A 72089-nucleotide genomic window follows, 5' to 3' on the forward strand; every position below is an offset into this window, starting at 1 on the left:
GCTAGAAGCTGACCATAATCACAGAGAGCCAAGTTTCCCCTGTCAGTGGTGTGCAATATGGGTTAATTTTATGGCACCTACTTATTTTTCAGCCTGTGGTTTGGCTTTGCCGGTTACTTAGCGAGACAATCAGCTGATCAGTAATGTTAATTGGCAATAAAACCGTAACGTTAGCTTAGAGCATGGAAGCATCAGCCAGTCTGTTGACATCCCTCTCCAGGATGGTAAGAGAGGGGTAGGATGTGGGGGGTGATGAATGGTGTCAGGTCTGTCCCATTGGTATTCAAAGCGACAGTAAAACTGGTTCAACTTGTTGGCAAGGCGTGAATCGTTCATGGAGTGGGGGGATTTAGGTTTGTTGCTGGTAATTTGTCTGAAGCCGCTCCTGACAGAAGCAGAGTCATTTTTTGAGAACTGGTGTTTAGCATCTCACACCGCCTTGCTAAACCTGTACTTTGACTCCTTAAACCTGGCCCGGTCACCACTCCTAAATGCTCTTCCTTTACCAACCTCAGCTGTCTGAGTTTGGCTGTGAACCAGGGTTTGTCATTGTTATAACTCACCCTGGTGCATGTTGGTATACAGCTGTCCTTACAGAAGCTGATGTAGGACATCACAGCCTCTGTATATTCATCCAGACTTTTGGTAGCAGTTCTGAAAACATCCCAGTCAGTGCAGTCTCAATTTCATGGCAATCCATGTAGGAGCTGGAAATGGAGATATTTCACTCAAAACCACAAATGTCAATCTCACTGTGGTGTTAGAGAAGAGTTAAAGGCAGGGTAGGCAAGTTGCTTCTGAAACACTTGTTGTCATATTTGTTGAAACTGTCTTTAAACACCAATGCATATTAAAAAGTTAGGTGCTCTGAAAAAGAGAGTCAAGGGGCTGAAAAGTTACACTGTGGTGGCTTTATTTATGCTGGTAATCTGGATTTTATCATTTTGATGGTAATTTGTTTGTTGTTAATTTGTTCATCGCTAGCAAACGTAGCTACCTACGCTTAAAGCTAACAGTAGCTACCTACTTAGCATACAGCTAACTGTTGCTACGAGTGCAGGCTGGTGTAGGAGCCAGAGTAGAGACGATGAATTATATCTAGCTGTAGGTGTGCTGGTAAGCTAATATTAGTTAAGACAATGCAGGTGTAGACAGCGCCGGTTTAGTTATTCACCATCTAGGTTTATTATACTATGTTTACACCTATCTTTACACCTTGTATCTAATCTGTTTGTGTAATTATCTTGTGTCTGCAGTTGATGTTTGACTGGATGTTACTCTTACAAATTCTGTATCTGTGTGTTTGTAGTTATGAGAAAGACATTTCAACGTTAATGTACATAAACAATGATGACTAAAGGTCCCCAAGTATCTTATATTCTGGTATATAAGCTACCTCTAATGTAGTTTGACATTGTTCGTAGCTAAACCTACTGTGTGAAAACCTTTTACTGTAACTGGGGTTCTGCCATTACTTATTTTACCAGAAGTAAAAAATCCTGTATTTTTTATTTCTACTGCGCCCTCAGGTCACCTGCAGTCTTCCAACACCCTGTGCTTCTCACCAGTATACTGATCGGACCATGCTGGCTGGCCTGGATTACAACCACCATGTCCACAGACCAGCCAGGAGAAAAGCTAATGACACAATTCAGTATGTTGCATTATGAGTACTCTTGTGCATTTTACTCAATACATTTATAAGTGCTGATTGATGGTTATTGATTGCGTTTTATGTGGAAATAGTTTATGTGGGAATAGTTTACTAATTACTCTATAAGAGAACAATGTCAGGTGTTCTGACATCCTTTCTGTATTATCAGGTACAGCAAGGTGTACAACAAAAAGTCCAGGAAGTGGAGCTTGTACTAATTGAAGTGGGAGAAGGACTACAGTTACATCACAGACCTCCAGAGTGCCATCCTCCTCCTCCGGTTGTCTACTACTGAGGAGATGATCCTTGTCATCATGGGGTCAGTCAGGTGTCCCTGCCCCAACTGTGTTGCTAGATACAGCAAAATATAAAACAAAAAGTAATATGGTTGGTTTTGAAATGTGGTAATCATGTCAGAGAGGTGATTGTGATATATTTAATCATCTCCACAGCAGCGATACGATGTTACGTGTAAAGTCTGAACTGTCTTCATAATCAGTCGAGATACATCTGGACACACCTTGTCTCTTCCTGTATATACTTATTTTTATTGATGTTTTAAAAATGATCTATTTGTGATATAAGTTGTAGTTTTAGTAGTATATAATAAAAATAAACAAGTGTTATACCACATTTGGATGTCATTATTTCAGACACAAGACATAAATGTAGTTGCTTGATTGTTTATGCTGCAAGTGTAAAGAAAAGGCATTTATCAGAGCTTGGCTCTGGGGTGCAGTCCTCATCAGAGACAATAATGTTGTCACCATGGAAGCTTTAACCTGCAAAACAACGTACATGTTATGAGTAGTATAACGGGAAAATGTGGATCAGCCTGTTTTTAGCTTTGCCCAATGTTACCGCAGCTGAACAGTTAGCTAGCCAACTCGTTACTGATTAAAACTCGGTCTTTTTAAACCTATCCAATAAGAACATGCTAGATTGATAGTGAGTACTAACAGCTGGGTTAGTTGTTTATTTTCATAATGATAAAGTTAGATGTTTTCTTACCCCTGATGTGAGCCGCTGCTCTCCACTTGTCACACTGTCCTCGTCCTCCTGCGGTGTCGTCAACGCGCGTTCACATGTTTTGGGGGCATGGCTTTGGAAGGAGCCCAGAAGGGAGGGGGTGGGACTTTCTCTGTTGGATACTTTCAAAATCCAGCAGTTTCTGGCTGGTTTCTCTAACTTAGCTACCCTGCCTTTAATGGATCACTTAAGTCAGAAGGATGAATCCTCTGGAGATCATAAATGTCTTTAACAAATGTCCATCTGATAGTTGTTGAGATATTTCAGTCTGAACCAAAGTCAGAATCATAATCATAATCAAAAAGAGCTTTATTGCCCAGTTATATTTTACACATACGAGGTGGATGTAAAGTAAAGTGGTGGACTGACACCTTTAATAGACCAACTTTGCCATTCATAGAATTGCACCACTATCAGGGTTAAAAAGTATACTGAGGGCTCTATTTTTAATGCAGTGCAACGTCTAACCAAAGCATCTTTCTGACAGTTCGAATAAATTATTTTATTTGTTAATGCTTGTCATCCCAACCATTCATCAGGGACGCTGGCAGTCACTCGCAGTTGGGGTGCTGACAGAAGGTCACTCTATAATGGTGTCATACTAAATGGAGTGCTATATTCATGTTGCTTGTTCAATTTGAATGGCCAGAATAACATCTAATACTTATTAAGAGCAACCACAGCAACTGCACTGTCAACAGCAGGAACTAATGCTTGAAAACTGAAGAAGACAGAGAGACAGTGCCTGGACGAAAGCGAGATGAGACTCACAACCAATTCATCATAATTTATAATAATGCAGTTTATAATTATCCAGTGAGGAAAAGAAGTTTCATAGAGGAGACAAGCATTTATATTACATGGATCTATCTGTCTGTTTGTCACTGTTAACAGAGACTCCAGTCTGCGATGTAGATATTGCAATTCACCGATAAACCACAGAACTGTAGAGTAGCATTAGGCTCCATGAAGTGTTCAAAGGAAATTTTAGCCTATATCATGTTGACACTGATTCCATATTCATGCTCTCACTCATGAGCTCTCTCGCTTGACATTGACCATCATGACCATTCCTGCCCTACTCTCAAACCATTAGATGCATTTAACTCACCATCAAGAAAGCAGAAAAAGAGTCTGAATGTGTATTTAAATTAATTAATAAAATATAAATAATTCTTACAGTATCTACTATCCACAGATGTATGATAAATCTGCAGCCTTAGATTTGAGAAGTACCACATTAGGGGCTTAGCCCAAACCTAGTGAGGTCCGGGAGCATGCTCCTCTGGGAGATTTTTTTTCACATTTACGGCAGCAATATGCACTATTGTTAAAGCCATTTGAGATCATTGAATACCTAAAAATCTGTACATTATATTATTAAATCATTGTGTAGAGCCTACATCCTATTTTGTATCTAATTGTTCTCTTTTCAACGTTGTGAATCCATAACACAACAAATGCCTCCTGCCACCTAAAAAGACACAATAATTGTCTGACGTTACTATTTGTAAGTTACATACATAGGTAGGGTAGAAACTTGATGTATACAGCATTACTAATCTTGAAACCTATTTTTGTTATACTTTGCTGGGGTTGGCAGAAGGAATGTTTAGTTGATAAATCAGCTACATTTTAATCTATATTAATCCATGTCATATTAAAATCGGTTGCTTTAATAGCAAATCAAAGATTCCCAACAATGCCAAGTAAATCTAATCTTTAATTGTTAGAATAAAATACTTTTAGTCTCATATGCTAAAAAGTCCAAGAAGCCTACGTCACGTGTTATTATTAAACCTGGATACCTTTTTCAGAAGTGCTGTAATAAATAAACAATTAAATTAGATATAATATTTATTGTTAAGATGAAAATGAATACACCTTTTTTGTGTAGTTTGCCACTGTGGGCTCAGACTTATAAACTACATGGCTGATATTTGTGTGACATTTCATATTAGTCGCAATGTGATATGATTGGAGTGATTTAATTCATTAACTTTGCCTATTACTTTTAATGCATTATTACTTGGTATCAGAAGGACTCTCTTACTTATGATTATATTTTTCTAATTTACATCGTCATATTTCTCTATTATTCCACCAGTGATGTTTGAAGCTTCGGAAACAATCAGTCACATGATATTCTTCATTTGACACAAGTTCTAATAGCGAGCTAATCGCAGCGAACATTATCTAGCTAACTAGCAATACATGTTAAGCTAATCTCACCAACTCACAGCTACTTGCCTGTTACAGCTGTGGATTCACACACCTGAAAAAAAAACCTCTCCACAAATCCCTAGCTAATACTGATGCTGATGCTGCAGATTCACACACCTGAAACAACACCTGTATGCGGTTCGCTCGCTGTTGTTGCTGCTCCACTTCTGTGGATGGCGGCTGAGGATTACTCCTCGTGAAAACAATTGTTATTTTCGTGCTAGTGCAGAAGTTAGTTAGCTAGCTAACTAGCTTACTAAATTGGTTGACACGAGTGAATGGACACACACAACAACTTATGACAATGTTGATGGTGATATTTCCCCAGTAATTGAGTGTGTGCTGCATTGATTTGCTGCTTCAGTCAGAGAGACTGAGGGGACATAAAGCAAAGTTGAAGATATTTTAAATCCTAAAAGATTCTGGGCTTTTGAGAAAACATTTGGGACTGAGGTCCAAGAAGCCACCCCTCTGCACCACCATTGAGTGGGGCGTGTGTTCAACACAAGCAAGTACAGCCTCAGAGAGCTGCATAAAGGGCTTTAGACTTTGTTTTGTTATGTTTTTTTAGACTGTGAGAAATGGTTTCTATCAGTGCACGAGCAGTGATGATATAGGCATAACAGCAGTCAATTTCATGTTAAGAAGAAATGTTAGAAAGAAAGTTCAGAAAAACATCAAATGGTTAAGTGATTGGATGAGAGTGAGAGGTAATATGCTTCATGTAGATCAGGACGAGACCAGTGAGGCAGGAAATGCCCTGTGATTGTATATTCTGTGATAACCAATCAGATGCATCTGATGTTCTGACCTATGAGGATCATCTCACCTCCTCCTTCATTCACTGAAATACCAACATGTTTCCAAATAAAAGACAGTGTCATGATGATCCTGTTATGGGTTACACTACTTGTTCTTCATCAAGGATGTAAGTGCTATACAATCATGTTTTTTTATTTAAGTGTCTGCATGCAAATTAGATGTTCATGTGATTATTCTGTTGTGTTCCCATTTTTTACATTATACAATTTGTTATTTACTGTTTCATTTATTGAATGTTTTTATTTCATTCAGATACGTTGGTTCCAGTGAACACAGTTCAACTTGGTGAACCTGCGACCTTCACATGTGCTTTGCCTGACGAGGGGTTGAACCGTGAACAACTTTGGTGGTACAAGCAGAGTGCTGGGAATACTCTAAAATTAATATTGAAACTGCTGAAAAATACAAACCCTGAGTATGGACCAGACTTTTCTGCCTCAAGATTGGAAGTAAAAGAATACAAGAATATTAGCAATCTCACCATTTTGAGGACAATTGAAAAAGATGAGGGAATGTATCACTGTGCAGTCGTGGAGTGGTTTAAGGTTACTTGGAGTGGCACCTATTTATCGTTAAAAGGTAATTATGTGATCTGTTCCTTGCAATATTTTAGAATCTTTAACCACTTAACAGTTGACTGTGTTGATGCTAATTACCAATGTTTGTGATAAATAACTTGACTTAGTGTCAGATTTCCAAATTTGCTGTACAATGTATCTTAAAATATCTGTAAATTAAATTTTATGTGAGGTACAATACGCTCAGGATTTACCTTTTATACTTATAGAACACTTATTTTTACAGAGTATCATGCAAAATCCTTGTATGTTATGCTCACATTACATTTAAACTCCAAACTACTATTAGCATTTTTAAGATTCATGTGTGTGCAGATCCCAAACTTTTAACACAGTTTTGTATTATGCAGGCAAAACTCAGAAGACATCAAACTATACTGTCATTCATGGGCCGACGGTATCTGATCCAGTCCGTCCAGGAGACTCTGTGACTCTCCAGTGTTCAGTCCTCTCTGAATCTGAGAATGAGACGTGTCCAGGAGATCACAGTGTGTACTGGTTCAGAGCCGGATCAGATCATTCTCATCCAGACATCATCTACACCGATGGAAATGGAAATAATGAATGTGACAAGAGGTCTGACTCTCAGAGAAGCTGTGTTTATCGCTTCTCTAAGAACGTCAGCTCCTCTGATGATGGGACTTACTACTGTGCTGTGGCCACATGTGGGAAGATATTATTGGGAGCTGGAACAAAATCACAAATCGGTATGATTCTGGGCTCAATACTGGAGGGATATTCACAACATGCTAATATTGTGATTAATCCGTTTTTTTCTTTGTTGTCTAGAGCGGACAGAAATTCTGAATTTATTGCACTGGTGATAGCAATTGTCTGCTTGGTCATTTCTGTGATTGGAAATGTTGTTTTCATCTGTTTCATCTGTTATCGAACTCCAAGGGCAGTATGTGAACAATTTAAAGGTAAGTGTTGTTGATGGAAACATTTAATAGATTTATTTTCTTACTTCAAAAGTTCACATAGTGTAGGAAGTGTAACATCACACTTTCATTTGCATATTGTTAATACATTGATGTATTAATTGTAGCACAATTACGAGTCTCCATATTCTTGTTTGTTACATGTGTGCCTCATTAAACTTTACCTTTACAGTGCACAATGTCAATAATTAAGGATAATTTCCTAATTTTAATTAAACTTGTTGAATCAGCAGAGGATGATAAGTGAAAAGTCAGATTAACTACAAAATATTCCTGTTTTCATTTATTGTTAGGAGTAGAAAGTGCCACTTCGCAAGCAAAATGTGAGAACTTGAGCCAACCACTAAATAATATTGTAAGTAATAATACCAGATTGCATGATTTCATTAACATTTTGTTTTCATTAACATAATTCCCAACAGCACTATATAACAACATGACTTTATAATGAACCTTTTATTTGCTGCACAGACTGAAGGTGGAGATGATCTGAACTATGCTGCGTTGCATTTATCTGGAAGGAAAGCTACAAGAGGAAGGAAGAAAGAGTTGAAGACTGATGAAAGTGTATACTCTCAAGTTAAATGCTAAATGCTAAATCCTGTTGGTTGGTGTATAGAACTTAACTCTGACAGTAAATAAGTAAATAAAAAATTAAATGTTGTGATCCCCTGTAACTATAATGACCTTGAGGTGTTTATGGTAAAAGCCAAAATCATAGCATACAGACATGCTCTTTATGCTCATTGTTTTACCATATATTGATCCTTGCATAATATTATGTTTTTTGTATTTGCTTGTTATTATTCTTTTATCTTTAATTACATATTAGCTTTTAATTACTGTGGCATGAGCTGAGCCAGATTGACATTGATTGAATACAAGACAGTAGAACTGGCAGGATGAATTCAATTATTTAACAAAAGGCACACAAATCACTGTGGACGTCCAGAATCTAAATGTGATTATGTAACTCAAAAAAACAGCCAAGCAAAACAGGCTCCAGGAGATGATGAACATAAGTCCAAACAAACACAGACTGAGAACAAACTGGCAGAGTTGCAGGCAGATGAGCAGGACATGGAAACACACAAAATGAAGCAACACGTGACAAAGCAATGATCAAGCAAAGACAGAACAGAACAGCAGGCAATATATACAGGACTAATGAGAAGGGAGGGAATATACAGGTATGACAAACACATCAGGTAATCAAGACAAGGAAGACACAGGCAGGAAGCAAAGCCATACATGACAAAACAGGAACAGGCAGAAATGCAGACACACTGACAACCAGACACAAGCAATTCTCAACATAACACAGAAACAAGCAAACAATGTATAAAACTCACAGACACAGACCATTGACAGACCCAGAACAGAATATTGACAGTTACCTTTGTTTTAAATAGTAATTATCTTTATATTAAATCTGAGGATGTAAGTCTAATAAGGAATAATTATTAAAATAAATAATAACATAAACAATCTTAGAAAGGGCAGCCATATGTAAATCTGATCTGCGAGAGCAAAACTCAAATCCATGTGAAAAAACTGAGAACTGTGTAAGCAAACAAAACGTCAGCAACACACTAGTCTTGTCAGGCATTACTGGTCACTGTAATTGTTCCAGTCACATTATTACCTAACCAATTCAGCCAATTCAGTCTTAGTTGGTCAAACTACAAGTCTTTTTATGAAAATTCATCTTTGAGTTACTATTTCTCTACTGTAGCTCGGCAAAGAAATATAAATGAAAAACACAAGCATTAAAAAAACGCCACATTAAAACACTTGTAAGATACCAACTTGATTAACTCAGACTGTTGAAGCCTCATATTACCTTCAGCTAAACTGAAACAAGGACAGTGAATTTTGTTACCCATTACTTACATTTGAATTGTTCCTCCTGTCCATAGGACGTACAGGGACCAAAAACTTTCAAAACATGTTTTAAGACCCACTTTAAATGAATTATTACATTTGAATGCATCGTATAATGCCTCATAGATTATGGTGAAAGTAGACATAGGAGTTGTCCTGTCAAATTTTGGGATCCTTTGGAGTATTGAGAATTAAGACGTGTCTAACGTGATCCAACCCTCATCAGTTTGTTTTGAGTTGCTTGTTGTGCCTATTTCAAGATCAAAAAAGCCTCAGAATCATAGTCAAAGTGATACTGAACAAAGGAGGAGGGAGCTCTTAAGCCTTGTCTACAGTACACTTGGTATCAACATGTTATCTGTATCTGAGTAGATTATATGTTTTTAACTGTTAATCAGTACAATGAAGATTGAAAAAAAATAGTTTGATGAATAAAGAAAATAACTGTTAGGGGGCTGGTTATATTGAGGACCCAATTGTAGACACAAAGACCGAAGTAAAAGGAAAATCAGGTTTTATTTAAAAATTCTTCTTCTCCGGAATCAAAAAACCTGAAGCACAAGCAAATTAGAAACACAGGAGTCAGGAAAAAGTCTGGCAACAGGAACTTCAATCACCACCAGTGTCTTTCAAAGTTTTCCGTAGCTTGAGTACCACTGAAGTGAACAAACTATTTGGTGAAGAATGAAGTGCAGAGCCGGGGTTTAAGTACTACTGCAGGGCTTGATTGTGGGATGAATCTCAGGTATGTAGAGGCTCAACAGGTGATTCTCTGATTTGTCTGCCCAGAGAGAGACCAGAGCCCCATGCTCAGTTACATACAGACAGAGAAGACAGACAGGAGACAGACGAGTAACACACAGAAAGGAAAAACAGGGGAAACACTGACTGAAACAAGGACTGAGAGGGTGGCAGAGCCAGATCATGATGTGGAGTGCTTGTGATTTTGCTTGTTAAAGTTTAATCAGATTTTACTCTGAGCTAAGCCAAGGAGGTGGGTCAATTCACGTCAAGAAGCATGTGTCTCCCCCTTTTCCACAAAGACATTCATTGTTTGTATAAAATGGTTGTTGCGATTTTTGTATAATAATTGCTAAAAAGTGTACCATAATGATTAGATTAATTCAAACAGAATATACTTAATATGCTGTATAAATTTTAGACACAGCTGAGATATAGGGACCTTATAGAGTCACATGCTCTAAGAGGCCTTAGAGTGACAATGTTTGAAATATGACAGAATAAATAAACAAATCTGACTGATGTGTTGTGCAAACCTTTATTCATGAGTTTAAAATTATTATAATGTAACTGTAATTCATTTTGAGTTGATAATAAGATAAAGAGCATAACATGACTTGAACCATGAAGCATATAATGATAGGATCAGTAGTAGGAATGAAAAAGACAATAATAATAAAAAGACTAATTTGAAGCTACTAACTCAGGCCACTTAAGCCTCATATTAGCTTTTTCCAAAGACGTGTGGATGCACTCACTGAGACGAGTTGTGTGCATGAGAAGCCCCCTCATGTTCTCTCATATAACCAGGCCAGACACACATGAAAATGTTATATTCACAAAAAAGAGATTTTATTTTTACAAACCACATCCCCAGATGTTTGAGGATAAATGAAAGAAAGACAATGAATATGTAAACTAATATAATAAAAAGCAGATATGTGATTGTTTGAAAGGTAGACCAAGTGATTCCGCAGGATTGTTGATTTGAACTCAGCTGCCAAACAAATACACCCCTCCCTTTAGTGCTCTGTAAGACGTTCCGCCCCCTAAATTTCAAATCTCTGAGGTTTCTTCAGCGTTGAAACACTTTCGCCTTGCCTTATAACTTTCTTCTGTTTGTATACTCTTTAGACTTTTTCCTCTTTGGTGGTTTCTCTACTATCTCTCATTCTTCACAGTGCCTGGCATCCAGCATGCTTGAAAGTGCTGATATATAGAAGCCCCCTCCTCCCATCACTCCTGTGCACAAGCACCAACGCCACCTAATGCATGTTGGCTGGAACAATATTGTGTGGCAAGGTCCACACTGCTTCCTTTTAACTATTTAACAAAAAGTGTATTGATTACAATCACTTACTATCCTATTAATAGCCCTATAAAATGTTTTGAAGTTTAAAAAAAAAAAAAGATTATTATGGATCCCTGGCATGGAAAAGGGTTCGCTGTAGCAGGTTTTTTATCTCCTCTGCCAGAGCACTACTCAACAAAAGTACCTACTAAGTAAAAGGTATGTTTGGTTTGGGTGTCAATTTGAGTATAAAATGTACAGTGTACAATGTAAATCATTGTCAAAAGTCAGTCCTCTTAACTGAACCACAGTTTATTTGAGGACACACATTCACACTCAGCATTTAACTTGAGAGTACACACTTTCTTCAGTCTCCATCTCTTTTTTCTTCCTTCCTCTATTGGCTTTCCTTCCAGATAAATGCAACGCAGCATAGTTCAGATCATCTTCACTTTTAGTCTGTGCAGCAAATAAAAGGCTCATTATATAGTCATGTTGTTATGGTGCTATTGGGAATTATGTTAATGAAATAAGAGCAAACAATGGAATTTGATATCATTACTTACAATATCATGTAGTGGTTGGCCCAGGTTGTCATGTATTGCTTCCGAAGCGGTACTTTCTATTCCTAACAATGATTGAAAACAGATATATTATGCACTTTTCAATAAGGATTTTGAGCTAATTCAACATGTTTTAATTTAAACATGTAAAAAAAAGATTTTTTCCCTTAACTATTGACATCATGCACTAAAAGTTAAGTTTCATGAGGCATACATGGAACAAACAGCAATTTAGTGGAACAAATAATTGCGTATACATTAATTTATTAATAATCTGCTAAATAACAGACTTCTACTGATATATATTATTTTATCCCAGTTTCAGAACAATGAGGTTTGTTTGTCTGCTCTGTATGATGTTACACTTTCTACACTCTATGAACTTTTCAAGTAAAATATAAAAGTAAATGTTTCCACTAACCTTTAAATTGTTTGTGTATTGCTTTTGGACTTCGATAACAGATGCAAGCAATATTTCCAATCACAGAAATGACCAAGCAGACAATTGCTATCACCAGCGCCATAAATTCAGAATTTGCTGTTTGCTCTAGACAGCAAAGAAAAAAATGTATTAATGATGATATTAACAAGTTGGGAATATCACCTCCAGTAATGAATGCAAAATCATACCGATTTGTAATTTTCTTCCATCTCCAAATAATATCTTCCCACATGTGGCCACAGCACAGTAGTAAGTCCCATCATCAGAGGAGCTGATGTTCTTAGAGAAGCGATAAACACAGCTTTTCTGAGAGTCAGATCTCTTGTCACATTCATCACGTCCATTTCCATCAGTGTAAATGATGTCTGGATGAGATTTATCTGATCTGGCTCTGAACCAGTACACACTGTGATCTCCTGGACATGTCTTATTCTCAGATTCAGAGAGGACTGAACACTGGAGAGTCATCGAGTCTGCTGGACGGTCTGGATCAGATACTGTTGGTCCCTGAATTACAGTATAGTTTGATGTCTTCTGAGTGTTTCCTGTGTAATTCAATACTGTATTAAAATTTCCAAGCACATTTTGAAAGTCTAAGAAGATTTTAAGTATATCTAAATGTGACTTTAATAATTTGACAAACAGGCTTCTGACATTAAAAGTTCTTATTTTTAAACATTAACACAGTGCAGCTTGAAATCGGTGTCTGAAGCATTTGCAAAACTTAATAATAGTAGATCACACGATTACCTTTTAGTAACAAATATGTCCCACTCCATTCAGGAGTTGCAGTCCACTCTGCTATTTCACAGTGATACATTCCTTCATCTTCTTGGATTGTCCACAGAATGGTTAAGTTGCAATAATTGTTTAAATTGTTTACACTGAATCTCGATTCAGAAAACTCCGGTGCATACTCGGGTTCCTGGGATTTACGCATTGTCACAATTAACTTCAGAGTATCCCCAGCACTTTGCTTATACCATAGGAGTTTTCTATGGCTGATCTCAGTAATAGGCAGAGCACACAGGAAGGTTACAGGTTCACCAAGTTGAACTGTGGTCACTGGAACCAGCGTATCTGAAGGAAATAAAAACATACAATGCATGAAACCGTAAACAACAAATAGTGTGTGATGTAGAACATGTAATATACAAAAGATAATAGATTAAGGGTAAGATAATGTCTGTGACTAGTTGGCATCCAAATTCTCAACTTAATACATTCACAGAATTAGACAGCACTTACATCCTCGATGAAGAACAAGCAGTGTAACCCATAACAGGATCATCTTGATATTGTCTCTTCTTAGGAACCTTGTTGGTATTTCAGTAAGTATGTCAAACTGTCAAATGAATCTGATTGGCTCTCACAGAACTTAGAATCAAATGGTCACTTCCTGTCACATTGGTCTCATTCTTGTCTCTGTGAAACCTCATTCTTATTCATTCACATAATTTAATGATAATGTTAAAGATTTTAGTTTTTATGAATTTTAGGAACTCTTCAACATCTGCTTTCATTTTTCAATACTTTTCATCTTTGTTAGGCAGTGTCCATGTTCTGCCCTGACTATGCATGGGGTGCACAACTTTGCAGAGAGCTAAGCGCACTTTCAATTAAAAGTTAAAGGTAATGGACTGCCCAAGTAGTTTTTACTGGAAGCAATCGTGAAACTGTGAAGGCAGTATTGGACAAATGCAATGACAGTTATTACAAATCTGGAAATGATTACATAAACAAATGTTAGACCAAAGGTATTGTAAAAATGAGTTAGTATGGTTACAACAAAACTGGATTCACAAAAGCACAGACTCGCATTTAAATTGTTTACATTGTGCTTCACGTCAGGGATCAAAGTATCACCAGTGAAAGATCAACATAAAGGTCCCATATTATACAAAATCCACTTTTTCATGCCTTTTCAACCTGAATAAGTGCCCGGTGTATCTAAAGAAAACTATGAGAAAAACCATCCTCTCTCTATTTCTCCTGCTCAGTTCCTTAGTAAATTTGTGTGTTAGCCTCCTTCTTGATGTCACGGAGGGGTCAGCGTAGCATTACACCTCCTCCAGCCGTTAAGCGCAGTAGACACACCCGCGCAGTGAACACATGCTGAACACACCTCTCTTCATTAAGTCCATAAAACAACAGCGATCCCACAGTATACTATAGGGTAATAAGACCTGAATTATTATTGTACATGTCCTGTTTCTATGTTATTTTTCATATGTGGGTGATCTGCGGTCTAACATTACTATTCATGCTTATAATAAATTATTACTGCGTGAGCTCTTTGTGATACAGATCAGAAGCATTAAAGTGCTGCATAAACTTCTGTGAGTCACTGGAGTTTGATTTCCACTCGTGGGTCCTTAAGATGCAGGATGACAATCGCCGAAGCTGTCCAATCAACAACTTACCTGTAAGTCTGTGTAACGTCATGGTTACTTCTCTTGGTTTGTTTGTAAAACTGCAGTGTGGACATGAACAGGACCAGAATTAAAATGCAACAGTGTATAATTTTTTTAAAACTTGAATCGAACTACAGGTGTGAAAGCACCCTTAAATACCAACACACCAAGCTTCCAGTCTGTGCAGAATCAGCTAGGACGGCTACCTGAATGGCTAAATCAGCTAACTTGCTAGCAGCAGCAGCAGTAGTTAGCGCCTAAACTAAGTAACAAACTCTTTCATTTAGTATCAGTTGAGCCAGAGCAGCCAGAGGACATCAGAGCGAAAACCTCTCTGCTCTGGGAAGTTGCCACAGAAGAAAGTGGTGTGCTAGTCTTTACGACCACTCAAAGCGCTTTTACACTACATTGCATTCACCATTCACACACATTCATACACTGAGCCTAAGTGCTCAAACAGAAACTAAGATTCACACACATTCATACACTGAGCCTAAGTGCTCAAACAGAAACTAAGATTCACACACATTCATACACTGGTGGTAGCCAACAGGCAACTTGTTTTTCCTCCAGATTCACAGCCTCCCCAACAGAGGTGCTCAAGAAATGGAAAGGCAAGGTTTAAGAAAACAAATAAAAGATCCAAAAAACACTGGGAAATCACTAAGAATGGTCTGGGACTCTTTACATGTAAGACAAAGACAACTGCCACTGAGACAAAAAGGAAAACACAGACTACATACACTAGTAAGAGAGGGGAGCCTGACTAGACACATGTAAAACTTATCAGGCAGGGGTGGACAATCAAAATTGAGGGGAAACATACAAAGGCAGGATGTAAAGTTACTGACACAAGGAAGGGAACTAGCTGGTTCTGTGCTAGCTGACTGATTAACTGCAGTCTGGATGCTGTCTGACTCTAGAGCAATGTCTAGCAGAAAAGAGACCAGAGAATTGGACGACAGAGAACCTCGACATTGTTTGGATGCCCGCCTTCTTTGGGGTCCCGTCTTGAGGGCCCTTAAATGAGACTCATTGGGATCAGGAGGATGAGGATTCCTCCTCATTGTACTTACTGTATAACAGACACTTACTTGATAGTAAGCAGTACATTTACACATTTGGAATTTGGACACAAATAAAATATCAGACACCACACACCATATAAGGCATTATTGGGGTGATTTTGGCCCATGTTTGACACTTTTTTGTGTTGACAAAACCTTATTTTGTCTGTGCTAATATTTTCTTCTTGTGTTGTATTGTTTTTTTTCTACCCAAAACAGTGTTCCTCTCAGTGTTATTTTCCTTCCAGGTTACTCACAGGTAAAATTTGGAGTGGTTATCTGACCTGAGATCATGCACCTTGTTTGGCTGGGCCTATGGCCTGGGGCCAGGCTATTAAAGCTGGCTCCTTATGCTGTTTCACCATCAATACCTATACTTTAGTTTTTTCTTTGATTTGGCTATACAGCACTACACACCCTGACCTACAGACTTCATTAACTTTTATTTGTCTTAGTTATAAATCTAATAATGGTTAATTTACTTAAAATCCCCTGTGCTCTCCATCTGTGTTTAGTTCATTGAGGCTGGACTGGGACACAAGTCCACAGATGTGTGCCCATTAGAGAACGTGTGGGCCTGGCTGAACATTTCTCTCAAAATAACACTGACCAACAATGTAGCAGCTTATGTATTTAAAAACATTCTTACTTGTCTAGTGTGCTAACAAGAGTGATAGAGTTTATGCCTGGTTTCAAGCTTTCCTATAGAATTATTTCATTGGCACTTAAACGTGTCAGATTTACCAGTGACCTCTGACCAACTGAACACAAACAAACAGCTAGGAGAGCAAACACTGATGATACTCTTTTCTTCCTCTCTTGGAAGTGTGGATATTGTTTTGTTAAAACAGAAAAATAATATGTAAATGTCTCATACTTGTATTTCTAGTCTTTTTGACCACTCAAAGAGCTTTTATACTACATCTGCATTCACCAGTCATATACTGAGCCTAAGTGCTCAAACGGAAACTAACATTCACACACTGGCGGAACAGCCAGGGGCAATTCAGGGTTCAGTATCTTGCCCAAGGACACTTTGACACACAACCAGGGATTGAACCACCAACCTTCCGATTAACAGCCAACCCGCTCTACCTCCTGAGCCACAGCCGCCCCAATATTTACAGCCATGACAAAAAAAAGTCAGTCAAAAGATCTTAAACTCAACCCTGGCTCAATGATGACACCTGTGCTCATAGGCAATTATGTAGGAATGCAGAGTGACAGAAGACAGGCTTCATGTCTCATTTGACATGTTGAGAATCTGATCATATCTTGTCATAAAGTATATTTATTTATTAAGAATGAAGCAACAAATCTACACAACCACCAATTCCTACTAAATAAGAACTGTAGATGTGGGTCTTAACAGACTTGAAAATTATATCAAAGGGAAAATCTTCTCATAGTTCACAACTTTGTATTTATACATATTATATTATATTATTTTTGCATCATGAGGAATCATTTTCTTTACAATACATATAAAACAATGAAATATACATGTGTTTTAAGTTATCCAAAATAAAATAAAAATTTCCAACTTGGTGAAATTAAGCACCGTGGCTGCTTAGTAATTACATTTCTCACACAGTGTGCAAACCAAAATTACACGAGCCTTAAAGGCTCTATAGTGTGTAGACTGTTAATCCAACCCAAGAGTCCTGACATCAGTGTAGATGCTCTCTTCCTCCTCTGTTTTTGCATCCCTTCTCTCTGATCTGCCAGATTTCCTACCAGTGAAGGTTGGTGCAGAATAAACCAATGAGTCCTCATCTGTCTGAGAAAATATATGGAGACATGCTAAGAGTGGGCAGATGAATTCATTATACAATTAAAGAGAAAGACATGCTGATAACTTTTTAGCTACATCTGATCTTGATAAACATTACCTTCTGACTTTGCTGATCACTGGCATTGGCTGTTGCAGCATTTATTTGCAGAACAACAGCAGCTGTATCATAAAATAAAAACACAGCATTGAGGGGAATCCAGTTTTGGCAAAAACTCTTTGATGGATTGATGCATGAGTGAATTTGCTTACCATTGCAACAACCACAAGAATTTCTCTTGAGTTTCTTGATTGTATAACTGAGAAAGGCTATAACAATCACACATATAGCCAAAGCAGCACATAACAGAATGACAATTGTATTGTCCTTCTGCAAATCCCTCATGTTGATTGCTGACACAACGTGAAAAGGAGCAAATAATAAAAAGCAAGCAATTAGTAAAAGTGTAATTAAGAGAAATTGATCATTTATGATGTTATGGTACATGAAGATCAAATATTTCTCACAAATATGCTATCTTTGTCATTATATTGAATTATGATGCAGTTACCTTCAGTTTCGGGTTTTGATCTGTTTCCACAAAATATGTCCCCACATGTGGCCACAGCACAGTAATAAATTCCAGCATCAGAGGAGCTGACGTTTTTAAAGATGTTCTTGCTGTAGAAACACTTCTTTGTTGAGAATCCCTCACTGTCGTCAACACTATTTCCTTGACTATAATTAAAACTTGGATAAGACTGATGTGATCCATCTCTAAAACAACACACACTGAGTTCTCCTGGACATGTTTTGTTCTCAGAGTCAGAGAGGACTGAACACTGCAGAGTCACCGAGTCTCCTGAACGGACTGGATCAGATGGAGGGACTGCAGTGATATCAGATTCTTGTGCACACAAAACAGAATCAGATGATTTAAAACAAAGCATTTCATTTTTTAAAATTTCTGTATGAATTATGCAAACATGTTAAGTTAGTTACGTTATATGTACAAGTAAGGAAAATAAGGTTTGTAAATTACTATTGGAACTCATAATGAACATTTTGAGGAATCTGAAAAATCTGTTGCTATTTGTGCTGTATTTACCTTCAACTTTCAGGTCTGTTCCATTCAAAAATGTAAAGTTTTGCTGATGTATTTTCATACAGACGTAAACTGCAGTATCACTTAGCTTTGCTTCTGTGATATGCAGAACAAATGTTCCAGGCTCTTCTTTGGTTTTAATGTGACGCTCAACACCCTCAAAGCTAAATGTTTTTCCTACGACTTCAGGAAAGTTTCCTGAAACAAGCCTGATCCAAAACATGCTTCCTGTACCTTTGCGGGTACATGTCAGTTTCACATAATCTCCAACAGCAACGATCTTTGTCTCAAAGATAGGATCATCTGTGCATCCTGAAATAACAGTATTTTACATTAACAACAGAGAAAGAATCATGTACACCCTCTCCTCAATTACTGTCACAGGATTACAACACTTAAAATATATTTGAGGAGTAAATCTGAAATTTCTACATATACTTACGCCCAACTCTGAACATCAGCAGTAAATAAAATATAATCAGCATTTTCAGGTTATTCCACTTGAGACTGCAGTTAAATTAGAAAGCATTATAAGATGATTCACAGTAATGTAACCATATCAAGTGGGAGGAAACAAATACACAGCATTCTGATTGGCGTCATGTTGGCGTTTCACTTTACTACCACAGTGGAAATAATCTCAACTATCTTTCCAACCTAAACACATGAAACAACACCAACAGCAAGCTTTCATGTTTCATGGTGGGTTTCTATAACTGACATTGAAACACAAGAGATGATTTGATCTTTACGTGAATTACAGTAATGCAAAACAATCTGATTCACAACATTTTCCTATATATTTTGAAAATATTTTGATGGACGTTTCAGCTGGTACTAACTAATATGGTCAAGATGTTTAGGACACACCCAAATGACATGTCATTTTACCTTTTGGGGGTAATCAATCAAGAGAATTTCCCTTAACACAAGGGGAGGAAGAAGAGACAATATGACATAATACAGCACGTTATTATGTTGTATATCTTTAGTGTGTTCTTATCCTTTAATGTTGTATTTCCATACTCTCCTTTTAACTTTGTTTTTGTTCTCTTACTCCTGAAGGAAATATATTGCTCTCTATATTTTCAAAAAAAAGCTGCTAAATGCACCACTATGTTCACCAGCTAGCAGCTAACCTTGTCACTCTACTGTTTGGTACTGCACAGATAGCATACAGCTGGATTATCAGAACATTTTGCTGAAAATGGAGACTTGATGTACTACTGAATTAAAGGAAATCAGAATCAGCACTAAAGGTCTTGGTGATATGAATGGTGATGCATTCACTTCAGGCCAGTTCATAGTTCCTCATCTGTATTTCGTCATCTGCCCAAGTGCACGAGAGACTGCACGAATCCCTGTGTGGATGTTCGTGTATGACTGCGTGGACTATGTGTGCTAGAAAAGCAATCTGATGATATGTATAAAAGTCCATGTGTGTCCACTGGCCGTGTCCACATCTGTACTGAAGTATGATCGAGGCTTTACTGTTGTATGCACTGAAGTGCATTTGATAGGTGATGAAACTGTTTAGCTTAGGGATAATGCGAACAAATTACATTGTCAGTGACTTTGAATCTTTCAACTGAATTGAACAAAATGACTTGAATCAGCACAGAGATTTGTGTTGCTTCTGGCAACAACTCTGATAAGAGCAGTGAAATAAACCAAACAGTTATATTGTGGGCCGTAAAATCAAAACAATAAGCAGAAGCCCTCCCCTAGAGCTGAGGGGAACTTCAGGGTGAGGTGTTGATTCATTGTGATTTTGTTTTTACATGTGGTCTCCCTCACATACATCCATTGTTGATATTATCACATCATCAATGATGACCCACTTACTACCTGTAGTAAAACCCATCAGAAGGAAGAGCACAGACTAGAGAGTGGTAGGAGGGCTGTTACATCATCTTACCACTATACCTGCTTAATTCTCAGTCAGGGGAGTGAGAGGCAGGACTAGATCACCACTCTATCACAGCACTATCACAGAAACTCATTCAGCTATGTGAAATTTAGATAACTTTATAAAAAGGAAGCTTTTTACGGTAGACAGCCTCACAATAACAGTAACACCTGTCAATATCATGGAGTCCAGTACAACACCACAAACTCTGGCATCAAAAAAGGGGGAGTGTCTGGCACAACTTCACTTACTTAACAAGATGTATAGAGACTGAAAATAAATAAGACAACTGAAAGTTGTTATATATAAGTTATACAGATGCATTCTGATGCAACAAATGGTGCATGGAAACTTAAGTATTGTTGTGGTTGGGCTTAAAACTAAGGTATCAACACCTTTTCTTCTTTTCTCACACTTTTTTTTTGTCCCAGGCAGTTGCACTGCTGTTTTACCAGTTTTAAAAAGACAAGGGGAAAAAGACTACAAACTACTATTTTTATGATTATAAATATCCCAAAAACTTACAAGAGAAAGGGTATAGAAATTCTAGGTCATGACTGTTTTTCAACACACCTCTCTGCGGTATGGTGCTTTTCATTGATAGTTGCTGTCAGAGGGGGGATGTATTTAACATTCACTGGTCCCACCCTGGTCTTTTGATCTCATGTTTAAGTTTGCCTGATTAACTTCAAATATGTTTGAAAGCCATGCTAATGTATGTTCCAATGTGCATCATGTCAATCCATTTCTTTCAAAATTTTACCAAAACATGAACCAATAAGAAGATTCTATATTTTGAGATTGCAGATGCACATGGTTGTAGATGTGGTTGTATCTTTAGAAACACAAGATACATTATTTGAACTTAAAATGAGCACATTGACAAGTAAGAACAACTAAAAACATTTTAATTTGTTTAACTGCAACTAGACTGCTGAAGCCTCAGGTAGCTCTCCCCTCACTGCATATCCTGTTAAAGCACATAGTCAGGTCTGTTCTGAGTAAACAGCCTCGATGGTTGGTCAAAGAGCAGAGAAACGGCCCACCGCAGCATCTCTGTCAGTGCAGCTGCTACATGTGGTTTTTGCTTGTTGTACAGACATGAAGAAGGTCTCTACAAAGTACAGAGTACCAGGAAGAAGCAGGAGTTTATTCATTTGAGTAGCTATCCCCTGATATTTTTACACTGGTTATTTTTTTAAACATTTAAAAAACATACTTTTCTCATTATGTGTTTATTGTTATTAAATATGTTTCTGTTGAGGAATGTTGTGGTGGACAGATACACAGCATTTCATCGTCAAAACCACTGGCAAAAACTCCTAGCTGTCTGTCTCCTAGGCACTCTCTCTCTCTCTCTCTCTCTCTCTCTCTCTCTCTCTCTCTCTCTCTCTCCCGTAAAGCTAACCAAGTTTAAAAAAAAGTGAAGTCCAAAATATGAAGTCAAAAACATGAGCAGTTTAACTTGCATTTGGCCTTTGCACATCAGAAAGTCATGCCAAACATGAGAAAGGAAACAATCAATAAAATTCAACTTGGTGTGATTCATTATTGTTATAGGTTGATAAATTCCCCTAAACATCAAACATCTATGACATTAAATGTATCTGGTTCTCAGTGCTATTGTGGGAGAGAATCAGCTAATCAGCTTTTTGGTGATGCCTTTGGTGGCATCACCAAAAATGTCAAGTTGTCGATTGTGCTTCATGAAATGTTAGGACATAAAAAATCTTTGAATATGTTCACATGTGAACAAGGAAACTTTGAGTGATGTACTGACTGACAGAGCAATATTAGAATCACTACAGCCATTCCACTATTATGGCAAAAATATACATTTGAGAATATATATCATATAAATCTGCATGAGTTGGTGTTAATGGTCAAATCAGTGACACGTGTATTTGAAGGAAATTTGAAGGTCAATTTTGATATTGGCTTATCTGTCTGTTCTTCTGTCCCACTCTACTTTCACATTTGTCTGCCTCTGACTTTGTTGTAATTCTCAGCATCTAATGGTAACAGTCATCCATCCATCCATCTTCAACTGCTTATCCTGCGTACAGGGCCGCAGGGGGCTGGAGCCAATCCCAGCCGACATCGGGCCTAAGGCAGGGTACACCCTGGACAGGTCACCAGTCCATCGCAGGGTAACAGTCATACACAAACCAAATAAGCACAGACACATCTCAGAAACCAACTAACCTACTGTCAATCACTATCAAAACTCTGTCCATCACTAGAACACAATATCAAGTTTCCACAATCCACACATATCACCTAAACTTAGGTTACACTGCAATCAAAACATTTTTATTGGATGAATAGTCACATTAAACACTAAATTAATCTAATCACTGACTTGATTTGCATATAATACGTTCAGATGTCACACAATGTAAAGTAATTTCTTACACTAATTGAATCCTGCGATGATTGAAACTCTAGCTATTGTCAAAATAAACAAATCATGGCTAGCAAATTAAACATGAAACATCAAAATGAAGTAAACAGGTTTTTAGTAGTGTCAAAGGTTCTCAGTTGGATTCAGGTCTGGGAAACGTGAAGGCCAGTTAATGGCATCTATTGTTATGAGTCTGCTGTTCTCCTCCCTACCCCTTGTGCCTATGTTCTTCTCTCTCCCAGTGTCTCCTGTTAGTCTCCCTGGTGGCATCCGAAAAGTAAAAAAAATCTCCTTTCCTAACCACCTTTCCTTGACCTCAATGGAAAACATCATTTAGAATCTGTGACTGAAGTAAATTTAATTAATGATATTGCTGAAGGCTGACAATACATAACATACATGCTGCAACATTATCCACACTTTGATCAAGTTACAAGACCAGTAACACAGCTCGCACGGGTCTCAGTTAGCCTGTTGTTGACAGTTTAAGACATATGCATATCAGCAAGTTATGGCATAAGAGAGAAAAGGCTTAATAGCCAATGGTAACTTACATGGTAATCAACATTCTTTATCCGTCATGGTCGGTGATTTCTCTTTTTTATTATTGTGGAAAACACTTTATGGCTTATTTCAACAACCCGAAACATAAAATGGCGTTGATATTAGATTACAAAAAAGCCCCCCAAAAAAGGGATTTTGCTAAATGTGGTCAATGGATTTTATCGTTTGAGATTGAGAACGTGCATTGCTTTAAATGTTGCCACCGCAAGGAATTGTGGGACGGCATTCTCTCCTTTCCTTTCGTAAAGGATGGTCCGGTGTACCCTATGCTAAAGGACATAGGAAAGGAAGCACTGAGGCACCTTTCCTTTGCTTTTAGAGAATTCGGCCAGGCATTGTCCTGCACCAAGAGGAACCAGCATATGGTCTGACAATGGCTCATTCCGGTACCTAACAGCAGTCAGGGTACAGCTCTGTCCAGCTCTCTTTGCGTAATGGCCCATCTCCTGGTATCTCCTCCATGCTCTTGAGACTGTGCTAGGAGACACAGCAAACCTTCTTGCGACGGCTTATACGGATGTGCCATCCTGGAGGAGCTGGACTACCTGTGTAACCTGAATGTGCTGAAGGTACTGGCTCATGCTACCAGAAGTGACAAGGACACAAGCAAAATGCAAAACTAGAGAGAAAAATCTGTCAGGAAGGATAAGGACAGAGCAATTCCCTGTGGCCACACCCTGCAAAACAATTCCCTTTTATTAAGTTGTCTTGCTGTTGCCTCTCCAGAACACCTGTCATTTGCACCAAAACAAGGGACACTGATTCACAGCTAATGCTTCCTAACTGATAAAGTTTAATTGACTTGACATTATACTATGATAAGTAAGTGTTCCCATAATTATTTTGAGCATGTACATATCTATGATTAAAAACAGACTGGACAAAATATAATGTCAAAATTATACATTAAACATTTTAAACTCTTTCATTTTAAAGTATTGCTACCAATATCAGATGTGAAATTGTATAGAATATTTCTCTGCAAATCCAGTTGATTGTTAATCAATAACAAAAGGCCTGACATCAGTGTAGATCGTCTCTCCCTCTGTGCTTTTACATTCCTTCTCTCTGCTCTGCCAGTTTTCTCTTGGTGAAGGTTGGTGCAGAATAAGCCAATGATTCCTCATCTCTCTGAGAAAGTATGTGGAAAAATGTTATGAGATAGCCGATGTTACTGTTTACATAATGCTGAATAAAAAAGATGCCAAAAATTTTTCCAGTGTCATCTTTTCTTTATATACCTTACCTGCTGTCTTTGCTGATCTACAGTGTCTGTTGCAGCATTTGTTCGAAGAGCAACGGCAGCTATTATAAAATGAAAACAAATGTATTAAAGATGCTGTGCATTCGTTTACACAAATCAGTAACGTAAGTCATGTAAAGTTATCTTTTGCAAAATACTGTTAATTAAGATTAATGTATGAGAAACTTCACTTACTTTTGCAACAACCACAAGATGTTTTCTTGATGATATAAATCAGAAAGGCAATAACAATCAGACTTACAACCAAAGCTGCACACAACAGAAACAAAATAGTTTTGGCCTTCTGCAAATCCCATATGTTGAGTGCTGAAACAACATGAAAAGGAGTAGAAAAATAAAAGTAAATTACTATTTTGATAAAGTGACAATGCATAAGGAACAAATGTGTTAGTTTACTTTTATACATCTTATCATGTTTTTCTATAATGTCTAATTATCAGCAAAATCACAATCAAATGTTCCTCCCATGAATTCTGGCAAGTTTCTCAAAACACGCCTGATCCAAAATATGATCTTAAAGGATTCTGCCAGCTTTTTAATGATTAATATGAAAATAATAAGCAGTTACCTTCAATGTTCAATTTTGTTCCATTTCCAAATAATATCTCTCCACATGTGGCCACAGCACAGTAATACGTCCCAGCATCAGAGGAGCTGATGTTCTTGGAGAAGTTGTAGACACATTTTTGTGGTGTGCGATCCTCAGGACTCTCTCACATTCATCACCACTGTTTCTATGAGCATAAATGACACTGGGATGAGACTCTGATCCGACTCTGAACCAGTACACACGGTGTTCTCCTGGACATGTGTTGTTCTCTGAGTCAGAGTGGACTGAACACTGCAGAGTCACTGAATCTCCTGGGCGAACTGGATCAGATGGAGGGACTTGAATGATGGCAGTGATATCTGGTTCTGGTCCTGGGAAATACATGCAAATAAACATGCTTTACTCACTTTGATGCAAATAAAAGTAGTTAAAATGTTGATATGTGATTTATAAATTATGGAACTGTGTACTATCGTTATCTGTATGTAGGAAAATTTTACCATATAATTTGCTTTTATAAATTATGTCTGATGTAAGCATGATCAAAACATTTATTTTATATAATGTGAAACAACTGCTTGCTGTATTTTGTTTACCTTTAATTCTCAGAAATGTTCGTTTAAAATTGTCATTTTGAGTTGGTTTGCTTTTATACAGTAGTAAAATCCAGTATCACTGAGTTCTGTTTCATTAATATGGAGAAAAAATTTTCCAGGCTCTTGATTTGCTGTAATGCGCGGAATCTTATTAACAGCATTATAATCAAAGGCTAATGTTCCTCCCAAAAGTTCAGGAAAGACTCCAGAAACAAGCCTGATCCAGAGCAAGGTTTCTGTAGACTTGCAGGTACACGTCAGTTTCACATAATCTCCAACACCAACTGTCTTTGTCTCAATGATCTCCACATCTGAGCATCCTGAAAAGACACACATTTACATTAATAGCAGAGATAAAGTCAGTGCCCTTGTGGGAACATGACAAAACATCAAATATATATATCTAGAGTGAATCTGACATTTCTACACATACTTACGCCCCACTCTGACCATCAGCAGTAAAGAAAAAACAATCATCATTTTCTAGTTAATTCCACTTATGACTGCTGTTAAAACATATTGAGGAGGTTTCTCCTTAATGTAATCATATAAGTGGGAGGGAACAATTTCAGAGTGATCTGATTGGCCTTTCATTATGTTGACATTCACTGTACTACCACAGTGGAAATAATCTCAACCATCTTTCCAACCTAAACAAATGTACAACACCACCATCAAGCTTTTGTTTAATGGTGGGTTTCTATAACTGACATTGAAAAACAAAAGATGAATGGAACTTAATGTGAATAGTAGTCTAAAACAATCTGTGGAATACAAATATGTGGATTAACTTTTCAGCTGATGATATAGTCAAGGTTTTCAGGAAACACATATATCACCTAAATTACAATTGATTTTACCTTGTGGAGGTCATGGATTAAGAGAATTTCCCTTAACACAAGGGGGGAGAAAGACATTTTCATTCACTCATGTACTACGATATTTATTAGGGGTTGTAGCCTGATTCCTGGAAACCCTAAAATTGATAGCAGGTGCACAATTTTTGGATTCATGCATATTGTCCCTGTCCAACATGAATCTCTGTCATTGTTTTCTCTATTAAACCAATGAAACTAGCACCCAAAATTAAAATTCAAAGACGTATTGTCAAACAAAACTGTCTGATAATGTTTTTTACAGACTGATTAAGTAAGGCACCTAAAACTACTTGATAAAATTTAGAAAATATGTTGATGTCAAATTAATTATGATTAAGCCCCTGTACACTCAAAGTTGAGCCACACATTTGTTTTAACTTATGTTATTTTATTAGAGCTTTTCTCAGAACTGTGTGGGCCAGTACAAACTGTACTTGATATATTCTCACCCTTCTGTTCGTTTTGTCTCACCTGTTAGTGCCATACAACATTCACCTTCATTATTCTTAGCAGTAAATCAAGTTTGATGACATCATGTAAATCCCTTCACCCAACTTCCACCTGACAAAAGGTCTAATCACACAGGGTAATTGAAAACACCAGTGTGGCTGTGCATGACATTTAAAATCAAAGTCAGGTTTTTGACCATCCTACCTAAATGGCACACTAAAGTAGTTCCTATGTTAGCGCTGAACAATAGCGTTCGATGTGAATAACACATGGCAGAAATCCACGTAATTCCTTGAGAGACTAGACTTACTGAACTACTTAAATTTACATTTAATGGTTGTAGGATTTAAAGACCAGAACTCTCATAGTTGCTTTTAAATTAGCTCTAAACATAAAACTGACAACTCTGGTTATCCTATAGCTGTAACAGGGATTGAATCGATACGTTTGATTTGTGAGTATTACAAAAAAAACATCTGCAATTTGCAGTTATTCACAAAGATAGAGGAGCCATCTTAAATACTGTGCAAGCCATCTAATTCAGATGCTCAATTATGACCCACCCACTCTGCATGTCAGTCATGCAGAGCACAGCAGAGTTGGGGAGGGCTGTTAAACCACCCATCCTCTGTACTGGCTTTTCTTCTTTTCAGAGGGCTGGTGAAAGGCATCCGCAGAGCATCGCTCTCACGGTAACACAGGAACACAATCACACGGAGGTGATTATGCATATTTTATCTTAGGGAGGGAATCAATGTGAACCTGAAAAAAACACAAATAAAATAACCCAGCGATAAACAAGGTGATCAACATGAAACAATCCTGGCCCACCAAACTGTATGTAGAGTGGTTGACAAATAACAAAATAACATGGATTGAAATAACCGAAAACACAATGCAGTCCAATACAACACCACAAACTCTGGCATCAAAATAAATAGTTGATAATACATTTTTTTCCTAACTTCACCCACTTAAATAGATAACATAAAAACAGATAACCCATCTATCTATAGGGTTTGACAAAAAAGTTGTTCATAAAACTGCAAGTGTTGCTGAAGTTTTGAGACATAAAAACAAATGTTTACAGTCAAATTTATGATTCCCTGACACAATGCAGTGTTCAGCCCCTGAACATATACAGTAATACACATACTCAGTCACATTGTCAGTCACCACTGACAAACAAATGTATGTGGAAACTTAAGCATTGTTGTGGTTGGGCTTCAAACTAAGGTGTTAAAACAAAGGGGCTTTTCTTCCATCATCTCACTCTGTGTTTGAGCCTCAGGAAGCTGAACTTGCATTGATGTTTTAACATTTTGCAAAAGGCAAGGGGATGACCACTACAATATACGCTCTTGAATGAGAAGTATCTTCAGCCCTTGATTCAACCTTTCTAGTATGATGGCTATAATTACTGTTAACATCGCAGGATTAGTTGAAAGGTACAGTCATGCTATGTCAAGACTGTTTTCTATCACACTGTTTTCATTGGTAGTTGCTGTCAGAAAGGGGAGGTGTTAATTAGTTCCTTGTCCTCCCATCATCATTTTGGCAAGGAGGAGGAGTTTGAACAGTGATCTTAGGGTGAGGCTTGGCTAGGTCACATAGAAATAGCACGTTGCTATTTTGAGGTTTTGAAAGTATCCAGCTGAAAAAATACCTCCCTCTTCTTTCAGGCCTCCCTCAAAAGGCACTCCCCCAAACCACAACGAAACGCCTACAACTAGATCAGGGGGGTATTTGCAGCCAAACATGCAAGCAACACACCAAAAGAAAGAGAAGGGCATGTGTTACACCCGAAATGAAGACATGGTGGTTTCAGGTGCCAGTTTCAGTTTTTTTCGCTGCCAAATAATTCTGTCACAATGTGCAAACTGCAATGAATTATTACTTTACATGAAAGGTTCAGTGATCGACAAAGTATTATCACAGACACATTTAAATGTTCAACCAGTTTATAAATAAGATCTATCAGCACACGATCTGTATCTTGCATGAAAACACTACAATGTAAATTCAGGTCACTCATGTTACCGTTTCCATAAGACAAGTCTAGTGTGCTTCACCAGACGCACTGTAGTGGGCTAACATGAATTGCTGGAGCTAGCATCAGTTAGCTGCCTCATTTTCTCACATTAACATCGTTGTAAACAGTAAAACATGTCTCCTCTCACCTGTAAATATAACACAAAGACAGTCTTGAATGAATATCGGCTTCATCTGCTGCTTTGTTGACTGTCTTAAGTTTACGACTGAGCTAACTTCCTTGTAAAACAGGATTTTAGCGCAAGTCACTCCAGTAACAAAGCCACTACTGCTGCCTGTTGGGGGGAATAAGTATAGCTCTAATGCTTCTTAAAGTGAGTCAGGTGAGTTTTCCTCCAGATTAACAGTGACCCAAAGCATGCTTAATAATAATAAACACAACGAAATTGACCGGGGGGTGGGGGGGTGGGGGGGGGGGCTGCAGCCATGTAGCCCATGCGGGATTTTAACAGTCTCTCACCATTGGCTGCAGTCCCAGGCATGTTCGTCAGTGTTGCAAGTTTATCACCACAAGCCTGGCTTTCCGTTGGTTTCATCTTCTGATATCCTTTAACACTACTTTATACGTTTTTTATTTGTAATTCACATCTCCTGCAGCAGCGCATCTGCTGATCTTCCTTACTTCCTCACTCCCAACAGTAACAGTTATTAAAAAAGAAAAGAAAATAGATCACCTTGCTTGCTTATTACAGGATCTACTTTGAGCTTCTATTCATCACCTACAAACCTTTAAATAACCTGGCCCCTCCCTACCTCTTTGACCTCCTCCATTTCACACCTCTTCACGGCGCCTCTGCGGCCTCTTTCAAACAGGCCGTTGAAACCCACCTTTTCAAGACTTTATCAATATTATCAATACTACCAGTACCATTACTATTACTTTACACTTGGAACTTGTGTTGTACTGCTGTATGTCCAGCCCCTGCTTGATCATAGTGGGAATTTTTGCTTTATAGTAGGGCTGACCCTGAATACTATTTAATGATTTGATAGGCGGCGCATGATTCGACTCACACTCTCATAGTCCAATTTAGAACTTTACAGAGCCGTCATGAAACGAGGATCATACCATTTTGGCTCTATGGAGTGCTCAACGTGATTTTACATCTCCTATTCTCCCAATAAGTTGATGTACAGCCTATTATGATATACATTTCAACATACAGTATAATGATGTAAATAAACATGTGAAAAGAAAGAAGGTTTTATTAATAAATCTTTTGAAAGTGCTTCAATAAATCCAAAATTGTAACCCTTACCCTTAAGGAAGGGAGTGTCAGTGCGCATGCGTGGTGTAGCGTGTGTGCGTGTGTTCATCACCATAGATGAACCTCACAAAGACTATTATATGGTTTTTAAACAGTAGGCTACTCGGAATAGACCCGCAAGGAACCGCAAGATGCATGCAATTCTCGGCAAGTTGGCAGACATGCTCAACTCTGCACTAGACCAATGAATAGCAGACGAGCAGAGCAAAGAAAAAAAGGTCAACACATAAAACACTAAGCCTCAGTTTAGCTGGAAATGTACAGTGTGAGTTAAATAAATTGTATAGGATAAGGAGCATTTAATTTGTAGTGCATTAAGATAATAATAATAATAATAATCCTTATTTGTAGAGCACTTTTCAAAAACAAGTTACAAAGTGCTTTAACAAGTGTAAAGAATAATACAAAAAAGATAAGAGCATGAAATTTAATATAATTAGTAATTTAATATAAAATTAGTAAAATACAATAAAATAAAAGGGATAAAATAAAGTCAAATAAGATCGGGAAAGCTCTCCTATAAAAGTATGTTTTAAGAAGGGACTTAAAAGAGTTCACCGACTCAGCCGACCTGATTTCCTCGGGCAGGCTGTTCCAGAGCCTCGGGGCCCTGACAGAAAACGCTCTGTCCCCTTTAGTTTTCAGTCGAGACTCTGGAACAGACAACAGACCTCTGCCCGAGGATCTCAAGGTACGTGCTGGTGCGTATGGGACTAAAAGGTCAGAAATATAACAAGGCGAGAGGCCATGAAGAGCTTTAAAAGTGATCAATAGAATTTTAAAGTCAATTCTAAAACATACTGGGAGCCAGTGTAATGAAGCTAAAATAGGAGTAATGTGGTCATATTTCTTTGTTCTGGTTAAAAGCCTGGCAGCTGAGTTCTGGACAGTCTGGAGTCGATCAATAGATTTTTGGGTTAAACAGGTGAAAAGGCTGTTGCAATAATCCAGGCGTGATGAGATGAAGGCGTGTAAAATGGTCTCGGTGTCCTTAAAAGTTAACATAGATCGAATTTTAGCTATATTTCTAAGTTGATAAAAACATGATTGAACAAGCTTTGTGGTGTGCTGCTCGAAATTTAAATTACTATCAAACCAAACACCAAGGTTCTTTGCCACAGGCTTAATGTGATTTACTAGGGAACCAGCAGATGGCAGTATTTGATTTGCCATCTGCTGAGACCCGATGACCAGGATTTCTGTTTTGTCTGAGTTCAGCTGGAGGAAATTATTTGACATCCATTTTTTAACTTCACAAAGGCAGTTGTTAAGTGAACTCAGCATTCCAGGGTCTGTGGATCTGACGGGCAAGTATATTTGTGTGTCATCAGCATAAATATGAAAAGAAATGCCATGTTTATGGATAATATGTCCAAGGGGAAGCAGATACAAGGAAAACAAAATGGGTCCTAAGACCGACCCCTGAGGCACACCATATTTAACTGGACAGAATGAAGAGACATAGTTGTTTACAGACACGCAAAACTTCCTATTTGACAGGTAGGATGAAAACCATTCTAGAGCAGTACCAGAGATCCCCACCCAGTGCCTCAGTCTGTCTAACATGATGTTGTGATCAATGGTGTCAAAAGCAGCGCTAAGGTCCAGGAGTACAAGGACTGAGCACATACCTTCATCAGCAGACATTAAAAGGTCATTGGTGACTTTAAGCAGGGCAGTCTCAGTGCTGTGGTACTTCCTAAAACCAGACTGAAACTTTTCAAATAATTTGTTATTTTCCAGCACAGTGAGCAGCTGTTTGGACACAATTCTTTCTAGAATCTTTGCAATAAAAGGCAGTTTTGAAATTGGTCTAAAATTATGTGGGAGGGAGGGATCTAAACCAGGTTTCTTTAAAAGTGGGTTCACGCAAGCCGTTTTAAAATAATCAGGGACACAACCAGTAGATAGGGAGCTGTTGAAAACAGAGATCAAATGGGGCCCAACAGAATCTATTACTTTCAGTAAAAACTTTGTAGGTATTACATCAAGTGGGCTGGAGGACACTCTCATTTGTGATACTGTTTTTAAAAGCTCAGACAAGTCGATGGGATAAAACTGGTTAAAACTCTGTTGTTGCTGGTGAGGGACCTCTGAGTAAGAGTCCACGGGGGTAATAGAGGCTCTGATTGACAACACCTTATTGGTAAAATAAGATAAAAACAATTCACAGTCATCATTACTTCCAGCTGAGGCACAAGGAGGGGTTGGGTTTACCAGCTGATCCACAGTCTTAAACAGAAACCTGGGATTGTGTTTATATGTAGTAATGAGTTCAGAAAAATAGTGTGTTCTCGCATCCTTAACCATTTATTGTAGTTAATTAATAAATCCTTCAGACTGAGGTAATGGACTTGGAGACTGGATTTTTTCCATCTGCGCTCTGCTTTCCTGCATTCCCTTTTGAGGCTGCGAATGCTGTCATTTATCCAGGGTTGCTTACTAGCTTTAGACGTAGGCCTAACCTTTAGAGGAGCAGTAATATTTAGTGACGACAAGCAGATATGATTGAAGTGATCGACCAGATTGTTGGTGTTGGAATCAGACAGGTGTTGGCTTTGGCTCTGAAAGAATGCGCAAAACTTTGAAACACTTTGTTCATTAAAGATGCGACAACACACGGAGCTTGGTGAGGCGGCATGAGTAACAGGCGAATCGCAGCTAAAAACAATACATCTGTGGTCAGATATGGTCATGTCCACTAATTCCACAGAGGAAATGCTGACACCCAGGGTAAAAACCAAGTCCAGTGTATGACCACGGTTATGTGTTTGCCTTTGACATGTTGTTTGAAGTTAAAAGAAGTGGCCATATATAAAAAGTCAGTTGCATTAACATTGTTGGGGTCATCAACATGAATATTAAAATCGCCACAAAGAACAATTCTGTCATAATTTAAAACCAGAGTAGATAAAAATTCAGGAAGTTCTGATAAAAATCCTCCAGGCGGTTTTGGGGGGCGATAAATTATAACAAATATGATAGGTTGCCGCCCTCCAACTTTAAGAGTGAGAACTTCAAAGGAGTTAAATTCATCACAGCGTACTTGATGACATTTAAAATTTTTCCTATACACGCTCACTAGCCCACCACCACGACCACTGACCCTCGGTTGACTAAAGCAATCATATTGAGGCGGACACAGTTCAGCTAGCTGGCTATAGTCATTCATTTGCAACCAGGATTCAGTTAAAAACATAAAATCTAGATTTGCAGACAAGATAAAATCATTTAAGATAAAAGTCTTACTTGAAAGTGATCTCACATTGAAGAGAGCCATTTTAAATGAGTTTGTTCTGGGTGCTGGAGTTGGTGCAGTTGTCCTAATCCTTAAGAGATTACTAATATTTCTGTGTGGGATGTGCACATTTCGGTTTACTGGTCTATGCGTGATGATGACAGGAATAGAAGTCTGTGGAACAGCGCTGGGAGCAGACGGCTTTACATGCCAGCAGGTGGAGACGGTTGTTAGTGGCAGTGAGGCAGAGATCTGTTCAGTGAGCGGTGGTGTGTCCAGGTGTGCTGCATGAATGATTAGTCATTCACGTAAGTCATGTGTGGACCGCACCACATGCTGTATGTCAGCAGCTAACATTTCTGAGCCCCGTTTGTTTGGGTGAAGTCCGTCTGTCTTAAAAAGAGACATTCTTTGCCAGAAAATATTAAAATTATCCACATAAACACACGGTGAGCCCTGCAGGCGGACTGGAGCCAGTCGTGGAGGCCAAGGAGTCTACTGAAGCGGCCAGCACCGCGACCAACTGTGGGAATGGGACCAGAGATAAAAACGGACTTTCCGCACTGCTTTAAAAAGTTAAGAAGACGGTTAAAATCTAATTTTGTCAGCTCAGACTGCCGAAGAGCTGTGTCATTTGTTCCGACATGGACTATCACTCTTGTGATGGAGGACGGGAGCGACGGCATCAGGTCCTGGAGTTTTTTTAAATGTCAGCCGTGGTGGCACCGGGGAAGCAGTGAGTGGTAGCGTTAAAGAAACGGATGTTTCTGGTTATGGAGTCACCAATTATTAGTGTGGTTGGGGAGAAAAGAGGACGAGGAGATGCCGGTTGTGGGGTTCCAGAGCAGGACTGAGCAGAATTTGCTTCAACACTGCGTGCGGACTGAGGATGGAGTGTGTGAGCTGCCGAGTGTTGTGTTGGAGTAGCAGTAACAGACCTGAGAGAAGGGCTACCCGACGGTGCAGGGTAGAGACAGCCTCCGGAGCGTCTGAGCACAGCCTCCTTCAGGATCCTACGTCGGGAAGCGGAGATTTTTGACCGGGATGACGGCCGCCGATCAGGCCCGGCGGCAGACCGGCGGCCCAGTGCAGGAGATGTAGCCGGTGGAGGAGATGCAACAGTGTCGGCAGGCACTGTGCGCCGAAAGAGATCCGTATCAGGGAGACTCGAAGCCGCAGGTGCATCAGCTGGATGGACCGGAGTGTCGTTAGACAGGGCTGCATAGCGGTTGGAGAGGCCGATGTGCGGAGGAGAGGCAGCCCCATCCGAGCCTCTCTTGCAGCCACGGACCACCACTTCAGCCCAGGTTGACTGATGCTTCGGAGTCGAGCAGGATGAAAGCCTGGGAAGACTAGAGGGGTCCCAAAACACGGTGTCCTGGATGTTAGCGGTTAGCGGTCACCATGTTGTGTAAAATTCAAAGTAAGAAAAAAAATGTATTATGATGTTTGGGACTTTAAAGAATTTGTTCTTACTACTGCTTTGGAGACATTAAACAAATATTTAATCTATCTAAACTTCTTAAAGGTCCAGTGTGTGATGATTCTGTCACGCTGTGTGCCTGCCTGCCTTGTTTAGTTCTTAGTTTTGTTATTTCAGTCTCTTCTGTATCTGTTATGTAGTCTATGTTGTTGTTTGTATGGTTATTATCTGTCAGCTGGTGTTTAGTGGTGTTATGCCCATGTCTAATCTGAGTTCCGCTTTATCTTTGCTTCACTCTGGGTTCCTTGTTAGTGTATTCGTGTATTCCTCTGCTTGCATGTCCACTAAACACTTTGAGTTCCAGTTAATGTATGGTCTTGTGTTTTGCATCTGTTAGTATCTGTCTGTTTTCCCCTACTGTCACTCTACCGGTCTGTGTGCTTGATTAGTCCCTCATATCTTTCACCAGTGTATCCCCTCCCAGATCGTTAGTCCCTGGTGTTAAATGTTTGCTGTTTCTGTTCAGTCTCTGTCCGGTCATTGTCATGTGTAGTTTTCACACTCTAAACATAAAACTGACAACTCATGTGTGAAGCCTCCTGCCTGTTTTCTGCTATTTTGGATTTTGGGCTTTCCAGTCAACTAAGTGTAAGCCTGTACCTTTTCGCATTTGGATTAAATACCCTGAACTGCATCTGCTCTGCCTTGGTGTCTTGCATTTGGGATCTCACCTCCTCTGTGCTCACCTCCAAATCCTGACAGATTCTGAGGATTTATTGACAGGATTTATTGATTGAAATGCAATCCATTACTATGTTTTCAGTGGTGTATATGTTATGTACCTTACATAATGAACCGTCATGTTTTTACTATCTTAGAATGAGCCATTTCTATCTACGTAACCGTGGGTCCCCTCTTCCATGGAGGTCACCATATTGTGTCACCATGTTTCTACAGTAGCCAACAACGGACAAACAGCGCTACAGAGCGCATTTCGTCATCACAGTGTTCTTCTGCTTGTATAATTCCGGCATTCACTACATTGAATATGTACGAAGAACAAGAGGAAATAATAATAACAATAAAAACTAAGAAGAGAAGTGACATTTGGACAAATGAAGGAGCACACATGTTATTTAGCATGAGCTAGACGGAGTTTATCGTTGTGGATTTTTCCAGATGGAAGGCTCTGATGTGGGACAGATGTTTTCAAAGCAGTGCTGAAGTTGTCTGTTTTCTGCTGGACAGGTAAGTTAGTCAGACTTTAACAATGCAAATGAAAACTGTTGTTTTTATATCTTTGGCTTGAAGATGGGCATAATCACCGAGAGAAGTGACGTGTTTCCCCTCTCAGTGGTGTAAAATATGTAGTTGGATTAATTTCATGTAGCCTAGTTATTCTCCAGCCTGTGGTTTGGCTTTGCCAGTTACGTTACAGATACAATCAAGTGACCAATAATGAATATTTTCAGAATTTGCATTGCATTGATTTGCATGCTTAGCTAATTCAGCAAAGCAAGAGGAGCCTTGATCCTCACCTAACATTGCCTTTGTAAATGTATTAAGTGGTTTATAATGGCCTTATAAACCATATGGTGTTACTGAATGATTAAGTAAATATAATTTCTTATATCTATGTAAAGAAACCTCATTTCTTGACTGGCAATAACTTCTTGACTGAACTTTCTGCTATCTCACAGACAACATCTTTTGTCCTGTCTCAGGCACAGTAGCTGTACTACTGCCACTAAAACTTACACACTGAACCTTTAACTAGTTGCATCCTGCAATGACAGGAAAATAAACAAATCATGGAAACAAAAAATGATGCTGTTATAAAAACAAAGAAAGTGAACACAATGCATGCTAAAACGTTTTTAAAAGGTAAACAGGTTTTTATATTACTTATTTTAATGTAAATATGTATTTTAAGGAACGAAATAACACACAAAATACACACATCAATTTGTACATTAATTTTTGCATTGCACTGATACATATAGCAGATGTTAACAGCCTAAAAAATGCACATCAGAAAAAAGAAACAGAAAGGAAACCTTCCTTAACCCTCTTTCTCTTTGAAGTGCTAGCATTATATATTAAACTCAGAACAAGAATTATAGATATGCAATGCGCATATCATTATCATCATAGTCATTAAAACTATTAAATGTGGATATATTTGCATGATAAAACATCATGATAATCCATGCCATTTTATAAAATGGGATGAAAAAGTCATGCAATGACTGCTAACAGACTGGACAAAGAAATATGTCAAAATGATACATTTAACATTTTTAAGGTTATCCATTTAAAATATTGCCACCAATATCAGATGTGAAATTGATGTGAAGGATGTTTCCCCTCAAATCCAGTGGGTTGTTAATCCATCAAATAAGGCCTGACATCAGTGTAGATTGTCTCTCCCTCTGCTGCTTTTACATTCCTTCTCTCTGCTCTGCCAGTTTTCCTCTTGGCGAAGGTTGGTGCAGAATAAGCCAATGATTCCTCATCTCTCTGAGGAAATATAGAAATATGTTATGAGATGGCAGATATTAATCTTTACATATGTTTACAGAAAAATATGCCGCAAATGTTTTCAGTGACATCTTTTCTTTATATACCTAACCTGACTATGCTGATTTACATTGGCTGTAGCAGCATTTGTTTGCAGAGCACTGGCAGCTGTGTTATGAAATAAAAACAGAGATTTAAGATTAAAGATACTGTACGTTCATTTACACAAATCAGTAATATAAATCACGTGAAGTTAGCTTTTGCAAAATACTGTTTGATAGGTTGATCTATGTGAAACTTCAGTTACCTTTGCAACAATCACAAGATGTTTTCTTGATGAAATAAATCAGAAAGACAATAACAATCAGACTTATCGCCAAAGCTGCACACAACAGAAACAGAACTGTTTTGGCCTTCTGCAAATCCCACATGTTGAGTGCTGAAACAACATGAAAAGGAGAAAATAATGAAAGTTACCTATTATGGAAGTTACTTATTATTTTGATAATGTAACAATGCACGAGGAACAAATATGTTGGTTTACTTTTATATAGTAGTAAACTCCAGTGTTGCTTAGTTTCACTTAATTTTATAATTAATCAGGAGGAGGAAAGGCTTCAGGCGCTTATTTTTCTGTAATGTCTGTCTCATTAAACACATCAAAATCAAAGGCAAATGTTCCTCCAAAGAATTCAGGCATGTTTTCAGAAATGAGACTGAACCAAAAATGTTCAGCAGTTACCTTCAGTGTCCAGTTTTGTTCCATTTCCAAATAATATCTCTCCACATGTGGCCACAGCACAGTAATACGTCCCAGCATCAGAGGAGCTGATGTTCTTAGAGAAGTTGTAGATACATTTCTGAGGAGATCGAGCCTCAGGACTCTTCTCACATTCATCACCACTGTTTCTATGAGTGTAAATGATACTGGGATGAGACTCTGATCCGACTCTGAACCAGTACACACTGTGTTCTCCTGGACATGTTTTGTTCTCAGGGTCAGATAGGACTGAACACTGCAGAGTCACTGATTCTCTTGGATGGACTGGATCAGATGGAGGGACTTGAATCACTGCAGTGACATCTGGTTCTGGTCCTGGGAAATATACAGATGAAAATAAACATGCTTTACTTACTTTCATGAAAATAAATGTTGTTAAAAATATTAATTTATATACATAAACACTTTTATATAAATTCTGGAAAAATAACCTTTATCACCATTTTTATTTATACATGTGTGAAAATTAAACTATGTAACCTGCACTTATACAGGGCGTTTACCTTTAATTCTTAGAAAGGTTGATTTCACAAATGTCATGTCAAGTCGGTTTACTTTTATACAGTAGTAAACTCCAGTGTCGCTTAAGCTTGTTTGACTAATATGGAGAAGAAAGGTTCCAGGCTCTTGTTTTACTGTAATGCGAGAAGTCTTATTAACACCATCATAGTCAAAGGAAAATGTTCCTCCCAAGAATTCAGGAAAGTCTCCAGAAACAAGTCTGATCCAAAACAGAGTTACTTGGGACAAGTTTGATTTCTGGCGGGTACATGTCAAAGTCACGTCTTCTCCAACAGTCTTTGTCACAAAGTTCTGATCATCTGTAAATCCTAAAAATAAAATAAAATAGAGCAGTGATTGACAACAGATATAGATTCATATATGTACTGTGCTAAGCTGATGCAAGAACACAAAAATATATTTCAAATATACAGTAGATGGAAAAAATATGACTTTATGTACTTACGCCCAACTGTAAACATCAGCAGTAAATAAAGTACGATCAGCATTTTTTGGTTAATCGACTTGTAATTGCAGTTAAATTAGACCGTATTAGAGGAAGATTTGCCTTAATGTAATCATATCAAGTGGGAGGGAACAATTTCAGAGCAATTTGATTGGCCTGTCATTATGTTGGCATGTCACTGCTCTACCACAGTGGAAATAATTTCAACTATCTTTCCAACCTAGACACATGAAACAACACCAAAATCAAGCTTTTGTTTCATGGTGTGTTTTATACAACTGACACTGAAACACAAGAAAAACACAATCTTGATGTGAACTACAGTAATCCAAAACAATCTGGTTCATTTTTCTTTATATTAAAAAAATATGTGGAAGGACTTTTCTGGTGATACTTATTACTTATGGTCCTGCTGTTCAGGACACACGCATACAGTATATTACCCTAAATGACATGTCATTTTATCTTTTGGGGAATTAAGAGAATTACCCCTAACAGAAGACAGGAAGACAATACAGCACATTTTTCTGTTGTTGTCGTTAACTGTTGCGACATATTTGTTTGGGTAGTACCCTGGTTTCCATAAAACCTAAAATAGATTTCACTTGTTGTTTAATTAGACCTCTTCTCAGAACTGTGTGGGCGTGTACTAACTGCATTTGACTGAAATAAACTCACCCTTCTATTCGTTTGAGTGTTGTTCCATTGTAGTTTTACTAGTAGAGGTTGGAGATTTTCGAGTTCCAAATTGTCTGGTATGCAGCATAACTCGTCGGGAGTTTGATGACATCATGTAATTCCTTTCACCCACCTTCCACCTGACTGAAGGTCTAATCAGACAGGGTAACTGGAAACACGTGTGGTTGCGTAGGGCCTTTAAAGTCAAGGTAAAGCTTTCATCATGATACACAAATGGCACACTGCTTGGCAGGAAACATTCGCATTGGATGAATATGTCCATATATTTTTTTTTCATTTTTGTGTCCTGTTTTGTACTTACACACACAAAAAGACATAAAAACACATTCAGTCAATCTTCCTACTGTTGCTAGAGTTTTGACACACAAACAATGAACATTGTTAAATAAATGAGTCACTGAAACAATGCTGTGTCCAGCCCCTATAGTAAATACTTCCATGTACTTTATTTCCTGCTGTTTACTTTCACACATTAATAAACATGCATACACAATGACAAACAAATGGCGCAAGGAAACCTAAGAATTGCTGTGGTTGGGCTTCAAACAAAGGTGTTAACAGAGAGCGGCTTTTCTTTCTTCTTTGTTTTAGCCTCAGGAAGCTGGTTTTGACTGCTGTTTTACCTGTTTTAAAAAGGCAGGTGGAATAACACTGTATTATTGATTATTATTAATATTTAAAAAAATGTACAGCAGTTAAAGGTTACAGGAGGCTCAACACATACACACTTACCCAGTAACACCAAGGCCTATCTGTATTTATTGACCTTTTCTGTGGGTTGGTGCTTTTCACTAGTTGTTGCTGTCAGAGGGGGGAGGTGCTAATCTTTCACTTGTCTCTTTTGTGAAGTTTGAACTTTGATGTAAATAAAATTTTCCTGATTATCTGCCAAAAGTCTGTAAAAAATAATGGTGAATAAATAAGTACATTAACATTAAAACAAAACACCAGCTCATATGATGATTGTATATTCTAAAATTGCTAATGCATATGGTTGTAGGTGCCTTTGGTTGCATCATTAAAAACACAATTTAAAGACTATATTTGCACTCACACACTGCATGAGCATACTAACTCAGTCATCGTCAACAACTTTCTGTGTGCAGGGTCGTCGGGGCTGGAGCCAATCACAGCTGTTAAATGAGCATGTTAATAATAAAAGACAAACAAAATCAATAATTTCAATTTGTTCAACTAATTTTAGCCCGCTGAAGCCTCATGTAACACTTCCCTCACTACATATCCTGTTAAAGCACATAGTCAGGTGTGTTCTGAGTAAACAGCCTTGATGGCTGGTCAAAGGGTGGAGAAACAGTCCACCGCAGCCTCTCTGTCAGTGTAGCTGCTGCATGTGGTTTTGCTTGTTGCACAGACATGTAGAAGGCCTTTACAAAGTACTGCGAGACAGAAAGATGGTGGGGATTTATTAATTTCAGTAGTTATCCCCCAACATTGTTTACAAAGTACATTGTATTTAACATGATGTCTAACAAATAGATGAATTGTGTCTGTAAAAAAATGCTGCACATATATTTTTGTTTGCTTCTTGTGGGAAGTTGTGGTCGGCAAATACACGGCAGTTCACTATGAAAACCACTGACTGTCTGTCTACTAGTCTCTCTCTCTCACTTTGTTTCTCAATACGCACATGGCAAAAATGTGCTAAATTGATTTTTGACTTTTCCTGGTATGAGAAATCAAACTATCTGTTGTGAAAAAAGGTCTATAAATCAGATGCATCTGGGAACAATTAAAAAAAAAGCGTTTTCAAGAGTGCCTACAAGACTATTAAGATTTATGAAGCTCAGCGTAAGCTCAACAAGGAAGACTATCTTTATGCTTCATTTATTCACAACTCTCTCTCATACATTCTTTCTCTTCCTGCCCTTTAACAGTTGACTATGGGAGTGATTTTACCACAATCAGCACAGCAACTCATTCATGTCAATATCACAGCGGCCTTCCTGCATCCCATTCACATTCTGCTCATCAGATGCAGGCCCACTTCAAGCGCAGCAGAAGTACTCCTCATCACCTCTATGGCATCACCACCTGTGTTAAATACCACTTAACTAGCAAAGACCACACCATGAACAGATATGTTTAAATGATTTATTGATGAACAAAACAGAAAAGATGTGCAAGTCTTGCTAAAGTGTTGTGGGGAAGCTACGAAAATCTGCTGTAGCACCCGGGCATGACAGACTCCATCATAACTCTGTTTAGAGTGGGTTGTGTGGGTATTTATGGAAATGTTAAGAGTGATGTGATTGATGTGTGGTCCCGCTCCTGAAACTCTGTTAAGTAGCTCCATCTCATCCCGTTGGCGTTTAATCACCAAAAGACTTTTCACATTCTCATATTAATTGTATCACATGTCAATAAATTGCTGTCACTCCTGATTTAATCCAAACAACATGTAAAAGACAACCTTGACAGACAGAAAGGTGATGCTAACCAAGTCATCATTGAAATCCAAAAGTGTAATGTGCTCTTGGGTTCACTGTCAGGGTGAACTTGTGTCCTTTGTGTGTGAAAACCTTCTTGGTGTAATTAATCACCAGTTGAAGACACCAGGAGTGGGCATCCTCTGTTGTTAGAGCAAATTACCACTACCAACAACACCCCTCTTTATTGGTAAATCCAATAATGATGCTGTGTAACAAAATATACATATTTTCAAATGACAGTTTTTTACTTTGCCAATTTTGTGCGACAGCATCAGATTTTCAGTTGCTATGTTAATTCAGTGCGTTTTGTGTTAAATTTAACATGCTTAATCAAAAGTAATACCTTTTACTAACAGATATGTCCCACTCCATTCAGGATTAATCCAGGCTGTCACTGCACAGTGATACATTCCCTCATCCTCTTGAACTTTACTCAGAATAGTGAGGTTGCTAGTATTCTCATCAGTGTTTATCTTCAATCTTGAATCAGAAAACTCTAGAGCATACTCAGGTTTTGCAGATTTCCACAGTGTCGTAATTAATTTCAGAGTATCCCCGGCACGCTGCTTGTACCAATGGAGTTTTCCACTGCTTAATTCTTCATCATGCAAAACACACGTAAAGGTCACAGGTTCACCAAGTTGAACGGTGGTCACTGGAACCAAGGCATCTGAATGAAATGAAAACATACAATATATAAAATAACAGTTAGTGTATGATGTGGAAAGTTATGATACTAAATTATCCATTTTGCATGTACATTTCAGAAATTAAATAGTAAAATAACACTTACATCCTTGATGAAGAACAAGCAGTGTAAACCCATAACAGGATCATCTTGACATTGTCACTTGTTAAGAAACTTGTTGGTATTTCAGTGAGTGAAAAAGGTGAGACGTAATATGTACGACATCAAATGCATCTCATTGGTTATCACAGAATATGTAAAGTGCACTTCCTGTCTCATTGGTCTCAGTGGTCTTGTCCTGGTCATATTACCTCGCTTTCATAGCCAATGTTGAGACTGCCTTACTTTTTAAGCAGCAAAATTCCAGAAATTAACAGGGGGTGCGTGGGATTTCCCCACTTCTGGTTTAAATTTTTGACAAAATGTATCCCCCCCTCAGAGTGAACAATGCTACTTCAATAGTGATGCAACTTATCACAAAACTCATGGTTTGTATCGATCCGTAGTTTTGTTAGGGTTAAATTAATTTGAAAATGCGCTAGCTGCCTCTCTCTGTCTATAGGTAATCACCAGGCTGAAGTTGCTTAATGTCCCGCCCATGGCACTGTTTGATTGGTTATCCTACAAGTCGCGAAAAATGGCCTATCAACACTCACTAGACATTTGCAGCGGAGCTGTGTTTAAGGGAAGACAGCCGATATTACTGAAGCTGCAATAAACTTCACAATCTAATGATCTGTTTCTATGATGACAAGCAGCCCAGTGTCCCTGTTACACCTTTGAACATGCCCGACCACACAGATGCCCGACCACTCAATGCAACTGAAAGTTAAACACATCTATCTTTTCTGCGTTTTCACTGCAGCTCTGCATTGCGATATAACGCTCCATATTTATTAGGCCTACTTAAATAATAAACAGGGGGACAAAACTTTTTTAAATTTCGCAATAAATCCACAGTTCACTGGGGGTGAATTTAACCAAAACACATCCACCCCTATGTTTTTTACACAAATCGCACCCTGAGCGTATGCCTATACTGATCACAACTGTTGTGGAAATTGTATATTGCTGGTGAAGGATTGAGCAAAAAAATTTGTTACAGCAAACCATTGTCTTTCAAGAATTTATTAATAAAAGAGAATAACTAAAACAGAAAATCAGCTGGTCTGGAGACCTGCCACTTAGGGCAGCTTTGGAAATCTGGCCCAGAAAAAAGGGATTCATAATCATTTACACAGTCTGGGTTTCTATGTTTTGGGGAACAGAGATCCTCTTCCAGCCTTAAGTGAACATTCAAGGTGAGGAGAGGAATGGCAGGAAAGGAAAAAACAACAATCTCACATCTGTGACCTAAACCCTACATATGTGGATAGACTAATATAATGAGAATATATATATTAAGAAAATGTTAAGGATACAAACTATATATACACACATATATATATATATATATATACACACACATATATATATATACACACACACATATATATGTATGTGTGTGTGTGTGTGTATGTAAGACATAAACAAAAATAGTAATAATAGAAGAACATGCATAAAATATTACACATTTCTGCCATTACAACAACCTCTCTAATTTTAAAGTAAATACCAAACAAATATGGCAAAATAGGCCTATAGTAATTATAGAAAAACACATTTTTATCAATTTATAAGCTATTGCAGTTGTTACTTAAAAAACAGACAAATGAAACAACTTTAAGCATAGTTGATGCATTTTCTAGCAGAGGTGACTCAACCAACTGCTCACTGAAAGTAGGCAAATGTCAACTCGATCAGAAAAAGCAGTCTAATTATTTGCCAGCTAGCTAGCTGGTCTTTGAGTTGAGTTTTGCTTGTGCAGATTTGCCTTTCCTTGAGAGTGCAGTGGGTTTGGTTGTGGCATGGGATAGAGCCGAATCCAGGGGCTGCAAGTTGGGATTTGAGGGGCTGACCAGTTGGAAGAAAAGCGTCTAGAAGAGCGGCATTCTCCTGAAGGTCAGTGATGTTGGCTATAGCCTCTGTGTAGGTTTGGTTGTGTCTGGCTGGAGCAGCTGGATTGAGAGTAATGGAAGGAACTTAGACTAATGTACGGGCGCTATGGCCAGGTGGCTGGCTGCATAGGAGGAGATTCAGAGATCACAGATTGATCTTCAAATAGATCACACTCTGAGGATTAAGGACTATGTCTTAACTAATGTTATTAGTTTCTCCTGTGATTTTCATGGTATGACAAATTAAAATGTCTGTTGTGGAAAAAGGTCTATAAATCGAACAAATCTTGGAACAATAAAAAAAAGCAAGCTAGCCGCAAATACAGTATCTCACAAAAGTCAGTACAATCCTCACATTTTTGTAATTATCTGATTATATCTTTTCATTTGACAACACTGAAGAAATAACACTTTGCAGGGAGGGGATCGTGCTCTGCTTCAGTATGTGTGGCAGCACTCATGCAGCCCCAGACCATGACACTCCCACCACCATGCTTGACTGCAGGGAAGACACACTTGTCTTTGTACTCCTCACCTGGTTGCTGCCACAAACACTTGACACCATCTGAACCAAATAAGTTTATCTTGGACTCATCAGACCACAGGACATGGTTCCAGTAATCCATGTCCTTAGTCTGCTTGTCTTCAGCAAACTGTTCGGGGGCTTTCTTGTGCATCATCTTTAGAAGAGGCTTCCTTTTGGGATGTCAGCCATGCAGATCAATTTGATAATTTGATGCAGTGTCCAGCGTGCACTGTTATACATACTGCACACTCACTACTTTACATTGTAGCAAAGTGTCATTTCTTCAGTGTTGTCACATGAGAATATATAATCAAATATTTACAGAAATGTTAAGGAGTGTACTAACTTTTGTGAGATACTGTATATTCAAAACAACTCTGGGGTTTTGTTTTGTTTCAAAAGTGGGGAGCCAGCAGCTACTCATTAACACGCATAGTTTCTTTTCCATTTTCATTTGAGTTACTATATGGAATATTCTTGTAAAAATCTTAGTTTTGTGTGTTTACTTGAGGTGTAATTTCCTCATTTTTCCAACATTTGAAAAAACATTTTCTTACAAAACTTTTATAACTTCATCATCTAGGTTCATGTTTGATAACTAAAAGTTTATTTCTTCCCACATTTCTATTTTTCTCAGCATGTTAACACAACCAACTGCCAACTAGTAAAACTGCGTGAAGCTTGTGTGTGTGTGCCAGTAGAATGCATTTAAATACATGCATACAGTGTGTCAAAAGGACAGCTTTTGGTGATGGACTTCTAGTTCCTGTTCTTCACAAAACACAAAAACTGGTTATCACAGAAACAAGAAATTGATTCATGTCATCAGAATAGACACTGCTTTAAAAATAATCATCTAAGTACATGCACATCTCTTATTAAATTGTTCCATCTCCAAATCAGTAGTGCAAGTCAAGGGTATGAGAAGCTGCCTAGGCCAAAATGTAATACTTCGCTTGCACATACATACATACAAACATACACCCTCGCACATACATACATACTGTCATGCACATACATACATACTTACATACATACATACATACCTCGTGCATGTATACATACTCACCTTGCGCATACATACATACTGTCATTTGTAAGTATGTATGTATCCGCAAGGTGAGTATTTATTTTTGCGCAAGGTTAGCATGTATATATGTGTGAGGTTAAGTATGTATGTATGAATGCGCAAGGTGAGTATGTATATATGCGCGAGGTAAAGTATGTATAAGCAAACTGAGTATATATATATATGTGCGAGTTAAAGTATTAATATACGTTCGTGGGGTTGGAGGGTGGGATCCGTAGTAAAGTGTTTAATGATAACATTCTTTAAATTTTTTGGGGGGGGTGGGGGAGTGACAGCCAAATCACTAACTTAACTGGATCATACATTACCAACGTATAATATATATAATATAATGACAAACACACCTGTTAGCTTACTAATCCAACCCAAAAGCTTTGACAGCAGCATAGATCCTCTCTTTCTCTGCTGTTTTTGCATCCTTTATTGCACCGTCAGCTTTCATCATGGCAAAGACGACAGCAGAATAAATCCATGTGTCCTTATTTCTCTGAGAAAATACATGAAATGACTAATAATTAAAACAGCTTTGTAACTGGTTTAATAAGATTAATCCTTTAAATTCTTACCTGTTGAGTTTTCTGATAACCACTGTTTTGTTGCAGGACGACAGCAGCTGGATTTTGAGAAAGAACATATATAGATAACAATAAAAAAGATGTAGTGCTTTTAATTAAATTTTAGTTTAATAGAGAACTTCTGAGTAACTTCTATTACCGTTAGAACAATCAGACTTGCTTGTCTTGATGGCATAAATGAGGAAGGCTATAACAATCAGACTTATAGCCAAGACAGCACACAGCAGGAAACTAATTGAATTGGTCATTTTTGACCAAATACTCGGTCCTGGAAAATTTACAAAAGGAAATAGCAATGAGTTGATCAATTTTATTTGACTTATCACCTTAACACTGAATATATATATAACTCTTAAATATATATATTTTCTAAACAACAGAATAATAATACAGTTACCTTGAATGTCCAGCTTTGTTCCATCTCCAAAAAATATCTTCCCACATGTGGCCACAGCACAGTAGTAAGTCCCAGCATCAGAGGAGCTGACGTTCTTAGAGAAGTGATAAATGCAGCTTTTCTGCGAGTAAGATCTCTTGTCACATTCATCATGTCCATTTTCATCCGTGTAGATGATGTCTGGATGAGATTTATCTGATCCAGCTCTGAACCAGTACACACTGTGATCTCCTGGACATGTCTTGTTGTCAGAGTCAGAAAGGACTGAACACTGGAGAGTCATCGAATCTCCTGGACGGTCTGGATTAGATACTGTCTGTCCCTTAATGACAGTATAGTTTATTGTCCTTTGAGTGTTTCCTGCATGATATAAAACTGTTAATGATTCAACATGCTTAATGACAGTTTAAAACTTGGTAAAATTAGATCACACTATTACCTCTTACTAACAGATATGTCCCACTCCATTCAGGAACAGTCCAATCTGTTATTGCACAGTGATACATTCCCTCATCCTCTTGAATTGTCCTCAAAATGGTCAGGTTGCTAATATTCTTATCAGTATTTACCTTGAATCTTGATTCAGAGTCAAACTCTGGTGCATACTCAGGTTTTGCAGATTTCAACAGCGTCATAATTAATTTCAGAGTATCCCCGGCACGCTGCTTGTACCAGTGGAGTATTACACTGCTCAACTCTTCTTTAGGAAAAACACACGTGAAAGTCGCAGATTCACCAAGTTGAACAGTGGTCACTGGAACCAACGTATCTGAATGAAAAGAAAACATAAAATATATAAAATAACAATTAGTGTATTATGTGGAAAATATATGATTATTACATTTTTCAGTTGGCATGTAATTCTTAATAAAATAACACTTACATCCCTGATGAAGAACAAGCAGTGTAACCCATAACAGGATCATCTTGACATTGTCTCTTGTCAAGAAACTTGTTGGTATTTCAGTGAGTGAAGGAGGTGAGATGGTTGTAATACGGCAGACCATCCAATGCATCTCATTGGTTATCACAGAATATGCAAAGTACACTTCCTGTCACATTGGTCTCGTCCTGATCTTTGTGCATATCACTTCTCTTTTATTCTTCTCAGCCAATGTTGAGATTTTTTACTTTTCACTTTTTACTTTTCTTTTGAACACACTAGTCTTTATCTGAGTGATTATTTTGCGTTGTGCTTGACTTTAAGCAGCAATTACCATGGCCACTATAGCTGCTTGTATGTCTTGCAAGGAATGTCTCAAATGCAATACATCCTGTATTTCAGAGAAAAGATTCACAGGCTGCATCAAAGGCGAGGGTCCATAAAGTGTTTTTTTCAGAGCAGCTGAAAGTCAGGTTGAACAAAAGCTCCCTCCCCTAATGAGATGGTTTAGCATTTAACAGACCAGAGCTAATGTGCGTTTGGGTTGTCTTCGTCAATTCCAGAAATTACTTATTTGAGATGATCACGAGGAGGTGACCCATAAACAGCTGACAAAGGTTTGTAATTACAGTTTATCTTAAGGGTGGCATGAATGTGTGTAGAAAATTTCACTGCAATCCATCCAATAGTGGCTGAGATATTTCACTCAGAACCACAAATGACAAAATTTCCTAAACAAAGTTTTTTGTTTGTGGCATGGGAAGGAGCCAAATCCGGGGCCTGGGAGTTGGGTATTGAGGGGCCAGCGATGGAGATGTGGTAATGTAGATGATTGGTGCTTGTGGGCGCTCACCCCCGAGTCACGCTGCCCATACTGTGCTCTCCTCTCCCCCGAGGAGCGTCAACGCCGGGAGGATAACTTCGCTGTCCTCGACTAGGAAGTTATGGATTCCTGTCTGGGACAGTCTGTACACTCCACGTCGAGTCACCGGTGCGCATCTGTCAAGTCTTTGTTTGTTTGTCCTCTCGTCTACGTTTTCTGTGAGTCTATTCACCATCATGGCTAACATAAACTACTTTCGAAAAATGCAGTGGATTATGGTGATCCTTCTACTGAGCACCCGCAATCTCAGAAGTGCAGCGTTACACCCGGATGGGTTGAGTGGCAACAAACTCACCTACACCCGCCAAGATCTTCTCGTTTTCTGGGGCTCCATCACTCTCGGCCTAAAACCATCGGATGTAATCCCAGCTGACAATCCAACACAAGCCGAGGAAACGAGGAAGGCAAGGAGGGGTACGCACCAGGTTATGGAGGCGTCCTTTCAACCCACCCCTTCCTTCAGTTGTGATGGCAAATGTGCAATCTCTCCGGGAATAAAATGGACATTCTACATGCCAGATGCCAGAGTGGAGAAATCCTTTCGGGAGGCCTGCATCATTGCGCTATCTGAGACGTGGCTGAACGACTCTGTTCCAGATGAAGAGGTTAGCCTGGACAATTTCACCATCATCAGAGCAGACTGGACAAGTGAATCTGGGGGCCGGAGTTCGCCCCACCGGATGAAATGGCTGGTGTTCTCGCCCTCAGCCAGCCGGCTAAGCGAGACCCGTTCCGGCCGCACTTTCAGAACTCCGCCTCTGCCAACAACGTTGCCCTCATCGCATCCTCCTTCATCAAGCTGGCAGCTAACTCCACCACCATGACGGAGGAAGAGAAAGAGGAGATTAGCAAAGGACCGACGCGAACAGCAGATAAAAACCTACGCTGCCGCCATTTTGTCCTGTCACAAGGGCTTCGGGGACAGGACTTTGTTCTCCCACCCCCCGGTGAAGCGTTTCCTTAGGGGGGTGCGGCGGTGCAGGCCGGTGAAGCGGTGGGATTTGGTGCTGGTTTTACGTGAATTAACCCAAGCCCCATTTGAGCCTTTGGAGACGGCGGACCTGAGATTCCTTTCGGCTAAGGTCGCCTTGCTCCTGGCTCTGACATCGGCAAAGAGGGTCAGCGATCTGGCTGCCCTCTCCGTGGCTCCGTTGTGCCTCAGGGCGACGGCAGCTCGGCTGTTCAGCGCCCTAACCCGGCGTTCATGCCTAAAAGCATTACAAGCTCCTTTCGGTCGTGTGTCATCACCCTCTGTGGTTTTTTCCTCCCCCCCATGGGTCGGTGGAGGACGCCACGTCCCACCTCTTCTGCCTGGGGCAAGCGCAGTCCTGTTATGTGGCATGCACGGCAGCCTACCGCCGTTCGCAGCTGTTTGTGTACTACAGGGAGCGGTTCAAGGGACCAGTTTCCCGACTTACACATGGGTCAGCCCTTGGCCTCCCATGCCGCGCCATCGCCATTCTATGAGTATAAGCGCTGCCCTCTAAGTTGAAGGCCTCACTGGACCTTGGTTTTCAGTGCTGAAGAAAAGGCATTTGGGAGCCGAAGGCTGGGTCTCACCGTTGTATATATACAAGGTGCGGACATAAGAGAGGCCCATGCTATGGGTGGACGTAGACTAAAATTCTCAGTGCCGCGCAGGCGTGCGGAAGGGGTAAACCCAATAGCGATAGCCTTATAGGGCTGCGCCTATATTCATAGAATCCAGGTTACAGTATGTAACCCCTGATCCACTTTTTCTAAGCTAGTGTCCGATGAAATGCTGTATCCTCACTGCACTGCATTATTATAAGCTATGATGAACTTGTTTTGGGTCACATTTCTATCATCCATGTATAGTGTTAACAATTAAACAGGCTGTTGTAATTTTAAACATTTCCATGCGTGCAGTAATGTCACAGCAAATATCGTGAAACATCTAAGCAGCAAAACTAAAAACTTCAGATAAAACATGACAGGACAGACTATGGAAACAATTCAACTTTTAGCTCCGGAAAAAAAACTTCTAGACAGCTTTGAAGGAGCTCAGGATTTATCAGGAGGACAGCTGCTTAACTCCAAGAAAATTGACTGTAGGAACCTGAACTGTGTATGACATTTTGGATTTGTAGAAGAACACAGAACTTTAATTAACAGTTTATATTTCCTACAAGGACATATAAATTGCTGTTAAATGAGCTCTAAACACAACTGAAATTTCGGGTTATCCTGTAGCTTTGTGGGTAAAGTGTGGCTTCTATGGTTGGGGCTAAGATTAAGTTTGATCAACACATTATATTCTGCTCAGTTATGACGTCACTGCCATATTTAGTAAAAACTAGACGATAAAAACAAGAGGTTAACAGTACAACCAGGGTCTCAAATTTGCAAGGCCATTCGCCACTTTGGCGGACAGGGAAAACCCCCAACAGAAAGGCACATGTACAAAGGTTAGCGTATTGTGGCAATGGGCGCACGCACCTGCATAACACAACACACGCATCCACCGGTCAGCTCAGGGACTATCTATGACAGCTTTCCAAACCAAATTCATTAGTAGAAAAGGCACATTCTGTTCTGAGTGACAGCTGGTTAACATGTCAGCAGCACTGATCTGACTACAGGAGGTAACTCTGATGTTGTTGGAGAATTACTAAGCTTTGTTTTTTAGATGCAAGAGGTGTCACTATTGTATGAAATTTAAACTGTTTTGTTGCTGGGATCCCGAAGGGGAGGATTTTGTTGAGATATGGAGTCTTGTGGAGATTTGAACTGAGATAAGGACTCATTCATTGAGGATTGAACTGTGGGTTTTGTATTGAGCACTATCTGTATACTATGGTGAACCTAAAGTTCTTGTGTGCTTTGTGTTTCTTGTCATCTGTTGGTACCTTTGAACCTGATTAGTGATCGTTAAATAAGACAGTGTCTTTCAGTACACTCTCACGTAATGAAAGACATGGGTCCTTTGTGCTTGCAAACATGCATGTGTTGTTATTGTGTATTACTGAACACTGAATGACAACATTGTTTACATTAAATGATGTGTAAATGAGCTGAATGTTATTCCTTTATTTAGTGCATTTCAAAAGTGTTTTCTGAGTGGCACACAGTGAAAAAAGTACATTTTAGACCCGATTAGAGCCATTTTATTCACTACATAGTGAGTATTGACACTAATAGCTTCTCTTCAGGAGGCTGGTCAAAGGCAGTAGTTCTCTCACAGTATCACAGGAATGCAGTCAACGTGAGGCGATTAAGAGTTTCTAACATGCATATTTTTTATCTTAGGGATATCACTTAAAACAAAAGCCCTGCAGTAAATCATTTGATGTACTTTGTGTCCTGTTTTGTACAGACATTCAGCTGACACATAGAAACTTACCATACAGTTAAATCAGTGAATCCCTGACACAATGCTGTGTCCAGCTCCAGTACACATACTACACAAAACAAATGCACTGTAGTTAATACTTTCTTGTACTGTATTTCCTGCTTTGGACTTTCACACACAAACAGTCAAAGAACGAACACGTGGTCACAGTAACAAACAAATGATGGATGGAAACTTAAGCATTTTTGTGGTTGGGCTTCAAAATAAGGTGTTAACACAGAGGGGCTTTTCTTCTCTGTTTTAGCCTCAGGAAGCTAGGTTTAACTGCTGTTTTACCTGTTTTAAAAAGCTAAGTGGAATCACAATTCACTTCAATTTTATTTACACCTACCCAGTCACGCCAAGTCATGAATGTGTTTATTGAATTTTTCTGTGGGTTGTTGCTTTTCATTGGTAGTTGCTGTCAGAGGGGGGAGGTGCTAATCATTCACCCCCCCCGCCCCCAATATTTTTGTCAAGAGCAGTAAATTTCCTGATTATCTGCAAAAAGATCTGACAGCCTAAATAAAGTCTTGGCTCAGTGATGAGTGGCAGGTTGTAAAAAATAATGGTCAATAAATCAATACATTAACATTAGAACAAAACATGACTCACCTCACTTAATTTCCTGTTGAAGCACAGGCCTGTTCTGAGTAAACAAGGCTCGATAGTTGGTCAAAGGGCAGAGAAATGGCCCACCACAGCTGTTAGTGTAGCTGCTGCATGTGGTTTTGCTTGTAGTACAGACAAACCACTGAATGCCTGTATATTAATTTCTCTTTCTCTAATCTCAATGCACACAAGGCAAAATGTTGAGTGAAACCAAAGTTAATAAAACATACATTTAGACATGTTACTGTAATGACCTGATTAATATCGGTCACTTATGTCATCTTATTTCTGAAATATGTGGGTTATTGTATTTTGTTAGCCTTAAAGTGCTTAATTCATATGTAATCTATGTCAAGGTATAAGAGTTAAGAGGTGGCTAAAGCCTAGTTGTTGAAAATGCAATAGGATTTATCGTTTAATTATCCTTGCTCTGTTCAGATGTGGCCTGGTAATTTAACAGTTGTGTTTTCCTTAAAATATTTGAAGGATGGTTTATTACATAGGGAAAGCTCACTAATCATTTTGTTAATGTTAGAGATTTAGTGACTACTAAAGTATCCTGTTGAACTATGGGGTAATCACTCGAGAGAAGAGAACAAGAGAGCGGAGGGAAGAGTTGCCCTGAGCATGAGGGCTAGTCGGCAGCTAACTTAACGCTTTAAATTGGACTATTTGTTTTATCGGACACCGCGCTCTCTGCGTAGGAGTTTCTGACTGTGGGACTACCACCGCAGGTGTGTGTATTTGTACAGTGAAGTTAGCTTAGAGCTGTTAGCTTCTCTGGCTAAGTTAGCTCGTGGATTCGCGGTACTGTGACACCGTCGTGGGAGGGACCGCAGACACACGTTTGCAAAGACTATTACCTATATTACCCGGGTCTTTTCAGATTGTTTGTCTTTTACTTTCATAAATGTTATGTTCTTGTGGTTTGTTTCATAACATGCTCTGCATCTGAGCAGATAAGTATTTTCTGTGGTAATTTTCAATAGGGCTTAAAACCAAGAGTATTCCTTGAGCCTCTCATTGGTTCATAGTGTTCCTAGACAGGTTTATTATACAATGGGATGTCTCTTTCACCATTTTACCAAGCATTAGGGTTAAGGGGGTTTAATACTTTATATGTTGCTTTAACGCCCTGGGTACCTCTTAAGCATCATTTTTCAACGTTTAGGGCTTAGATGTCAAGTTAGCAACAATCAACATGCAATGTCTGGTCAAGTTAACAACAAACAAATATGTAATGTCCAGTTAGACTTTCAAAATAAAAGTACTTATTAACGCTGCGAAACGTCACCAATATGTAATGGTACGTTGTTAACATTGTGAAACATCACAGTTGGTTAGGTTTAGGCAACAAACGTACTTTGTGTTAAAATAACTACATTACGTACATCAGTTAACTTATGTAAGATAAGTAATGTTACTTTTGTAACTTACGCATCTTACATAATCTACGTAACTTAAATAAAAATATGTAATGTTGAATTTTTGTTTCACACGGGAAAGGAACACTGTCTTCTGTCCGATTTCTGGTCCTCTGTCCACCCCAACCACCTCCTTACTTGGTCTTTTTTTGGTCTTGGTCTGTTAAATATTTATCATTCAAAAGTGACAGTACAGGGCTTCCCCACAGTGTGTTGAACTATGATGCTATGAAGATCCCCAGTGCGTTACAAACTGACGCCAACGGCTCTCGACCACGCATCCATTTGTGACGAGTTGGGAGTGAGAACAGGTTGAAAGGATGTGTAAAATACGAGATGGACAGGTGATGCTCTGCTAAGTAAACATGTCTGTGAAATCCAAAAAGTGTATCGTGCTCTTGGGTTCACTCTCAGGATAGACTTTAGTCTTTTGCATAAAAACCCAATAAAATTCTACTTGGTTTAATTCACCATGAGTTTAGGTAGATAAAATTGCAGCACTCCGTGGCAAATTGCACATACATGTGTGTCTTTCTTTTACAAATACTCTTACCATTGAATCCCCCACATCTCTTGCTTTTCTGGGTGGTTTTGAAACCTTTCCTGTCACCTTTCCTCTGCCACTATCCCTCCAACCCACAGGCTACTGCCAAGCGGGAACCTTCGGATATGAAAAGTGATGCCATGCAGAAGTAACTTAAACCTGCATTCTTTGTAAAGGCCAGCATGGAGCAAGTCCTGTGGTTGCAAAAAACATCTTAGAAATAATGGTTAAATGACCCAACTTCCCACCTGATTTATTACTGATTTATTTATTAAACACTTTCCTAATGAGTGTATGGTCTCAGTTGTTAGTTTCAAGTCTTCTTTAATACAGCATAATGTTCAGTTAGTAAATTACTGTCCCATTTAGCAGAAAACAGTCTATAGCGCAGAGTATGCTTTAGGGTGGTACTACTGTAGCAGGTCTAAAGCTAGAATGATTTTTAATACATTTATGAGAATACCCAATTATGAATTTTAATATTCAGAAAATATTAAATCTTAAATCTCTCGTTTCGCGGGGCACCACCGGAGTTGTTATTAACCCAAAGTCTCCGGACCTCTGGGTAGCTTTTAATAATTATACAATTATTCACTAGTGATCAATTAACTAATAATCGCTCAATTATCTTAAATCAGTCAGTCTCATCTGAAGGGTAAATTCTCTTGGCAGGGACTTAGAAATAGGCAACACACACAATTCCTTGATTACAGTGAATTTATTAGCTAACTAAGGTGATATAAAAATGCGGTTAAATACATCAGAGAAATAAACAATGGCTAAACAACGAGAAGGGGTTCCTATTGTGGGACGTATTTGACTCATACGGCAACTAATGAATGCAACTAGATGATAACTCGGTTAAATTTGTCTGGGAGTTTCAGGGATTACATATGCTGGACTAAAGATAAATGGATTAACAACTATTGGACGTCTTGGTTTTACTGCTTGTGTTTCTCCCCGCCGGGTTGCTGGTAAACGGCCTCACACTGGCAGAGTCCGTGCGTTCTCGGTTAGGACAGGTTAAAGCTGTCGGCCAGTCGCTTTCTCTGCCAGGGAATTGCTCTGGGGGTCTGTCTCTGGTAGGCTTATTGAAGAAACTTGCAGTGGGGGCCTTCCCAACCCTGTTTCGGGTCAGGTTTATGTTGTCCTTTGTTACTGCTAGCGGGCCACATGGAGGCGTCCGACCTCCGTGGGCTTAGCTCGACGTATAAAGCTTAAAAAGAACTTGGTCGTTCTCGAATTAACTAGTGTAACTTAACGGACTGATAACTTTTAACAAACAAAAAGAAAGAAAATAAAGCAAGTAAAGTTGCTGTTAAACGAGGGAAAAATCGATGTCGCGGCACTTCGCCTGTGTAGCTTCAAGCGAAACAAAGGCCTTTGTTGCGCCGGGCCGAACTCTTAGGGCGTTGCCGGGAGAGCGGGCACGCCGGGAGCGTGCCGAAGCGCTGTTGAAGAGCCCGGAACAAGCCAGAGCACAAGGAACAAGCCAGAGCACAAAGAACCAGAGAAGAGAGTCAAGAGAGCGGTTTTCTTTCTAAACTTTTAATATGTCTATAAAAGAGAAAGAAAATGTATTTGCGCGTATTATAATCAAATACCTTCCCACAATCAAACCTCAATGGTCAAACGGTTGTACCGTTCTAAGTTTAAGCATTTGGTAACAGGAAAACAATTGTCAGTAATTAGACCTTAAAAGGTTAGCATTTCAGAATAATGGCATGTAATACTTATTTCGTCCACTTGGGAATGCTCAGGTTACATGACGACAGCTTAGATTAATCCTAAAACAATCTTTGCCTAGGAACTGGGAAACTTCAAGCTGGCAATTAATAGAGTATAGTATGACATTTCTTTATCATCATTTCTAAAGGAATTGTGTGAGAAAGTATTGGTTACACATAAAATGATGGAGTGTCCTTAACCTTGCTGAAAATTAAAGCACTGCAAAAGTAACTTATTTAGATTCTTTTCAGCAATAATATCAACAACAGCAGCAAAAAAAAATTCAACCTTTCAGCCAGAGTAATGTCCCACCGCAATGTCCAATTCAATTTAATTCATTTATTATTTATGTAGCGCCAATTCATAACAACAGTTATCTTGTTTTCATATAGAGCAGGTTTAGACCGTACATTCTGTTTAATAAGCAAGAAATATATAACATCTAATTTCAGATGAAATGTGTCATTACATGTGAATACAAATTAGCATAGCTGCCCTTGATCAAAGCACCCTTGACTGCTCAAAGCTCAGTTGAGCACTGAAACTGTATCAGGCACATCACAGGAATGACAAAAAAACAACTTAAAATGCAATTAAAGTCTGTTGTTTGTTCTTCTGTATCCTTTAATAAGAGAGTGACAAAAATCACACTGCTATGACAGAAGTAACAATATCCACCATATGTACACACATTCTGAAGGCTTTATATTTTAGCAGGAACAGTTAGTGATTCCCTACATCTTGGACATGATAGATCAAAAAGTTTTTTCTTCCAGCTGATCTTTTGAGCGAGCAATAGCTTTTGAGTTGCTTTGTTAATTCATGGCCAACAAATGTGAGCCAGTATTTCTGTAAATGGACATGTTGTTAACATGTTTGTGGATTAATAATGTTTGCTTCTGGTGCTGAAAATGGATATGAAGTAACTGTAACTTTAGCAATTATTTAAAAAATCTATTGTTGTCATATTTTTTAAGGACTAGATTCTGAAAATCAGCTTCAGTCCTTCCCCATTACAGATAGGCGGTTGAAGATAATGGATGGATGGATAGATAGATTCTGTAATTCTGGCAAGTCTTTACAAATCTAGTACAAAAACACTTTTTGCACAATGGCAGCAGTAGCAACGCTATGACACAGTTTTGTTTGTTCACAAATATTTTGCGGGGTCACACAATAAAAACAATAAAGAAAAAGCGACATGCTTAAATATTATGGCCATACAGTGTCTTTCTCCAAACAAAAGTCATTCACGATGAAATAAACTTAATTTCAAATAACCTCTAACTAGACTTTCTCTCTCCCAATACCAGTTACGTTACAGGGTACTGGCTGATACTGATTACTGATCCAAATTATTATTTGGATCAAAATAGTAAGAATCCAGTATACTGCATTCTTATTCTCGAATTTAAAATCTGTAAACCTCTTTGATATTTGGTCCATCATCATAAATTTGCCATAACTTTTAGGGGTAATAAGACAACAATGTCCATGTTAACAGAAGAGATTTCTACTTGAAAAACCTTAATTACATATAAACCTTACATATTTCTGTGCATTTTTTAGCCTTTATAACAGACAGTAGAAACATGGCAGGAAAAATGGGAGCCAAGGGAGAGATGTAATAAAGATCTCCAGCTAGACTTAACTGCTAATCCACGGGAGTGACCCTGTCGCGTGTTTACATTTGCATGAAAGAGACACAATCTAAATAGTCGAATGGTTGAATATGACTGAGAATCTTCATAGACAATCTAAATACTTTTATACATAAAAAACGTGTTTATGACATTAAAAATGATATACAGTAAAACATGGACAGTACTACCTAAAAGCCACAGACAGTATGAGAAACCCTTTAGCTCCTTACAGACTAACATTAACTGGATCATACAGCACTAACTGATGACAAACAGACCTGTTAACTCACTAATCCAACCCCAAAGCCTTGACAGCAGCGTAGATCCTCTCTCTCTCCGCTGCTTTTGCATCCTTTATTGCACGGTCAGCTTTCATCACGCCGAAGACGACAGTAGAATAAATCCATGTGTCCTCATCTCTCTGAGAAAATACATTTCAAAAAAGCTTCATAACTGGATTAATAAGATGGATCCCACCTTTAAATTCCTTACCTCTTGACTTTTCTGACCACCACAGTTTTTTTGCAGGACAACAGCAGCTGAATTTTGAGAAACAAAATAGATAATGACATGAAAAAGGATGTAGCAGTTTAACTTAATTTAATAGAGAACTATGAGTGACTTCTATTACCATTGGAACAATCAAACTTGCTTGTCTTCATGCCGTAAATGAGGAAGGCTATAACAATCAGACTTATAGCCAAGACAGCACACAGCAGGAAAAGAATTGCATTGGCCTTCTGTGACCAAATGGCTCCTGGAACATTATCAAAAGTTAAAAACAATGACTATTAGTAATGAATAAAAATAAATTATTTTTAATTTCCCCTCGTCTTTAAATGATTTTGCATCTTAATAAATTTTATGTGATATCTTACACACCATGGAGAAGAATAAATAATTAATCAAAAATAGATTTTATGCATTTCAAAGTCTAAGTACAGACGGGATATTAATAATACAGTTACCTTGAATGTCCACTTTAGTTCCATCTCCGAATAATATCTCTCCACATGTGGCCACAGCACAGTAGTAAGTCCCAGCATCAGAGGAGCTGATGTTCTTAGAGAAGTGATAAATGTGCAGCTTTTCTGAGAGTCAGATCTCTTGACACATTCATCACGTCCATTTCCATCAGTGTAAATGATGTCTGGATGAGAATGATCTGATCCGGCTCTGAACCAGTACACACTGTGATCTCCTGGACACATTTTTATTGTCAGAGTTAGAGAGGACTGAACACTGGAGAGTCATCGAGTCTCTATGACGGTCTGGATCAGATACTGTCGGCCCATGAATGACCGTATAGTTTGATGTCCTCTGAGTGTTTCCTGTGTGATACCAAACTGTTAAAAATGTAATATGCTTAATGACAGTTTAACACTTTGTAAAAGTAGATCACACTATTACCTTTTACTAACAGATATGTTCCACTCCATTTAAGATTAGCCAATGGTATTGTACAGTGATACATTCCCTCATCCTCTTGAATTATCCTCAGAATGGTCAGATTGCTAGAATTCCTATCAGTGTTTACCGTAAATTTTGATTCAGAAAATTCAGTTGTATACTGACGGTTTTTTTCCCACACTGTCGTAATTAATTTCAGAGTATCCCCGGCACGCTGCTTGTACCACTTGTGCTCAAATTGCTCCACTTTCATCAGGAAAAACACAAGTGAAGGTCGCAGATTCACCAACTTGAACGGTGGTCACTGGAACCAACGTATCTGAATAAAATTAAAACATGCAATATATAAATAACAGTGTACATGTAAATGTTATGCTGCAAGAAGATGCAGTTGGCATGTACATTCTTAATAATAAATAGCACTTACATCCTTGATGAAGAAGAAGCAGCGTAACCCATAACAGGATCATCTTGCCAATGTCTCTAGTTAAGAAACTTGTAGGTATTTCAGTGAGTGAAGGAGGTGAGATGGTCGTGACACATCAGACCATTAGATGCATCTCATTGGTTTTCACAGAATATGCAAAGAGCACTTCCTGCCACATTGTTGTCATCCTGGTCTTTGTGCATATTACCTCTCTTTCATCCTTCATAGCCAATGTTGAGATTGTTTGGACAAAGAAAAAAGCACCCCCCACCACCAATCCACAACCTGGAGGAGTATATATATGAGTGTATTTGTATAATATTCTTACATTAAATAAAAAATAATAATTTCATAGTATAGGCTACTGTTATATACAGTATATAGTTTAGCACTAGCAAAGACCAAATATTAATTCCATTTACAGCAGATTCAGTTTTGTGGGTTGTTTTCATTCATGAAATCCTTGTGCAAGAAAAACAGTCTGCCTTGGTCTCTAATTTATTAATGCTAAGTACCAACTTGCCAATAATCATATGCGAGTGAAGTACTCTGAAGAGCTCTGCATCATCTTTCCTGGACCAGCAGAGTGAGGATCTGCTGTTGAGCAAATGTGTTGATAATGTGTTGATCACTAAAACGATAAATCATTCCCTAATCAGAAGGCCTGGATGAATGGAGAGGTGAGGATCCAGAGTCAAAAAAGCTGCTTTCGTTTGAGTGATAAAGAAGCTTATAGCACCACCAGAGCGAGAGTGAAAGCTGGCATCAAGGAGGAAAAGCTGAGACATCAGCAGAGACTGGAGAGAGACCTCAACACCAACAACACCAAAGATATGTGGCAGGCCATCAAAAACATCACAGGCTACAAAAGCAGGTGCTCCCCCATTATGTGCGAGGCCACATTACCAGATGAACTCTTTTTATGTCTTTTTTTTTTTTAAAAACTGTCCTGCCCGGCAGCCTGGTATAGAGTATGAGGAACTGGATACCATATTGTGCCAGACAGATTTTACTTTAACAAGAGAGTGTTAATATACTCCTTTGTCTGTTTTGTTATTTATTCAAATTTATTTGTCACCGTGCCGGACAGTGGACAGACAAAAGTTTGTCTGGGCAGTGTGAACTGATCATTCTAAAGACTGAAACCACCTTCTGTGGTTTTATAAAACGGTTTCTACGTCTGGCTATTTATATTTATTTGCACGTTGCCGTTTGCTGTGCAGCCACTAAAATACTGTCCAGGGTCAGTAAATAGACTTTGGTAACTTGAACTTAGATGATAATATGCTTGGTGCCGGCCAGCAGTGCGTAAATAATAACACTTTAATATTAGGCCTATACACTTACCATAAAGGGCAGAACTGCATCTCTCCTTTGTCTTTGATGGCTATTTCAGGCTATTGAAACTCAAACTTTGTTGCAATATTGCAGACATCTGGGGCAAGTAGTGGACTGCTGTGTGTGTGTTTGTGCATTTTCATGTGTGAGAGAGAGGAAAACTTTGAATCACATAATAAGTAATCATTTTTCTCTTTCTTCGTCTCTCTCTTTCCGATCTGTATCATATTGCATTTTAATACCAGGTGTAAATGGGGCGTGAGACCCCCACGGAGCTCAGATTATAACTCGAACCCCGTTTGTAGCGCAGTGATACTGATCTGTGCAAAGGAATTTGACGCCATTGTATACGCACTTTATACAACTACGAACCAATGAAATCGCTTGATTTGAGCTACCCATTTTATAAGAGTAGTTATCTCACAATGCACACACAACGCCATTATGTCATGCTTTTTTTTTCATTAAAAAAAAAAGATTTTAAAAACACTGCAACCACGAAATAAAAACATCCAGTACATGCAATGAAATACAGGCCTAAAACCATGGTCTCATTTGATGTGATTGCCTTGTTCACATGCATCCCCACCATGGAGGCAGTAGAAACCGTAAGGACACAACTGCTAAAAGACAACACCCAGAGCAACAGAACTAGCCTCAGTCTGGACCAGATCTGTAAACTACTAGACCTCTGCCTAAACACCACCTATTTCCAGTGCAATGGAGGATTCTACAGACAGAAACATTGCGGTGCCAAGGACTCACTAGCAGCCCTGGGGCCGTATTACAGAAACTTCCTAACTGGCAGATCCTATCCTAACTGCTTGGTAACCGTGGTAATAAGGGTTAGGAACTGATTTAGGAAAAAGGCCATTACAGATTAACAGTTCCGATGTCAATATTCCTTTCCTAACTTTAGATAAGAAAAGTGTATTACAGAAGCATCCTAACTTCGTAAAATCTTAAATAAACTAACTTTAGGAGAACTGTTGAGCTGTCCTAACTTTTAGGCTACTTTCCTACCAGGTAGTGTTTGCTAACTCGTTTAATCCACATGGCTGCTCTTTAATTGATTTTACAAAATCAACAAAATGTCAACAGGCGGAACTTAATTGATTCTACCGATGTTTCTGATGACAAAACCCTCGTTAGTAGAAAGGCTGTAGGCGATGTTACGCTAGATAATGTCTCATTCTATAACATAATGTAAAGGCTTTATGTAACATCCTAATGCAAGTCTTTGATAAGAGGAGATCGTTAAATTCAAGAAATACATGAAAAACATGATGACGTTAGCCCGCAGCCTTTATTATGATTATTAGCATATTTTTCTTACGGTTTCATCTGCTCTTTGGACACTACAGTTGCTTGTGTCTTCATATCACTGCAAATGGACTATACTTTCTTTTTGAGCGCACTGTTGGGTGCCAGATATGCAGCGGAGTCTGCGTCCACTATTTTAGCCCACTCTCTCTCTTTAATCTCCCCAGTTAAGTTATGTGTATTTGGATTTCTCGACGCAGGTTACCAACACCTCTAAGTCATCTGACTTGAAGTTCAATGATATTTGTTGTTTCTGCTCCATTTTCTGGGTATGTTTCATTAAAAAAAACTACAAAAAAAACAGCGATTAAAAGCAGTTTAGCTCGGGGAGATGAGAAAAGTGGCATCGGTTGCTAGGTAACAGACATGAGTTGATAACCGATGTTGGAGTATTTAGGATTTCCTAACCTGAGATAAGATAGGATTCCTAAAGTAAGATAGGATTTGCTTCTGTAATACCAAATTGAGAAAAGTCCCATCTTAGACTCTTCCTATCTTAAGACTTAAGAGGAACTTTCTGTAATACAGCCCCTGAACTCCAACATACTAACACATGGGTCAAAATTAAAACCCAGGAAGTGCCAAAAATAAGCCTTAAAAGTATTAAATTTAATTTACAAAGTATTCAATTTCGTTTACCAAGGTCTTAAATTTTTTCTATCGTTTCGTAGGATTAAATTAATGCCGTAACTGTTAAGTTTTCACTGGAGGATTCAGAGGCGAACACGAGATGTAAAACACACAATCTGGTTTATTAAACACAGTGCAGGAGAGGGAATGAATGATTTGGGAGAGCAAGGTTTTCCAGGCAGAGTGGGGCTAGGTAATGGCGTTCTTAGTTCTGTATGGGGCAGCGTGGCTTGGCAGGCAGGCAGGCAGGCAGGCAGCGTCTCGGGCCTGAGGGTGACAAAGAAACAGGACATTAGGCAGAGTTCACAAAAACAACACTCAAAAATTCAGAGAGGCAAAGGTTTGGCCAGAGCAATTGTACCGTGGGAGCTGAACCAGGGTATTTGACTGCAGGTGGTGATTAGCGGATGAGCCGCAGGGGTGAGACTCTGCCGGTGGAGAGGAGCCAGGATTGGACATGCCCATGAACACACACACACACACACACAGCACAGACAAACGAGACAGACATGAACAGCAGGGGAGGGAGGCACAGGGAGAACACTAGGAAATAGGAGGAGGTGAGGCCCCATCATAACAGTAACGTCATAAATAAATACTTTGTGTGTCTGCTTATAATTTACTCCGTTTAGTGTGACTTGGATGTTATGCGCAGTACAGGTAACGTTCCTGTTTACGTCAGTGTTTCGCTTTATGCTCTGGACTGTGATGTGCTCGCGGTGCACAAGCTCTGGCATTCAAGCTCTGGGGCTTATCAATCAGTTGTCAGGAAAGAAAACAAAATGTCTCTGACGTGCTACTAACAAGCTAACGCTAGCTCGTCGCCTGAGAATGGGCAAGTGTCTGAAATTCAAAAAGTCAGAGACATGGACAAGTTGGCAGACGAGGTTGAGGGCCGTGGCGCTGAGGTTAGCGCAACAAGCAGACCGGAGTGTGAGACAGTCACACCTAGGGTTACTACCCGTCCCATATTTCCCAGTTATCTTAAATGCATCATCCCGTGCAAATCATTCCACCCAAATTCTGTGACTCGTCCTATTCTACCCCTGATTGGGTAATTCTCGCTGCCATCGTTGGTTTGATTGGTTTGTTTGTTTAATACCATCAGATTCAAGGCCAATCAGAGTCAGAGGAGGGCAGGCCTTTTGGCAGAGAGTCGATACAACGAGACTATGGCGAAGGCAGCTCCAAAGACCACCCCGCGTCCACACAGAGGTACAGACAGTAAAGGTAATGTTGCTATAGACTGAATGAATAATGGTACAGATATTTACAGTAGTGTAAATGATAATAATCGTAATATTAATGTTTATAATTACAATAATAACAATAGGACTAGTAACAATAATTGTAGCAGAGGGTGTCGAGCAGGAACACAGGGGCAGCAGGTGACTCGCAACCACAGATCCAGACTCCACAGCTCCAGAGCCAGAAACACCTGCAGGAAGTGATAGGAGGAGAGAGGAGAGGGACGAGAAAGCACAAGACTATGGGAAAGGAAAGAAGTCGACATGCATTAATGGGATGAGGTTACATACAGAGTGAGAGAAAGAAGAGGAGAGAGGAGCTCAGTGCATCATGGGAAATCCCCTGGCAGTCTAGGCCTATAGCAGCATAACTAATGGATGGTTCAGGACTCACCTGAGCCTAATGATTTGAGATGACACTGAAATAATAACAAATTTCTTCCTAAGTGAAACCTCCACTTTGACAAAACAGAGTAATTTACCTGACACAACATTTCAATTTGTAAAACATAAGATACATTCTAATATGACATTAAATTGAATATTGTTCTCAACAATTGTTAAGAAGACTTAACACAGTAACTTGTGAAAGCGATTCCAAAATATAGCAAAATCACATTATTACCTTTTAATGACAAATAGGTGGCACTCCAAGTAATCTTAGACCAATCCATTACTGCACAGTGATACATTCCCTCATCTTCTTGAATTGTCCTGAAAATGGTCAGATTGCTAATATTCTCATAACTCTCATAAACTTTTACTTCCAATCCTGAGGCAGAAAACTCTTGTCCGTACACAGGGTTTGTATTTTTCCGCAGTGTCACAATTAATTTCAGGCACTCTGCTTGTACCAGTGGTGATCTCTACGGTTCAGCTCATTACCAGGCAAAACACATGTGAAGGTCGTAGGTTCACCAAGTTGAACTGTGGTCTCTGGAGTCAGTGTATCTAGATTAAATGAAAATACATGGAACAGTAAATGATAAATAGTGTAGTAACTATGTAATGCAGATACAGATAAATAACTGAAAATATTTGGTCATTATTATATATCACTTACATCCCTGATGAAGCAGGAGCAGTGTAACCCATAACAGGGTCATCTTGACACTGTCTCACACTGTGACTTGTTGGTTATTTAGTAAGTGAAGGTTGTGACATGGTGTTGATGGGTCAAAATGTCAAATGCTTCTGATTGGTTATCACAATATACATTCGAAGTGCATTTCCTGTCACACTGCTTTTGTCCTCACTTCTATCTGTTCACTAAGCCATTTGATTCATAGAAATAAACGTTTTTCTGAATTAAGGATTTTTATGCTGGTTTCAACATAAAGTGCTTTTCATGTTTGGATCGTCTAATCTGTGTTCACTCAGTCTTTTGATTCTGAATTTGTTCTTTCTTGATTTAGTGTTGGTATAATGTATGTTAGTATTCTCTATTGGGCACTTACTAACAGCCCCATCATGGTTACTATTGCTGCATGTGTTACCTAGTGCTTCTGTTTTTCTAACTGACTGCTGTTAAAGGTTCAGTGTGTGTAAAGACCTTACATAATGAACCATTATGTTTTTATTACCTTAGAATGAGACATTTATATCTACATAACCCCCTGCTGTGGAGGTCGCTGTATTTTGTCGTCATGTTTCTACCGTAGCCGCCAACGAACAAACAGTGCTACAGAGCGTGTTTCGTCATCACAGCGTTCTTCTTCTGCTTGAGTAATTCCGGTAGTGTAGACGCCCATCACGACATTGAATACGTCACTACATTGAATACGTACAAAGAAGAAGAGGAGGGACTAATAATAATTGTAATATAAAGTCTCCAAGTAGTCTTCTGGTTTATTAGAAGTAAGAAGAGAAGTGACATTTGGACAACTGAAGGAGCACACGCGTGTTATTTAGCACGAAAGCAGACAGCTGATGGCAGAAATCACGGATTTTGTGGATTTTCCCAGATGGAAGGCTATAACGTTATTGTGGGACAGATGTAATTAACTTTGTTTGTCAGACTTTAGCGATGTAAATGAAAACTATTGGTTGATAGCTTTAGCTAGAAGCTGACCATAATCACAGAGAGCCAAGTTTCCCCTGTCAGTGGTGTGAAATATGGATTAATTTCATGGCACCTACTTATTTTCCAGCCTGTGGTTTGGCTTTGCCGGTTACTTAGCGAGACAATCAGCTGATCAGTAACGTTAATTGGCAATAAAACCGTAACGTTAGCTTAGAGCATGGAAGCATCAGCCAGTTAAACTTTTACTGACTGGTTGAAAAACATTTATTGCTAGTTGGATTGGTTTATTCTCCAGCGCTGTGCTTTAGCTTGTGGTGTTTGGTTAGTTGTTACTCTCTCTCTCTCCAGCGCTCTGTTTTTGGCTTTGTGTGTTATGTTCGTGGGAATCAGCTGATCGCTAATTGGCAATAAAACGGCAGCTTCCAGCATCGAAGCTCAGATCAGCCAGCTAAACTTTGAAAAAATATGTAGTCGGATTGTAATTTCATGTAGCTCTTCTCCAGCGCTCTGTTATGGCTTTGTTACATGGGCAGAAATGCGCCGTTACCTTCCTGAGACAAACAGCTTATAAATATTATTCTATATTATCTTCCTCTGGAGATCATAAATGTCTTTAACAAATGTCATAACAATCCATCGGATAGCTTTATTGCCCAGTTATATTTTACACATACGAGGTGGATGTAAAGTAAAGTGGTGGACTGACACCACTAACAGACCAACTTTGCCATTCATAGAATTGTACCACTATCATAGTTAGAAAGTATACTGAGGGCTCTATTTTTAATGCAGTGCAACGTCTAACCAAAGCAGCTTTCTGACAGTTTGCTTCTACCTAACCTTGAAATTTGCTTTGTTGTTTAGTATTTTGGTATCCAACAAATGTCTCAAAACCAAGTTTGTTTCTTGTGCACCCTCACTCCTTTGCCGATTTGTCATAGGGCATCGAATAAATTTGTTAATGCTTGTCATTCCCAACCATTCATCAGGGACGCTGGCAGTCACTCACAGTGGGGGTGCTGACAGAAGGTCACTCTATAATGACATCATACTAAATGGAGTGCTATATTCATGTTGCTTGTTCATTTGAATGGCCAGAATAACTTATATCTAATAGTTATTAAGAGCAACCACAGCAACTGCACTGTCAACAGCAGGAACTAATGCTTGAAAACTGAAGAAGACAGAGAGACAGTGCCTGGACGAGAGCGAGATGAGACTCACAACCAATTCATCATAATTTATAATAATGCAGTTTATAATTATCCAGTGAGGAAAAGAAGTTTCATAGAGGAGACAAGCATTTATATTACGTGGATCTATCTGTCTGTTTGTCACTGTTAACAGAGACTCCAGTCTGCGATGTAGATATTGCAATTCACCGATAAACCACAGGACTGTAGAGTAGCATTAGGCTCCATGAAGTGTTCAAAGGAAATTTTAGCCTATATCATGTTGACACTGATTCCATATTCATGCTCTCACTCATGAGCTCTCTCGCTTGACATTGACCATCATGGCCATTCCTGCCCTACTCTCAAACCATTAGATGCATTTAACTCACCATCAAGAAAGCAGAAAAAGAGTCTGAATGTGTATTTAAATTAATTAATAAAATATAAATAATTCTTACAGTATCTACTATCCACAGATGTATGATAAATCTGCAGCCTTAGATTGAGAAGTACCACATTAGGGGCTTAGCCCAAACCTAGTGAGGTCCGGGAGCATGCTCCTCTGGGAGATTTTTTTTCACATTTACGGCAGCAATATGCACTATTGTTAAAGCCATTTGAGATCATTGAATACCTAAAAATCTGTACATTATATTATTAAATCATTGTGTAGAGCCTACATCCTATTTTGTATCTAATTGTTCTCCAGCTGTCTTTTCAACGTTGTGAATCCATAACACAACAAATGCCTCCTGCCACCTAAAAAGACACAATAATTGTCTGACGTTACTATTTGTAAGTTACATACATAGGTAGGGTAGGAACTTGATGTATACAGCATTACTAATCTTGAAACCTATTTTTGTTATACTTTGCTGGGGTTGGCAGAAGGAATGTTTAGTTGATAAATCAGCTACATTTTAATCTATATTAATCCATGTCATATTAAAATCGGTTGCTTTAATAGCAAATCAAAGATTCCCAACAATGCCAAGTAAATCTAATCTTTAATTGTTAGAATAAAATACTTTTAGTCTCATATGCTAAAAACTCCAAGAAGCCTGTGTCACGTGTTATTATTAAACCTGGATACCTTTTTCAGAAGTGCTGTAATAAATAAACGATTAATTAAATATAATATTTACTGTTATGACGACAATGAATACACCTTTTTTGTGTAGTTTGCCACTGTGGGCTCAGACTTATAAACTACATGGCTGATATTTGTGTGACATTTCATATTAGTCGCAATGTGATATGATTGGAGTGATTTAATTCATTAACTTTGCCTATTACTTTTAATGCATTATTACTTGGTATCAGAAGGAAACACTCTCTTACTTATGATTATGTTTTTCTAATTTACATCGTCATATTTCTCTATTATTCCACCAGTGATGTTTGAAGCTTCGGAAACAATCAGTCACATGATATTCTTCATTTGACACAAGTTCTACCAGCGAGCTAATCGCAGCGAACATTATCTAGCTAGCTAGCGATACATGTTAAGCTAATCTCACCAACTCACAGCTACAGCTGCAGATTCACACACCTGAAACAACACCTGTCTGCGGTTCGTTGGCTGCTGCTGCTGCTCCACTTCTGTGGATGGCGGCTGAGGATTAATCCTTGTGAAAACAATTGTTATAAGTTAGTTAGCTAGCTAACTAGCTTACTAAATTGGTTGACACGAGTGAATGGACACACAAAAACGTATGACAATGTTAGGGCGGACCTATAGATTGTGATATTTCCCCAATAATTGAGTGTGTGCTGCATTGATTTGCTGCTTCAGTAAGAGAGACTGAGGGGACATAAAGCAAAGTTGAAGATATTTTAAATCCTAAAAGATTCTGGGCTTTTGAGAAAACATTTGGGACTGAGGTCCAAGAAGCCACCCCTCTGCACCACCATTGAGTGGGGCGTGTGTTCAACACAAGCAAGTACAGCCTCAGAGAGCTGCATAAAGGGCTTTAGACTTTGTTTTGTTATGTTTTTTTAGACTGTGAGAAATGGTTTCTATCAGTGCACGAGCAGTGATGATATAGGCATAACAGCAGTCAATTTCATGTTAAGAAGAAATGTTAGAAAGTTCAGAAAAACATCAAATGGTTAAGTGATTGGATGAGAGTGAGAGGTAATATGCTTCATATAGATCAGGACGAGACCAGTGAGGCAGGAAATGCCCTTTGATTGTATATTCTGTGATAACCAATCAGATGCATCTGATGTTCTGACCTATGAGGATCATCTCACCTCCTCCTTCACTCACTGAAATACCAACATGTTTCCAAATAAAAGACAGTGTCATGATGATCCTGTTATGGGTTACACTACTTGTTCTTCATCAAGGATGTAAGTGCTATACAATCATGTTTTTTTATTTAAGTGTCTGCATGCAAATTAGATGTTCATGTGATTATTCTGTTGTGTTCCCATTTTTTACATTATACAATTTGTTATTTACAAATTTGTTTAATTTATTGAATGTTTTTATTTCATTCAGATACGTTGGTTCCAGTGAACACAGTTCAACTTGGTGAACCTGCGACCTTCACATGTGCTTTGCCTGACGAGGGGTTGAACAGTGAACAACTTTGGTGGTACAAGCAGAGTGCTGGGAATACTCTAAAATTAATATTGAAACTGCTGAAAAATACAAACCCTGAGTATGGACCAGACTTTTCTGATTGGAAGTAAAAGAATACAAGAATATTAGCAATCTCACCATTTTGAGGACAATTGAAAAAGATGAGGGAATGTATCACTGTGCAGTCGTGGAGTGGTTTAAGGTTACTTGGAGTGGCACCTATTTATCATTAAAAGGTAATTATTTGATCTGTTCCTTGTAATATTTTAGAATCACTTTAACCACTTAACAGTTCACTGTGTTGATGCTAATTACCAATGTTTGTGATAAATAACTTGACTTAGTGTCAGATTTCCAAATTTGCTGTACAATGTATCTTAAAATTTAAAAATAAAATCTTAAATTTTATGTGAGGTACAATACGCTCAGGATGTACCTTTTATACTTATAGAACACTTATTTTTACAGTATCATACAAAATCCTTGTATGTTATGCTCACATTACATTTGAACTCCAAACTATTGTTAAAGCATTTTTAAGATTCATGTGTGTGCAGATCCCAAACTTTTAACACAGTTTTGTATTATGCAGGCAAAACAGGGCCGACAGTATCTGATCCAGTCCGTCCAGGAGACTCTGTGACTCTCAAGTGTTCAGTCCTCTCTGAATCTGAGAATGAGACGTGTCCAGGAGATCACAGTGTGTACTGGTTCAGAGCCAGATCAGATAAATCTGGGAAAATCCACAAAATCCATGATTTCTGCCGTCAGCTGTCTGTCCCGTCTGGCTGTCGGCTCTCGTGCTAAATCATACGTGTGTGCTCCTTCAGTTGTCCAAATGTCACTTCTCTTCCTACTTCTAATAAACCAGAAGACTACTTGGAGACTGTATATTACTAATAATATTAGTCCCTCTTCTTCTTCTTTGTACGTATTCAATGTAGTGACTGCATGTACACTACTGGAATGACACAAGCAGAAGAAGAACGCCGTGATGACGAAACGCGCTCTGTAGCTCTGTTCGTTCATTGACGGCTACAGTAGA

The 72089-nt window shown here is 38.7% G+C and overlaps 4 protein-coding genes and 1 pseudogene across 4 annotated transcripts; 1 reads left to right on the forward strand and 4 right to left on the reverse strand.

The window, feature by feature from the left end:
- Nucleotides 1–5621: 5621 nt before the first annotated feature.
- LOC119888433 lies at nucleotides 5622–7924 on the forward strand. Its single transcript, XM_038698988.1, has 6 exons — nucleotides 5622–5649; nucleotides 5981–6307; nucleotides 6657–7013; nucleotides 7096–7229; nucleotides 7541–7602; nucleotides 7719–7924. Exons 1-4 carry the CDS (start codon nucleotides 5622–5624, stop codon nucleotides 7128–7130), a joined length of 747 nt encoding a protein of 248 aa, XP_038554916.1. The 3' UTR covers nucleotides 7131–7229; nucleotides 7541–7602; nucleotides 7719–7924.
- Nucleotides 7925–11270: 3346 nt separating this feature from the next.
- On the reverse strand, nucleotides 11271–13459 carry LOC119888985. The gene is made up of 6 exons (XM_038699808.1): nucleotides 13417–13459; nucleotides 12919–13248; nucleotides 12357–12713; nucleotides 12148–12273; nucleotides 11730–11791; nucleotides 11271–11622 (listed from the first exon to the last, which is right to left on the reverse strand). Exons 1-6 carry the CDS (start codon nucleotides 13457–13459, stop codon nucleotides 11500–11502), a joined length of 1041 nt encoding a protein of 346 aa, XP_038555736.1. The 3' UTR covers nucleotides 11271–11499.
- A 3499-nt stretch (nucleotides 13460–16958) lies between these two features.
- Nucleotides 16959–19112, reverse strand: LOC119888980. The gene is made up of 6 exons (XM_038699805.1): nucleotides 18969–19112; nucleotides 18530–18838; nucleotides 17993–18328; nucleotides 17694–17834; nucleotides 17542–17603; nucleotides 16959–17429 (listed from the first exon to the last, which is right to left on the reverse strand). The coding sequence occupies exons 1-6, from the start codon at nucleotides 19009–19011 to the stop codon at nucleotides 17295–17297; spliced, it is 1026 nt and encodes a 341-aa protein (XP_038555733.1). The 5' UTR covers nucleotides 19012–19112; the 3' UTR covers nucleotides 16959–17294.
- A 2801-nt stretch (nucleotides 19113–21913) lies between these two features.
- LOC119889458 lies at nucleotides 21914–26306 on the reverse strand (annotated as a pseudogene).
- A 10837-nt stretch (nucleotides 26307–37143) lies between these two features.
- On the reverse strand, nucleotides 37144–48738 carry LOC119888434. The gene is made up of 13 exons (XM_038698991.1): nucleotides 48696–48738; nucleotides 48252–48581; nucleotides 47813–48172; nucleotides 47555–47683; nucleotides 47407–47453; nucleotides 47197–47327; nucleotides 40202–40310; nucleotides 39391–39448; nucleotides 38927–39253; nucleotides 38385–38738; nucleotides 37950–38081; nucleotides 37755–37810; nucleotides 37144–37642 (listed from the first exon to the last, which is right to left on the reverse strand). The coding sequence occupies exons 1-13, from the start codon at nucleotides 48736–48738 to the stop codon at nucleotides 37508–37510; spliced, it is 2211 nt and encodes a 736-aa protein (XP_038554919.1). The 3' UTR covers nucleotides 37144–37507.
- Nucleotides 48739–72089: the final 23351 nt, after the last annotated feature.

This window comes from Micropterus salmoides, unplaced genomic scaffold, assembly GCF_014851395.1.
Source record: "Micropterus salmoides isolate LMB-PRFRI ecotype aquatic unplaced genomic scaffold, ASM1485139v1 Ms_hic_scaffold_5, whole genome shotgun sequence".
Taxonomy (NCBI): Eukaryota; Metazoa; Chordata; class Actinopteri; order Centrarchiformes; family Centrarchidae; genus Micropterus; species Micropterus salmoides.

Coding starts and splice junctions, on each gene's coding strand:
- LOC119888433 (XM_038698988.1), top strand. CDS start 5,622: ATGCTTCATGTAGATCAGGACGAGACCA. Junction 6,308..6,656: donor CACCTATTTATCGTTAAAAG/GTAATTATGTGA, acceptor TGTATTATGCAG/GCAAAACTCAGAAGACATCA. Junction 7,014..7,095: donor TGGAACAAAATCACAAATCG/GTATGATTCTGG, acceptor TTTGTTGTCTAG/AGCGGACAGAAATTCTGAAT.
- LOC119888985 (XM_038699808.1), bottom strand. CDS start 13,459: ATGATCCTGTTATGGGTTACACTGCTTGTTCTTCATCGAGGAT. Junction 12,714..12,918: donor GACATATTTGTTACTAAAAG/GTAATCGTGTGA, acceptor TGAATTACACAG/GAAACACTCAGAAGACATCA. Junction 11,623..11,729: donor GCCAACCACTACATGATATT/GTAAGTAATGAT, acceptor TTTGCTGCACAG/ACTAAAAGTGAAGATGATCT.
- LOC119888434 (XM_038698991.1), bottom strand. CDS start 48,738: ATGATCCTGTTATGGGTTACACTGCTTGTTCTTCATCAGGGAT. Junction 47,328..47,406: donor GTTATCAGAAAACTCAACAG/GTAAGAATTTAA, acceptor GTATTTTCTCAG/AGAAATAAGGACACATGGAT. Junction 38,739..38,926: donor AACCTTTCTAAGAATTAAAG/GTAAACGCCCTG, acceptor TATATTTCCCAG/GACCAGAACCAGATGTCACT.
- LOC119888980 (XM_038699805.1), bottom strand. CDS start 19,011: ATGCTGATTATATTTTATTTACTGCTGATGTTCAGAGTTGGGC. Junction 18,839..18,968: donor GCTGATGTTCAGAGTTGGGC/GTAAGTATATGT, acceptor CTGTTATTTCAG/GATGCACAGATGATCCTATC. Junction 17,604..17,693: donor TTCTTGTGGTTGTTGCAATG/GTAAGCAAATTC, acceptor TTTATGATACAG/CTGCTGTTGTTCTGCAAATA.